The 72,089-nt window shown below is 38.3% G+C and overlaps 1 protein-coding gene across 2 annotated transcripts; it reads left to right on the top strand.

Moving 5' to 3' along the window:
• Positions 1 to 15,148: 15,148 nt before the first annotated feature.
• Positions 15,149 to 69,218, top strand: AGTR1 (angiotensin II receptor type 1). 2 transcript variants are annotated; one of them, XM_005902433.3, is made up of 3 exons: positions 15,149 to 15,449; positions 26,581 to 26,662; positions 66,529 to 69,217. In XM_005902433.3, the coding sequence occupies exon 3, from the start codon at positions 66,575 to 66,577 to the stop codon at positions 67,652 to 67,654; it is 1,080 nt and encodes a 359-aa protein (XP_005902495.1). In that variant the 5' UTR covers positions 15,149 to 15,449; positions 26,581 to 26,662; positions 66,529 to 66,574; the 3' UTR covers positions 67,655 to 69,217. The 2 variants fall into 2 exon arrangements, with proteins under 2 accessions (XP_005902495.1, XP_070230947.1); XM_070374846.1 differs by lacking the exons at positions 15,149 to 15,449; positions 26,581 to 26,662 and adding an exon at positions 40,542 to 40,562 and having other exon boundaries at positions 66,529 to 69,218.
• The last annotated feature ends 2,871 nt before the right edge of the window (positions 69,219 to 72,089 follow it).

Raw genomic sequence — 72,089 nt, 5'->3', positions numbered from 1 at the left:
TGCCTAGCTTAGAGACATAAATACCAACAATGCCTTTCAAATCTTAAGCTAGGATTATGCACTATACTGAGCTCAATAGAACAGAAATTTTGGAATGTTTGTACCTATTTTCTTCTTCCAAGATCATGTGTTAGAAAATAAAGGTATAACCTCTGTGTGCTTAGTTGCTGAGTTGTGTTTGACTCTGCAACCCTTTTGACTATAGCCTACCAGGCTCCTCTGTCCACAGGATTTTTCACACAAGAATATTGGAGTAGTTTGTCATTTCCTTCTTCCGGGAATCTTCCCAGCCCATGTATCAATTTGCATCTCCTGAGTCTCCTGCATTGCAGGTGGATTCTTTACCTACTGTTCCATTAGGAAGCCAGTATAACCTCTAGCCAGTAAAAATGCTGAAATTCCTGATTCTATCAAAGATCCAGCCATTTTACCACACTTAATGAGTATGATGTACTCTCTTCAGAGACGAGAACAAAAGGAGGTCAAATAAAATGAAGAATAGCTTAGCTAATCTAAAAGAAGAGCCTCCTAAACTTAATCTTATAAAAGTGAGGTAAATAAGAAACCCTTGAATATTAGAGATTTAGAAAACCAAGAAAAATTTGATTAGCCATCAACTTACAGAAAAGGCACATATGATCCTGAATTAATTCATATACTGCTTATTTCAATTCAGTTTCAGGTATATCACTTGATACTCAGTTACACTAGTACCTCCTGTATTTGGATTGGGGTTTTCATTTTTAGCAAAAATTTTCTTCTTAAACCTAAAATAAAATGTAATAACTATTTGGAAAATTTGGACGGACATTGTACTTGAAAAACACTTGAAATTTCTACTTCAGTTTAGTTCAGTCACTCAGTCGTATCTGACTGTTTGTGACCCCATGGGCTGCAGCACACCAGGCTTTCCTGTCCACCACCAACTCCCAGAGCTTGCTCAAACTCATGTCCATTTAGTCAGTGATGCCATCTAACCATCTCATCCTCTGTCATCCCCTTCTCCTCCCACCTTCAATCTTTCCCAGCATCTGGGTCTTTTCCAGTGAGTCAGTTCTTCACATCAGGTGGCCAAAATACTGGAGCTTCAGCTTCAGCATCAGTCCTTCCAATGACTATTCAGGACTGATTTCCTTTAGGATTGACTGATTTGATCTCCTTGCAATTCAAGGGACTCTTTCTACTTAACAGAAATTTTAAATCCAAGTATCAGGCAAGGTCCCAGTAAGAAAGAGAATTTACCCCAAGAGGATTAGTAAAGATCTTCAAAAGGTCTACAGAAGGCTAGGTAGGGTTAAGAAAACAAATACAGTACAGTAATGAGCTTAGAGACAAGCAATTGTGAGAAGTCATTAACATCCCTAGGACTAAAGAGACCAGGGAATGAAATGGTGGTCCTGGAACTCAGTGAAAACAGGAGGCCAGAAAAATGAAACTCCCAGAAGGAACTAGACACATGAGGCTCAATGTCAAAGCTGAGAAGAAGCCATGGAAAAATATTCCAACTTTTCACCCCTCAGATCTGCTGCCTATTAGCCAAGGCTAACAAGACACCAGAACCAGAATTCAAATCCAATCTTCTATAGTTCAAAGCCATAGCCAGAAAGAAGATGAAGTAATGCCCTTGGTAGGAGGCATCAATACACTGAGGAATAGATACACTCAGGATAGAGAAGGAGAAAGAATGGGTTTAGATGGTGTGGGGGAACAGATGAAGATTAATCAGCACACCAGAAGAGCCAAGTGCCTTTAGATTTAAGAGCGGTAGTCAGTTAAATAGGATGCTCTTTGGGCTCACCAAGTAATAACAGCAAGAAAAGTACAAAATTAAAAAATTTAAACAAAAACACTTAAATATATTTCCTAAGACAGCGGTTGCTATGACGCTATTACAAGATGGCCAATTAAAGCTTATGATACTACTATGGGGACTTTTTCTCTGCAATAAGGAATGATCCCGTCTTTTGAGGTGAATAACAGAAGAATGAAGCTACACTTCTAAAATAATGTACACTTGAAAATTATTATCTTAACAGACTCTGGTAACCCAGCTATTCTTCTCCAGGGAAATGTGTATATAAGTGGAACCATGGAGAGGGGTGTTCTTTCCAGCAATACCCATGATGGCCAAAAGGTCAACCCAAATGTCTACCCACAATAAAATTCATGTGGTAGGTATATTTATACAATGAAATACTCTATCATAATGAAAATGAACAGACTAGGGCTAAGCATAGCAACACAGAAACTTTTTACCAACATAATGTTGAGCAAAAGTAGCAACACATAGACAAATACATTAACAGTGCGTGCAAGCTAAGTTACTTCAGGCATATCACATTAACAGTAGGGTCCATCTATACGAAGCTTAAAATCTATGTTGTTTATAAATATGGCCATATGTGGAAAAAGTATAAAGAAAAGCAAGGAAACGATTGCCATGAAGGTAAGCATAGTGGTGACCTCTAAAAGGAATGTAACAAAAAAGGGATACATGGGGGCCTCTGACATTCTGGCCCTGTTCTAATTTTTGCTTTGGATAGTGTATTAGTCTGCTAGGGCTGCCATAACTAAATACCACAGCCTCAGTGGCTTAATCAGCATTTATTTTCTCATGTTCTGGAGGCTGGAAGTACAAGATCCAGGTGCCATTATTAACTGAGGCCTTGCACACACACAAAGAGTGAGCCTTTAACTTGCAAAGTGCAGTGTGTGCGCGCTCAGTGGTGTCCAACTGTTTGTGACCCCACAGACTATAGCTCGCCAGGCTCTTCTGTCCATGGGGGTCTCTAGGCAAGCTTTCTTGCCTAGATCCCCCATTTCTACCTTAGGGGATCTTCCCAACCCAGGGATCGAAACTGCATCTCTGGCCTCTCCTGCATTGGCAGGCAGATTCTTTACCACTGAGCCATTTGGGAAGTAATTGAGGCCTTGCCTCCTGGCTTTCAGATGGCTGGCTTCTCAATGCGTCCTCAAATGACCTTTCCTCTGCACACTTGTGGAGTAGGAGAGAGTTCTCTTGTGTCTCTTCCTTTCTCAAAAGGATGTAAGTCCAACAAAGATTAAGGTCCACTCTCATGAACTCTCTTAACCTTTATCACTTCCTTACAGACCCTGTCTCCAAATACAGTTGGGTTTAGACTTTTAACACATGAATTTGGAGAGGATGCAATCCCTTCTATGATAGGTGGTGTTTACATGGATGCTTGCTTTAGAATTATTTACCACAGTGTACATTTATTCTGTGTATTTTTCTATATGTGCATGATATTTCACAATAAAAATGTTTTTAAAATTATTACCTGAGTTTCTTTAACCTGAAAATTTTGAATTTTACAATGAGTAGCTTCTTGGTAATTAAATCGTTCCTTTCCAGGAACTCTAAGCTCTGAAATAATTTTCTTTGGTTCCTAATCTTTAATTATAACACTCACCAAATATAATAAATTAGAAGGAAAAGCCAAAACATTTTGTCTATGAAACCTCTTTGGAAAAGACATCTTAGGTGTTTCTCTATTGATGAAGACAATTTGTCCCAGAACACATGTGCCAAACATTTGCCTTTGGAAGGAAATAGAGCATAGAAAATATAACTGCATTATTTGATCTCAGAAGAAAAGAATTAGGGTTATGGAAACACCATTAAATAATAATTAAAATAATGTTAGTGTGCAAAACTATATATAAAGTTGGATTCTGGGTGACTTTTGGCTCAGGGATTTATCAAGGTAAGGGTCAAGGTTAGTGATGAGAAATTGATATTCTCAGGGATGCAGCCAGAGAAGTGAAAAGAGAGCGAGTCTAGGACAGGAGGGAAAGGGCCTGATGAAAGTAAATGTAACTTAACATAGAATCCTAATTAGAACCAGGAAATAATTTAGTCAAAGGATAATCCAGTCTTGATATAATATATTTGATTTCTACTTCTTGAAATTTAGAAACGTTCTATTATATCTTGGCATTATTTTTCTTTCATATACAAGCATGTCAGAGATGTCACTTATATAAAATATTTAAATAATAACTTAGTAGGTTTGAGTGTTAGCCTTTCCTGCCATTTTTCTTTAACTTTTTTTTTCTATTTTGAAATGAAAATGTGTATTGAAGCTACACAAAGACAGCCTTCTCTGTCAAACTCTTTTTCCCAACATATTCTCCTAATGACCTAAAATGTTTCCAAATGCATGAACTGTTATTATGCTTGTTTATCTTTCCTTTTAAATGACTTTCCCTGGAGCCTTCTTGCTCTTTCTGGTTAGCATACATTAAGGACTGGTAGAACTGAAGTAAGGTTGTCCCATTGGTGAGGAACAGGGGAAGGGACTAGCCAAAGGAAAAACAGTTACTTTCTGTCAGGTGAGACAGCCTAGTCTCTAAACTGCTTTGGACCTATGGAGGCCCTAGCGAAATTGAAACTACAGGTAAAACTTAGTTTTTAAACATCACTGCTTCTTCTCCCTCACTATTTTTAGATAATGTCTCACAACATTATCTCATAATGTCTCAACAACATTCCTCAATTATTTTGAAAGTAAAAAGAAAATTGCACTTTTGATATAGTGAATATTAAAATTATTTCAGGATACATTAAATAAACTCTCTCTGTTATTTTTGAAATGTTTACAAACATCCCTATGTTTTTGGCAAATTTTTTTTAGCACTCAGTAATTATCCATTTGTCTGCTCTCTGTCTCATGGCTAGAAAGAACTGAGGGATGGCTACGCCGAGTCAACTGTACTCTGGATATCAATAGATCAGGCCCCTGTGTATACATATAGGAATTACCTAAACACAGTTATATAGCTCAGAGTTATAACTCACAGTTCCTAAAAGATCTGAACAACTAGAATCCAAAAATTAAACTCTAATTATAAAAGAAATTAATATTTATTTACTTCAGAGTTCCAGAATAGAAAACTACAGGGATATGACTCCATTTTAACATAAGCCCTTAGTCAAAAGATCTCTAAATACCAGTAAATAAATGAATGTTTCATTCAAATCTTACTTAAAATATCACCACTAAACTCTCTTTCATGCATGCTAAGTCACTTCAGTAGTGTCCTACTCTTGGTGACTCCATGGACTGTAGCCCACCAGGCTCCTCTGTCCATGGGATTCTCCAGGCAAGAATACTGGAGTGAGTTGCCATGCTCTCCTCCAGGGGATCTTCTTGATCCAAGGATTAAACCTGCATCTCTTGGTCTCCTGCATTGGCAGGCAGGTTCTTTACCACCAGCACCATTTACCACCAGCACCATCTGGAAAGCCCACTAAACTCTCTTAAGTGTTTCAAATTTATTTAGAAGTAGGAAAGGAAACAGAATACAATGGAAAGAGAACTGGAACAGGAATTAGCCTGACTAGGTTCTAATCTGCCATCTGTTAGCTAGATGTCTCTGGATACGTTTAACTCTTGATCCTTTGGTTCTTCACTTGTAAAATGGGAAGGGTAACACCAGATTTACCTGTCATGGAGGATTATTTTAAGGATCAAATAGAATTTCTCTTAGCCATCATAGAAGCTGTTTTAAAAACACCATTCAGAACAGGGATCACAGAGAAGGGTATGATGGCTTAGTCCAAATCTCAACCAAAGGTAATCTTCCCCCGTGCACAGAACTTTATGTCTTCCTATCTTCCACATGATGTTGTTCTGCCAATAATTTTATCTCTACTAAATCAATAATCTCCTTTTTTTTTAAATCTGGCTCCTTTACACTCAAAAAATGATCAAATTGCCTAAATACTAAAATAAGGAAACAGAACAAAAAACTTCTCTAGGCGTTACCTTTCCCTTAAAGAATCGCCTTAACTCTATCTTTTCTTCCTTGCCAACTTTGTTTATTAAAAGTTCCTATACTTACTCTACTGACCTTCTAATTATTCCCCATCCTATTACAATAGGGTTTTTTCCCCTTCACCCTATTAACACCATCCCTACTGGGTCATTAACTACCTCCTGTTTGCAACACTCAGTGATATTTTTAGGGCTCATATGTCGCATCTGACACTTAACACTCTTTTTTTCTTTAAAACAAGGGATGGAAAACCACAGCCTGCTCTTGTTTTTAATAAGGCCCATGAACTTAGAATTAGTTTTCACATTTTTAAATAGTTTAAAAAGTCAAAGAAGAATATTTTTGACACAGAAAAATTATATGAATATATGGTGGTGTCCATAAAGTTTTATTAGCACAGTCATCTCTATTTGCTTACCTACAGCTACTTTTTTTAATGCAGCCATGAAATTAAAAGATGCTTGCTCCTTGGAAGGAAAGCTAGGACAAACCTAGGCAGCATATTAAAAAGCAGAGACATCACTTTGCCAACAAAGGTACAGACAGTCAAAGCTATAGTTTCTCCAATCGTCACGTATAGCTGTGAGAGCTGGACCATAAAGAAGGCTAAATACTGAAGAATTGATGCTTTCAAATTGTGGTGCTGAAGAAGACTCTTAAGAGTCCCTTGAACAGCAAGGAGATCAAACCAGTCAACCCTAAAGGAAATCAACCTTGAATATTCATCAAAAGGACAGATGCTGAAGCTGAAGCTCCAATATTTTGGCCATCTGATGAGAAGAGCTGAGTCACTGGAAAAAGACTTTGATGCTGGGAAAGACTGAGGGCCTGAGGAGAAGGGGGAAACAGAGGATGAAATGGTTGGATGGCATGACCAACTCCATGGATGTGAATCTGAGCAAATTTCGGGAGATAGGAAGTATGCCAGGGAAGCCTGGCATACTGCATCCATGAAGTCACAAAAGTCAGACACTACTTAGCAAGGGAACAACAGTGGCTTCTTTCAGCCTCATAGGCAGAGTTGGGTAGTTATTGCATAGGCAGTATAGTTCAAAAAGCCTAAAATATTTACCATCTGGCCCTTTAGAGAAAAAGTTTACATATTCCTACTTAAACTCCCTCCAGACAATATGTCAGGATGCCTTTCCTGGTAAAGCTCCTTCTTCAATAAGGGCCCCCCAGAGCTGCTGTGAAGATCACACAAAACATACTCAGTGTACCTAATATAGCATCTGTCCCACAATTTGTGTTTCAATCAATGTGAACACTCTTGTCTGCTAACTCTTCTCCCTCTATCTATCCCTTAGATGTGTGTTCCTCAAGATGTATCCTCATTCTGTGCCTCTTTTCTCTTCACATCCTTTCTCTTAAACTCATTTCCTCCCATGGCCTTGGGCATCTTCTCCATACTCACGACGTCCAAAACTACAAACCTGGGCCAGGTCTTGCTTTACTTGGAAGACCTTCAAGAAAGCAAGCTGAGTACACCCAAAACTGAACTCATCCTTCCTCTGAAAATATGTTTCCTTTTCATATTCCTGATCTCAGTTAATAACACAGCCATCCACTCATTCTCCCAACCCAGAAATCTCATACTTTCCTTTCTACCTCTCTCTCACCCATCATTTTCAACTAGTCAATGAATCCTTTCCACTGCATCTCAGAAGCTTGCCCCACCATCCACAAAGTCATCATGCTAAGTCCTCTTCATTTCTTCTCTGGAATTTCAAAATCAGTGAGCTTGTAGGCTGGCCCCATTTGGATTTATCCTCTACATTTCCACCAGAATCACTTTTCATCTTCTTACACAACTAATGGAATTATAGGGACTGCCTGCTCAATGACCCCTTCAACTCTTACTACCCACAGGATGAATCCAAACACTTGCATCTGGACTTTCACAATCCTCCATTCAACAAATATTTATTGAGCATATACTATGTGCCAAATGTTATGCCAGACTGTTGGCATAGCAGTGAATAAGACCAGGACAGTCTCAGCTTACTGAGGCATTCCAATCCAGCAGAAGAGATCAAGATTAAACTAAGAGCCATTGCATCTCCCCCTACCCATTTTAGAAAAGGCACACTCTCATAGTACCATCTGCACATGTTGTGATCTCTCTTTAGAATACCCTAACTTTCTTGGAATGGCTAAAATACCTCCTCTGGTGTGGAAACTTTTTCCAACTTGTAGATATCACAATTAACGCTGGCCTTCTTTGTATTCTCTGAGCTTATCTCTATCATTAAACACAGTATTATACACCTCTGCTACTCTTACCTCACTGGATTGTGGACATCTTATATTCAGGGGCTGTGTCTTTCTGATGTCCCCATGCCTAATTCAGCAGTCATTATTGGTGCTTTGATTAATTAGTTGTGTCTCTTCTGTGACTAAAAGCTAAAAACTGGTTTAACTGGTTTAACTGGTTTTACAGTTAACTGTAACAAGCAATATCGGAAAAAATTACACAGTAAAATATATTTAGAGACAATATATATTGTTCATGGATAAATAATATGAACAAAATAATGTTATTTGCATATTTAAGTTATAAACTTTTAAAATTTTACTTTTACACTTTGTTCATTCAGGAAAAGCTAAATGACCTGCCAATAAAGACATATTTAGCTGTTAATGCTTATTTTAATCTCTAAATTTTTCCTTATTTTAGTATCTTTAAATCATATTTTAGTGAAATACAAATATCTTTGCTAAGAAATATTTGAGAATATTATTCTTACAATAAGATATTTGCTTTATATGAATAATACATCTATATTCTCTAGACCCTTAAGTCATAAACAATGCAGAAAATAGAGAAGGATGGATGGGCTGCAGAAAGATTCGAGAAAATAATTAAAACTACTCTCATCTTTAAGAAGTGCCAAAGGGGAGATCCAGGAAATTACCAAGCAGTTCACATCAATACGAGGAAAGAAAAGAACAAATAATAATAGAATTGATCAGGAAGTAGTTAGGCAAGAACAATTTAATGAGCAACTACCAGCATGAGTTCGTGCAGAAAGATCGTGAAATACAAAGCAAACAAAAAGTGTTAGTATAAGCAGAGTCAGCCAAAAAAACCCTGAATTTGTCTATATAAAATTATACCAATAGTCAGGTGGAAAAGTTGTTTTCAATTAAAATAAGCCTATAAGGATAACTATAAATTAACATTTGACTGCTATACTAGAAAAGACAGTACTTATTTTAAAACTTGCTATCAGAAGATACCTTAAACCCAACCAAGCCTCCACCACCAAACTCCAAGAATGCATATGAGAGCCAATGGCATTACTTCGATCCATATTCATACTTCATCTCCCAAAAAGCAATTCACTCAAACCCTGTTAATAAGTGGTTTTCAAGTCAGCTAAATATGGACTTCTTTGTGAATGACTCCAGCATGAAAACTAGTGGAGACGGAATCCTGACAAGATGACAGCAGCTAGCAATCCAGGGGTTACAGGTGAGTGTATCAAGTTTTACTTTTTGAACATAATTTGCCTATGTGTTAGGAAATATTCAGACTGCAGGGTCAAGCTGGAAATTCTAAGTGGGCCAGGAAAAGCTTTATTCATTAGGAGGTCTCTCTGATCAATGGAGCTCAGATCAGTTATAAGTATCACCCTCTGTCAAACACAGGCCTTTCACTGATTAGGGAGGAACCTCCTGCTTGGACCAGGAATCATGCAGCTCAACAGCAGGGCAGAAGTGTGCTGTGAGCCAGCAGGCAGTTCTCAAGGTAGCTGTGTGCCAGAGAAGCGTCAGCCACAGTGGACAGTCTGTTATCGTGACCTCTGTAGTGAGTACAGAACTGACAACATGATTGTGTGAACACACTATTTGACAGGAAAGAAGGAGCCACTCAGCAGAATTGAACAAAATAAGAAATATAGTGGAAAATATTTGGATTGTATTCTGAAGACAAGGGGAATTTAAATTAAATTGGGACAGCTTCTCCTCTGTATGTTTCCTCAGAAAGTTAAATTCAAACAGAGTTTTGCAAATGTCATACATTTTTCTAGAATTTTTATATCTGAAAGTCTGTTGAGCTTTTATATGGGTCAATATATTAATATATCCTCTTTGCCATCCTAAATACCGACCTTGCTTTCTCCAGATAATTCATTTCTAAGCATCTCCATTTTTTAGCATTTGCTATATAAAACTTCCTTCTCTTACAGTTAAATTCTAGGAAATCGATTCAACTCTTAGTATGTGAGTCCCTCTATACAAAGTATGATGGATTTATTCAATGTTTATTAACAATGATATTCATATACAAGAAACAGTCATATATTACAATTATCCAGTTGGGAATTATATTTGTGTAGCAAATAAAATGTTTCATTCTTTCCTATTATCTAGCAACACTTCATTGGTGAATATAGCAACCTTGCTTTTTTAGAAATTAATTCTATACAAAATTGATCCATCTTCATTTACTACCTCTGACTTCATTTTTAACATTAAGAATAGCTTTGTGCCTACTACCTTTCTCCTCTTTCCTCATAAGCACTTAAATAATTTTTAAAATTTAACTCATAGTTAGAGCAAAATTAACTTTATTAAACATATTTTATTCCTTTAGAGTCTTCCAAGTCTCTACAAATGCTATCACATTTTCCAGTATCATTGGATAATATTCATTGAATAATATCTTTAAGTTCTGGTGAGTTACAGAACCTTGAAAATATTCATTCTCCATCTTTATAAATGGGGTGGTAAGAAAACAGCCGAAGAACTAATGCTTTTGAACTGTGGTGTTGGAGAAGACTCTTGAGAGTCCCTTGGACTGCAAGGAGATCTAACCAGTCCATTCTAAAGGAGATCAGTCCTGGGTGTTCATTGGAAGGACTGATGCTAAAGCTGAAACTCCAGTACTTTGGCCACCTCATGAGAAGAGTTGACTCATTGGAAAAGACTCTGATGCTGGGAGGGATTGGGGGCAGGAGGAGAAGGGGACGACAGAGGATGAGATGGGTGGATGGCATCACCGACTCGATGGACATGAGTTTGAGTGAACTCCAGAAGTTGGTGATGGACAGGGAGGCCTGGCGTGCTGCGATTCATGGGGTCGCAAAGAGTTGCAGAGAGTCGGACACGACTGAGCGACTGAACTGAACTGAACTGAAGAAAACAGAAAACCTGTCTATGATCTATGGAATCCATAGACATGACCTGTGAAGTTTAGAACTATTTTTTTAAAGTAGTGAGATTTATAAAACTTAGAAAATAAGAGGGGTAAAGCAGTCGTTTATTCACTCTACATATCAGTTTCTTCAGTATACTATATGGACAACTGAAATAAGCCTCCTGAGACACAGACCCTCATTAAAACACACGGTATTGTAAAATTCAGTTATATTTAATGAGCCTATTGACATCCCCCAGTCAAGAATGCTAACAATGTTGTTTGGTTGTCATATTCATCTTTTTATATTCCTGTAAAACTAACGCAGGGCTTTCAACTTTGATAAAGTATATTGGGTAAGATAAATCCCTGTCTTATTAAAAGGATTTCTTAGACTAGTGACTGTATTTGAATATTTGGACAACATACATATGTAGAATTATTAGAGCTAATTTTTTATTAAGTAATATGTATTGAGTACTAACAACAGAGCAGGTACTGTTCTATTTGCTTTACATTACTTTAATCCTCATCTAACTGAATTGGGTGCTATTAATACATTTTGCTGGTAAGTAAGTTAAAAGATAGGAACTTAAATAACTGGCCCAAGTTCACACAGCTAGTAAATAGGATATTGGAAAACCTTTATTTTAGGGAGAGCTGTAGATGTCAACTGGCTTGGCCTAGCTCCACTGATGTCGCTAGAGATAATGGAGAGTGGGCTCCAGGTCTCTGAATTCCAAGTTAACATATCATCCCATAAAGTCATGCTACTTTATATATTCATAAACAGTACAGGTATAGGCATACTCACAGAGTTGAAGCCATGGGGCACTCAAGTTTAGTGTCAGCAAAAACTGTCCCCAAGAGAGGTGCCCCTCAATGTTCCTTGATCTCCAAACTGTCCCTGTGCTGAGTTCCCTGCCTTCTTGTTCATTCTACTAACTTTTTTATGGTAATTTAATTGCAATATAAAATTTGAGCAATACAGACAAACATAAAAAGAAAATACAATTTTACAGCATCCATAATTACTGTATTCTTCATTCAGAATAAACCACTGTACATATTTTAGTGACTATACATTGATTTTTTTCCCATGCACATGCATGTGTATGTATATATGTGTGTATATGTGTGGATGTGTGTTTTACTTAATTTGGATGCATGCAAGCATGCAAAGTCACTTCAATAGTGCCCAACTCTTTGCAAACCCATGGGCTGTAGCCCACCAGACTCCTCTGTCCATGGGATTCTCCAGGCAACAATACTGGAGTGGGTTGCCATTTCCTTCTCCAAAGGTTCTTCCCAACCCAGGAATCAAACCCAGGGATCAAACTCAGGTCTCCTGCATTGCAGGCAGATTCTTTACCATCTGAGCCACTAGGGAAGCCCATGCAACAATCCTACAGTATTGTGTATATATATACACATACACACACACATGTACATATATGTGTAATATACATTATACTTCTAAGAGTACCAACTTACCTACTACCTTGTAAAAATTGAATTCTGGTGTCATCTTTTTTCTTTAGTCTCTGATGCTTTTATAGGTGAAAAACTGCACCGTTTTGCTTTAAATTTCATTTTTATTACTTTGTAAAGTAAACACTTTTTCATGTTTATTGGGCACAGCACTTTTTTCCATGTCCTGTTGCATTTTTCTCCAAAGTGAGAGTTTCTTAAAAGATCTATCATCTGACGTGAGCCCAGCTCTGGCCTCAGCAGCAGTGAGGCTCTGCATTCTGCTTTTGCTCACCTAGCATTTCAACAGCCCACTGCCCTTTCCTTTCGTGTTCCCACTTCCAGCCTCATGCTGATGGTTCACTGATTCTGCCTCACATGGCATGTATAGAGAAGAAAGATAGGGGAAAAAAGCCTACTCCTTCATCCACTGTATGAGAAGATTTTATTTATGCAAAATTTCAAATGTTAAATATCTGAAACAAATTTAATCATCAGAAGGATATCAAGAGGTTTCTTTCTCTTTTTTAGAGCAGCAAAAATACGTCAATAAGACCCTGAGGGGCATGGAAAACAGTGGGTTACTCACTGAAAATGACTGCCAATTTATTAAGCACTTTACTATGTACCAGGCACAGGCTTTTATATATACACATTCTCTTAATCCTAACAAGAGTTTTGAGAACATTATTACTCTATATATTTTAAAAATCCATACCAGAGCATAAATTTGTGTACCAGGCTAAGAAGCAGCAAAGCTGGGTTCAGTTTAAGTGTTGGGTGTTTAAACCATCCTATTTCTCAGCTGATTCAGCACAATAGTAATGATGCCATTAATTTTTTGGAATCTTCTCCTTTTCATCTGCTTGTGTCTGATGATATAACATTCCAGTGAGTCAACCCCACCCTTTTGAGAAGTTTCACCCAAAACAACTGACTGTAACAAACTTCTGAGATCATAGTTCTCAAAACTATGATCATTTCTAAAATCAAGGTGGAATTTAGTACAGGTGGGACAATGGTTAATGATTTCTAGCACTAAATACATTTGAAAAACATGAAGCTCCCCTGATTCTTAAAACAATAATCACAGGAACATTTCCTAATGTCACTCACAGACTCTGGAATTTGTCACCTACTTTTGGTTTTTCTACAGGAAGTCTTAGGATAAATGATTCCAAATGTCTATGATATTATGAGACAAGTTATAGTCCTCCAACTTTGTTCATTCTCAAGATTATTCTGACTATTCTGAGTCCCTTGTGCTTTCCTAAATTTTAGGATCACCCTGTTAATCTCTTCAAAGACAACTTGTTCAGATTTTGATACAGTTTGTGTTTCCTCTGTATATTACTTGGAGATTATTGCTATTTTAACAATATTAAGTCTTCCAACCCATGAACATGGAATGTCATTCCGTTTATTTAGGTCTAATTTAATTTCTTTCAGCAATATTTTCTGTTTTTAGAGTACAATTTTTACATCCTTTTATTAAATTTATTCTTTAAAAGTTTAATATTTTTGATCTTCAGCAGTTTTTTCTTAATTGTATTTTTTGATTGCTCATTGCTGACATACAGAAATACAACTGATTTTGTATACTGCTCTTGTATCATGAAGCCTTTCTGAACTTGTTTATTAGCACTAACAGCTTTTTAATTGATTCCTTAGGATTTTCTAAATACAAGACCATGCTATCTGCACATAAAAATTGTTTCATTTCCTTTCTAATCTAGATGCCTTTCATTTCTTTTTCTTGCCTAATTGCCCTAGCTAGAACATCTAGAACAATGTTTGATAGATATGTGGAAAGCAAAGAACTTTGCCTTTTCCTGATCTTAGATGCAAAAACATTATTTTTCAACATTAAGTATGATGTTAGTGAGTTTTCACAGATAGATTTCATAGTTTGAAGAAATTCCTTTCTATTCTAGTTTGCTGAATGATTTTATCATAAAAAGTGTTAGATTTTGTCAAATGCTTTCTAATTTATTAAGATTATCTTGTGGCTTTTGTCCTTTATTCTGTTGATATGGTATACTATAACAATTGATTTTTGATAAACTAACCTTCCATTCCTGGGATAAATCTCACTTGGACATGGTGTATAATCCTTTTAATATGTTACCAGATCTATTTGCTAATATTTCGCTGAGGATTTTTATCTACATTCATCAGGCACATTTTCTCCTCATGTTTCATCTTGTTTTGGTATAAGGGTGATACTGACCTCATAGCGTGAGTTGCAAAGTGATCATCTTCTTCGGAAGAATCGATAAAGAATTTATATTAATTATTCCTTAAATATTTAGTCATATTTTGGTTTTTAACTTTTTACATTTTTAAAAATGTAACTCCAACAGCATACCCCCATAGAAGGAAATGAATGTCCACCCTTTCACTTTGTAACAACTCTGAGATTATAATCTATGGCAGCGATCTTTGATCAACAATGGTATTATCAAAGTTTGAGCTACATCCAGGGAAGAGAAAGAAGTTCCCAAATGCATCCTTTAAAGTTTCCCAAGTTTAAAATGAAAAAAGTGGAGTAACCCGGATCTTGATGTAAATGACTGGTCCTGCACCCTCGGCTCTCTCCCCTTTCTCCACTCCCTCCCCCGATGCCGGATTCAGTGCCAGGTACTCGCAGATCTATTAAGTGACACCGGGGATGACTGTGGCATCATCCCGCTTCCGTCAGCATCTGGAGAGGAAAGGGGGTTGGGCCGAGAGGGTCTCCCGGGCGGGGCGGAGGAGGAGAGAGTGCAAAACACAGCCTCGCCCCTGGAACCCTCGAAGCAGCAACGCCCCTCGCTATAAATTTGGAGCTGCCTCAGAGAGGACGATTCCAGCGCCAGTCAGCCAAGGGCCTGAGGCGACTGAGCGCCCGGGCAGACGCGCGACTAGCAGCTCTGCCTACCCGAGACGGCGATCCACGAGGAGGAACCCAAGCGGACCCCAGGAGTGAGGGCGCACCCTGAGCCGGCGCCGCCAGCTCGGCCCGACGCCGGCGCAGCGTCCCGAGTGAGAGCGGGTGAGTGGCGCGGACTGCCCTGCCAGCTTGGGGGCTGGGGCGGGGTGTCAGTTTCGTGCCAAGGTGTCAGCTGCGGGCGCAGTGCCGGGAGGCTCTCGGGGACAGTGGCGAGAAAAAGCTAAGGTCCCCCCGGCGCCCACTGGGAGGTGGAGGACCTTCCCCAAATCAGATGTGGGAAGAAGCAATCTGATCTTGTTTGCCGCATGCCCCCGACGTTTCATTCTGATTTGACCAAATTCTGTCGAGCACAAGTGAGGAATCTGCAGAGATGGGATGCAACCAAGGAAACTTTCTTCCCGAGGCTTTTAGCTAACTCATGTCTTTAAACTGTGATCTGAGCATATTACTTCTCGAGGCGGGAGTCCCTTTAAAAGTTGTGCCACTTTAAAGGCGTACTTGATTGTCCCCACACTCTGCTAACCAGGCAGGCCAGGCACCAGCAAGGCTCACCTCCCTACCACCCCTCTTCAAACGATAACGCTGGGTCCTTGGCCCGGGATGCTGAGTCCGCATCGAATTAACTGGGGAGAAGGAAAACGGAGCTTCTCCGCACACGCCAATCCCCACAACCCTGGCCAGAGCACGTTTGTCACTGAGGGGGATTTTAGGAGAAATTCTTCTGCTTCCAAGACCGAGCAGAACCTCTTGCTGACGCCTTCCCTTCATACACCCCTCTACCTAGCACCCCATTCTCCAGTTCTCTTAAATGTCCAGCCCGATCTATCCACAATGCCAGATGCTTTGTCTCCAGAAGAGTCTCCTGCCCTGAGCTATTGAGCACATTGCGGGCCTCTTTACCTGATCTTTCTTTGCTGATGGCTTGATTAAGAATCAAACACCCATGAGTGGCCCTCTGGAGCCCTCTCTTCTTGGTGAAAGTTTGGGTGCTCACTTTCCCTTGGGATCACATTTTCCACCTGGCTGTTTCTAGTGTCATTCCTAGATGAGAGTAACAATGAGGCAAGAAGGAAATCTGGCACCCTGCTGCTCTGTTTTATGACTTTTTTGAACAACCTCTATCTCCTTTTCAAGTTGCTGTCATCCCCAACATGATTCTCTTGGTAGTTATACCACCCTGGGTCTCCAAGGTTTATTCTCCTTAGCATAAGCTGTAACACCTTTATAAGTCTTCTTTAAAGGAAACTGCCTGTTTCCCTTGTTGCCTGCTGGTGTTTCCCCAGCTCTCAAGGCCCCACCACATGGATAATCTCTCTGGAGACTGTGATGGATTCCAACACCCATCTGGAAGACAGTGCAGCGGCAAGGAAGCACAGAGAGCTGGGAATGGAGACTCCCACATAACTGGCCATGTGCTGTTAGAGTTATTTCACAACTCAAACCTCAGGTCTCTCTAGTGATAAAATTCCTTGATTCCTTTTGTTTCCTAGTTATTGCTTTAAAAAATAAAGTCTAAAATAATTACCCTTTTAGCCCATGTTTGTGCTCCTCAAAAGTGTCTAAATAGCTCTCCTGGTAAATTGCTCTGAAAAATCATTAGGTCCAAGTGTCCATCCCCTAGATTACAGTTGGCAGTTTCTACAACCTGGCTTAATTAAGGCTCAGGGAGTGGCCCCAGGTTGCTGGATCTCAACACTTTGCTAAAGTTCTCATGATTAGTAGTATCTAGTCCATTATCTCGGAGAAGGCAATGGCACCCCACTCCAATACTTTTGCCTAGAAAATCCCATGGACGGAGGAGCCTGGTAGGCTGCAGTCCATGGGGTCGCTAGAGTCGGACACGACTGAGCAACTTCACTTTCACTTTTCACTTTCATGCGTTGGAGAAGGAAATGGCAACCCACTCCAGTGTTCTTGCCTGGAGAATCCCAGGGACGGGAAGCCTGGTGGGCTGCCGTCTATGGGGTCGCACAGAGTTGGACACGACTGAAGCCACTTAGCAGCAGCAGTCCATTATCTACTCTATTGCAGCCCCCTTTTTTTCTTTCTAATTTCCTTGTTTTTTGTGTCCGTCATGAGGCCTCGATTTCTAGCTCGATTCTTCTTTGATCTTAAACTGAATCGACTGTCCCATTATCCAACCCAAAAGAAAGCTGGTTTTCTTCCACTGAAGCCAAAGGGAGACAAGTTTTATAAAGTGTCTCCCAGTCACTCTTGCTTTGGCAATGCTCTGCATCCCAAGAGCTCTGAGATCAAATCTCTGCTATCTCCCTCTTACCCTGCTTTAGTGCTCAAACTGTGACTTTGTTCAGGTTTCTTCTTTGTTTTTTCTTTTCCTACTTTTAGTAAGAGTTGTGTGTGTGTGCTGGTATATAATTTGGGGTTATTTTGCTGCTGCTGCTTATTACTGTTGTTGCTGTTGTTACTATGACTAATTCTTATCCTGTGCTAGATGAAAAATAATGAAAGAAAATGTGCTGCTTACCCAAAGCCCAGGTAAAATACTTGAGAGCTTCTCAGATAGCTCAACTAGTAAAGAATCTGCCTGCTATGCAGGGGACCTAGGTTCGATCCCTGGGTCGGGAAGATCCCCTGGAGAAGGGCATGGCAACCAACTTCAGTATCCTTGCATAGAGAATTCCATGGGCAGAGGAGCCTGGCAGGCTACATACAGTCCATGGGGTCTCAAAGAGTTGGACACGACTGAGTTACACATTCACACATTTGAAAAGGAGTTTGAAACTCACTGTTAAAATGCATGATTCACGTCTCCTATAGTTTTATCTGTGCTTTCACGGTGTCCTTTTTATGCAGCTGACAGTTGCTGTGTTTTGCTTTCAAATTTGATGCAGGGACCAAGATCCAGACCCATCACGCTTAGATGTTTTGGCTGCCTGATGCAGGCTCCCGGCCTTTTGCCCCAAGCTCACTAGTTAGCCCTTTTCCTGCTCAGTCATGACTGAGCAATGCCAGAGTCTCTCAGAGCAGTCTGAAAAATCACAAATTTTATTTAGAAGTTTGAAGTACATCCAAGTGTTATAAAAATTTAAAAGCTGTTTTGAAGATAGACTGTGGCAATAAACAAATACAGAGCCAGAGCAACAAAATGTCCAAGTATAAAAAAAGGAACCAAACACTTTTCACCCGTGTTATCTAGCAAATTGGAAAAATCAGCTTCTTAACCCATCACTACTGGAAAGTACTATTATTTTCTACAAAATCACTATAAATTTTCTCTTTCAAAATTGTCTGAAGTCATTGGATAACACGGTTTGCTTCTTTTCTCATTAGTGTCTATTAAAACAGTACACTAAAGCTTCCACAGCAAAAGTAAATTTTGTTCCATTTCCCGCCTAAATTTAGCTATCACTTTACATTTTTTATTTTTAATCACAATATGAATTTCAGCTATGAAAAATCAGCTTTTCAATGGCTTAATATACAAAGCCATCTTAAATCTAGAAGTATCTGTACAGATTTAAGGTAATAGGCAAATAATTTGGCAAATTACTACTATTATCCTATTAAAGCTCTAAAATACATATAAAATACATCACAGCAAAAAAAAAAAAAAAAGAAAATCTAAAGAGTTATAAATTTGCCAGATGCTTTTCTTGGTGGTTATTTTAATGACAAACTTGACAATTAGAAAACAAAATATATGTTTAGAACAATCATAACATGACAAGTGAATCTTAGCTGTGGTTGTATTAATGTTAAAAGTTTTCTATCTGATTTTGATCCTTTCTCTTCGTAGCAGATGATCACTGTGGGAAAAAGTTCCTTGACTATGAAAACCAAAATTTCTTTCAAAATATTTTACTAAAAAAGAATATATGTATATATATACATATACTAGAAGTAGGTGTCTAGAATCTTCCAGTTATCATTTGATTTTCCTTCCTATAGTCAAGAATATTTTAAATTGTGTTGCCCATTTACTTTTCTAACACAAATTGGAAAAATGGGTAAGAAATAGGTATGCTTTATTTTTCATAGTCTAAGTCCCAATTCTACATGCCCTTAATATTTAAAATCATAGCATTAATAACCATTCAGTTTGGGTCAAGTTTTATGGGATTTCTTATTCTCTTCATATAATCAAAGTTTCCTTGTTCTTCATCAGATGATGTTAAAATCTCATTTAGATCAATGAATTAAAGTACTTTGGCTACATAGTTAACTTCAGAGTAAGAATACTGAAGAATACACATTTGATTCTGTACTTTTTTTAACAGAATAACTGTAACAATATACTGTAATAAAAGTTATATGGATATAATTCTGTACTTTTAAAGAGAGTTAATGACTGCTAATTTCCTCTATAAGTTTTCTTTAGTTATTTCTTATTTTAATCAAAGCTCCTCTTATCTGCCTTGGAAAAGGAAGAATTATATGTATGAAATATATCAACAATAGTAGAAGATACTTACTGAGGGAATGCAATGGATCTGAGAGATCTTAGGTCCTGAGGACACACCAAAGTATAAAAAATGGTCTTTGTCCTAGAGAGATGTTGGTCAAGCTAAGTACATATTTAGATATAGGTTTCGCCAGTCATCTCAATGCCTCCGGGGTAGGAAGCCATTTAAAAAAACCCTCTTCCTTCTACCTTTCAGACAGGGTAGAATATCTAATGTGGTTACATGTTTCATTCTGGCCCCTTCCATAATAACCACCACAACTTTCCTTTCCCCATGGGGTTTTAACTCCTTTGATAGTATGCACCACACCCAACTGCCTTGTGTTCTGTTATTAAAGTCACTTTCTTGCCTGTTTGTCTGTTTTTGGCTTAATTTGTGGAAAACATTAAATACATTTTCAGATCCTTATATTGTAGAAATGTTAGAAACCTTTCCTATTACAATAAAGTGACTTAAAAGTGTTGCTTTAGTCTTACTAATGGAATAGCTAAGCATTAACACAATTGCTTTAAATCTAAAGCTATAAAAGTCTAAGGCAAGGAAGCTCCAATTAAAATAAATACATTTAAAAAAAAATAAGGCAAGGGAAAGGTAAAGAATAAGAAAAAGAGCTATGAAAAGAATAAAAGGTTGAAATATCAAAGCAGTGGTTCTTCAGGCATCAAAGAGCAGGTAAGGCAAGCATATGAAAATCACCTGGGAAGTGTTTTAAATCTGTACATATTGTCTGCACTTCCCCTGTTTCTCCTTTCCCCATTTCTTCCCTATTGAGAACCGCCACATTACCTCAGGTATCAAGGTCCCCCAACTAGCATCATGAGTATCACTTGGGAGCTTATTAGAAATTCAGACTCTCAGACCCCACCTGGACCCACTGAATCAGAACCTGCATTTTAGCAAGATCTTCACATGATTCAAAAGGACTTTAAAGCTAGAAAAGCACAAGTGACAGAAGCTCTGGCTTGCTCAAATGATTACCTAGAGGCTATTTTCTTGGCTTTTTAATAAAATAACATTTTTAACAAAACTAACATGTATTGAGCATATATAATGTGCCAAACAACGTTCAGCCTTTCAATACTGTGTTTTATTTAATCCTCACAACATCCCTATATAATAGTCACTGCCTCATCCCCATTTTATAGATTGGGATATCAAATAATAATGTGATAAGTAGCTTACCCAGTTTTGGTAACTGTTAGAGTCAAGATTTGAACACAATTTTGATTCTGTGCTCTTTGTTGCCACCCACACTGTCTGCTCTACATTAGGCTGCCTGCTTTTTAAGACCAATTAATTATTGGATAATTATTAGAAAGTTATAATTGGAAATCAAGTTCTGTTTTCCTCATAGAAAAAAGCAAGATCTATAACATTTTCCTGTCATCTTACCTTTAACTTCAATAATGAGGAATTCTAGGAATTCCTTCTTTAGTTGGGAAACAAGTAAGAAAACTATGATAGTTCATAATTTAAAATTTAAGACTTGATATCTCTGTTTTCCCAAAACTTACCTGAAATTTATCTTTTTTTTTTAACCTTTGTGTTCTGATGAACTTTTTAAAAAAGTTCTTGAGTTGAATAACCCATATCCTACATATATAAACATATATAAACTTTCCAACTCAAATTATGTATCATTCTTTCAGCTTTTAATATAAACACATTTATCTATAAGCATAGTTTTAATATAAACACATTTATCTGTAAGCATAGTTTCTAAAACTTTAGTTGAATATAATACTAATCAGTCAGTCTGCAAACAAGGGTACCTGATTTTTTTTTTAAGGGTACCTGATTTTAAGCCAGTGACTCCTCAAATGATGAGTCTCTGAGACATTTTTCCCAGTGCATATAGACTCTCTGAGAGCTGTCAGTTGGATTGGGTCAAATGTCTGTTGTTTTGACAGAGGCTCATTGATGTGGGTCAGAAGACCGAGGTGAGTCTGGGCTCCCTGTGATCATGTTTGAGAGAGAGGCATGTCAACAGAACTAAGCAGCCACGATTTTCTCCATGATAAAGGGACATCCTTGAGAGACAGAATGTCACCAGCTGCTTAGATCTAGAACTTTTGGCAGCACTAATAGTACAGTGTCTAACTTGTAAGTTATAGATGAAGGCAAAAATCAACCCAGGGATGCCATAAAGCCACGTAGTGAGGGCTCAAAAGGGAACTTGTGCCCAGGAGACATCCTGCATACTAGCAGGCAGAGTTTCTTAGTGCTGATCAATGATAAAGTACCAGTGATTCTCTTGTGACTCTTTACAGTGCTGCTCATCTCACTAACCCCAAATAGTTGTGAGTGTGGCTGAATTTAATCAACACTAGGTTTTTTTTTTTCTAAATAAACTGAAAAAAAAAGGAAAAACCTCACAGCACTTCTTCTAAACTTCATCCATTTACAATTTCATCATCATACATGCTTTTCTTCACTCTTGGACCCAAACTCTTCTTGTTATGCAATTCAAATGCATCTTACATACTTGTAAATTACGTGGTATGCTGCTAGAACAAGAACGTTCCATTAACCCAGCTTTAATCATCTAATTCTCCTTCCATTCAAATGTCATGTCACATAAAATACATTGTACCATGATGTCTTCCAGCACTTAACCTTCACACAGTTAACTGCTGCCACTTTATCAGGAATGGAAAATAATCTGATGTGATTCCTATGTAATAATTTCCTGTGTTCTAGCGTTTGACATACTGGGTTAACAGAGTGGATTTTTGCGAGAAATACAAATCTGTTCTTTTAAATTCCCATTACATTAAGCCACATGATGGAATATTATACAGTCATTGTGTATTTTATATGTATATATTTTAAAATATCTAGTGACAAGGAAAGGTAATCACAAGTGAATACAGCAGTGTATAAAATAAAAATCCAATGAGAGAGAGAGAGTGTGTGTGTGTGTGTGTGTCTTTGATAGATTCTTGTCAAGGTGCCATTAATGTCTTATTTGGGTCATTGGTGTTCTAATGAAAACAGTTCAGTTATACTAGCACTGATTTGAGAGCAAAATCACTTAGAGATTTTTTTAAATGTCTGCATATTTGCACGAACAGATAAGAAATACTAGGCAAAATATATAACAAATCTTTAAAGCTTTTGAGGATTATTAAGATCAAGGCTAAGATCAAACGTGACTTTTCTTTCCCCTTTTTTGGCATGCGCTTTCAGACTTTCCTATCATGAGCCTCCGTTCATACTTTTTATCTTGGAATTTCTTTTCCTTTCCTTCTAACTCACTCTAGATTTCAGTTTATAGACACCCACCATTAACCCTCTGGAGAATGATCCTGGCAAGTCAACCCTGTCTCTATTTTTTTCCCTAAGGTACACTAGAGCCCTATAAGAGTTCACAGATTTTACACCAGAGTGGCATTTTATAGGAAAAAATATCTCATAGGAAAATTTTTGCTATGACAAAAAAAAAAACACCAAAAAATAAGTTAAAAATATATTCTTCTAATGCCAAAATCCTCCTGTACCACAAGGTGATAGTAAAACTCGAAAACTCATATACATTGTTGTTAGGAAAAAAAAAAAAAAACTATACACAATCTTCTTGAGTAATTCATTCAGTTCAGTTCAGTCGCTCAGTTGTGTCTGACTCTTTGCGACCCCATGAATCGCAGCACGCCAGGCCTCCCTGTCCATCACCAACTCCCGGAGTTCACTCAGACTCACATCCATCCAGTCAGTGATGCCATCCAGCCATCTCATCCTCTGTCGTCCCCTTCTCCTCCTGCCCCCAATCCCTCCCAACATCAGTCTTTTCCAATGAGTCAACTCTTCGCATGAGGTGGCCAAAGTACTGGAGTTTCAGCTTTAGCATCATTCCTTCCAAAGAAATCCCAGGGCTGATTCATTAACTTTAAACAATTTCTTACTTTAAAAAATCCCCAAACCATAATGAAAAATATTGATGAATTTGGCTACATAAAAAAATTTAAATGGTTGTGTAGTAAAAAGCACCAGAAACAAACACAAAAGATAAACAGGAACTTAGGAAAGCTATTTGCCACACATTACATGTAAAATGCCAATTTTTGACATGAGCTTTTTAAAACGAGAAACAATGAACCCAATGGAAAAATGAGTGAAGGCCATAACTAGGCAACCTAGTAGAAAAATAATTGCAAAAATAAGAAAACAAAAAGAAGCTCAACCTCATTCCTAACCAAAAAAAAAGGTAAACCAAAACAAATATATATTTTTCACTTATCAGACTGAGAAAAAAATGCAAAATTTTATACAAGTCAGATTTTTGGTATCTTAAATTCATATAGCCATTGTAGAGGACATTTTGTAAGTATCTTCCAAAAATCTAGAGTGTATAAACAATCTGTATTGACAATTATGTTTGGAATTCATTCTACCAGTATAATCATATAAGTACAAAAATGCATATATATAAATATGATCATTGAGGCTTTTTTACATTCAAAAAAGGGAAATAGAAGGCAAAAAAAAAAAAAAACCCTTAAGGCCCATGATGTGTGCTGAGTCACTCAGTCTGACTCTGTAACCCCATGGGCTATAGCCCACTAGGCTCCTCTGTCCGTGAGATTTCCCAGGCAAGAATATTGGAATGGGTTGCCATTTCCTCTTCCAGGTGACTTTCTCCACCCAGAGATTGAACCTGCATCTCCTGAGTCTTCTGCATTGACAGGCAAATTCTTTACCTCTGAGCCACCTGGAAAGCCCCCAAGGCCCACTAGGGGCTGATTATATCAATTATCATGTTTCAGTGCAATGATTAGAATCCTATGAGTAAGATAGATTTGTGTAAATGATGTGAGATAGATTTGTGTAAATGATGTAGAAAGTTCTACGAGACATATTACTTTTGTTTTTTTAAAGGAAAGCAAAGTACAGAACATATAATGCATAAAATGAGAAGCAATGGATATACACACTTATATACATGGGTGCACTTTTTTTTAAGTTCTAAAGGACACATAAAAAAAACTATTGGTAGTATATATCTCTGGGAAGTAGACCTGGAGCAACAATTAGAGAATTAAGAGATGTGTACTTTTACTTTATATATTTCCATAACTAGGCACTTGTACCACATACATATATTACTTCTATGGAAAATTAAAACAGAAAAAAACTTTTAAGGAGATTTTGTTCAAAATTATGGCACAATAACACTTGTAGAGTACAGCATGAGAAACGCTGGGCTGGAGGAAGCACAAGCTGGAGTCAAGATTGCCTAGAGAAATATCAATATCCTCAGATATATAGATTACACCACCCTTATGGTAGAAAGCAAAGAACTAAAGAGCCTCTTGATGAAAGTGAAAGAGGAGACTGAAAAAGTTGGCTTAAAAGCTCAATATTCAGAAAACTAAGGTCATGGCATCTGGTCCATCACTCCATGGCAAATAGATGGGGAAACAGTGGAAACAGTGGCTGACTTTATTTTTGGGGGGCTCCAAAATCACTGCAGATGGTGATTGCAGCTATGAAATTAAAAGATGCTTACTCCTTGGGAGGAAAGTTATGACCAACTAGACAGCATATTAAAAAGCAGAGACATCACTTTGCCAACAAAGGTCTGTCTAATCAAGGCTATGGTTTTTCCAGTGGTCATGTATGGATGTGAGAGTTGGACTATAAAGAAAGCTGAGTGCCAAAGAATTGATGCTTTTGAACTGTGGTGTTAGAGAAGACTCTTGAGAGTCCCTTGGACTGCAAGGAGATCCAATCAGTCCTTCCTAAAGGAGATTAGTCCTGGGTGTTCATTGGAAGGACTGATGCTGAATCTGAAACTCCAATACTCTGGCCACCTGATGTGAAGAACTGACTCATTTGAAAAGACCTTGATGCTGGGAAAGATTGAGGGCAGGAAGAGAAGGGGATGACAGAGGATGACATGGTCGGAAGGCATCACCAACTCGATGGACATGGGTTTGGTTAGATTCTCAGGAGTTGGTGATGGACAGGGCAACCTGGTGTGCTGTGGTTCATGGGGTCGCAAAGAGTTGGACACGACTGAGCGACTGAACTGAACTGAACTGAAGCTTTATATGAAAAGAATTGTATATCACACTACCTACCATGTATAAAACAGAATCATACTACCATGCTATAAAGCACAGGGAGCTCAGCTCATTGCTCTGTGGTGACCTGGATGGGTTGGATGGAGGCAGGGGTGGTGAGCAGGAGGTCCAAGAATGAGGGGGATATATGTATACATATAAATTAGTCACTCCATTGTACAGCAGAAATTAACACGACGTTGTATAGAAATTATACTCTAATAATCATATATCAAAGTTTGTTAATTCACAAGTAAAAATCTAATCTATAAGGATGTTTCTTATTTTTAGTAGTTATAGCTACAGAAATGCCTTGCTGCTGCTGCTAAGTCGCTCCAGTCGTGTCCGACTCTGTGAGACCCCATGAACTGCAGCCTACCAGGCTCCTCCGCCCATGGGATTTTCCAGACAAGAGTACTGGAGTGGAGTGCCATTGCCTTCTCCCAGAAATGCCTTAGAAATTGCATTATTGTTGACCCAAAAACTCTTTTTCACCTTCTCTAGCATTCATCTACAAGGAGGGAAGATGTTGACTATAATCAGGAAGAGGACAAGGTCCCTTGACAGATGGTCACCCAGTAGAGCCTAAGTCTGTATAAGGAAAAATATGTTCTCGATGTTGACAGATGGCTTCATTCCATTCAAAAACATTCTTAAGATGTAGTGTTAATGCTTATTTTATAAATTAGAAAATAAAAATCTGACCTTTTTCAGTGAATCACTTAATGTTTTTTTTTTTCTTTACAGACTGATGTATGACAAGCTGATCTAAAATGACAGGTTTTATCTGACTAAGTCATTGAAGCCATTCCAGAAGGTCTGCATCCAGGTAAATGGCTTACACCTATAACATTGTATCTGTCAGTAATTTTCTCTAATGTGTCAACCATGAAGGTAGCACAAAAAGCCACACACACTATTGTCAGGTGACAGAAACAGAAGCTGTAGAAAAGAATGGCATTCTGAGCCCATTCCTTCCAATATATAAAGAACATACATATTATTAATAATATGAATTTTTTTAAGATTTTTTTGATGTGGACCATTTTTAAAGTCTTTATTGAATTCATTACAAGATTGCTTCCGTTTCATGGTTTGGCTTTTTGGCCCCAAGGCACGTGGGATCTCCGCAGGGATTGAGCCTATATCCTCTGCAGTTCAGTTCAGTTCAGTTCAGTCGCTCAGTCGTGTCCGACTCTTTGCGACTCTTTGTAACCCCATGAATTGCAGCACGCCAGGCCTCCCTGTCCATCGCCAACTCCCGGAGTTCACTCAAACTTATGTCCATCAAGTCGGTGATGCCATCCAGCCATCTCATCTTCTGTCGTCCCCTTGTCCTTCTGCCCCCAATCCCTCCCAGCATCAGAGTCTTTTCCAATGAGTCAACTCTTCGCATGAGGTGGCCAAAGTACTGGAGTTTCAGCTTTAGCATCATGCCTTCCAAAGAAATCCCAGGGCTGATCTCCTTCAGAATGGACTGGTTGGATCTCCTTGCAGTCCAAGGGACTCTCAAGAGTCTTCTCTAACACCACAGTTCAAAAGCATCAATTCTTTGGCGCTCAGCCTTCTTCACAGTCCAACTCTCACATCCATACATGACCACAGGAAAAACCATATACAGAGGTACCCATTAATTCCAAAGCAGTTTAACCCCTGGTAGACATAAGCCCCATGGAGTCACACAGTGGGGCATTCCACTCAGAACCTCACAGAGCAGCTAGGGGGGTGCTCTGTCAGTTCAACTCTTATCACACAGACTGTATGATATTTTTCATAAAAAGACTCCTTGATTTACCCAGCTAGCAGGATTTTTTTCTCCTGACATAAACTCAGCTCAAAGAACAAACCCTCCGCTTCCCAAATTAACAGGGGAGACATTCCCTAGTTCCTCCAAGGAAAATGAAAAGAGTAGCTTGTCCCTTTCTGAATGTGTCATGGCTGGATTTTATCAAAGTAGGAGGTAGATAAGATAGGTGATGGGTGGGCAGACCTATGTTAGAGGTAACTAGTCTTTTTGATTGACAAGTAGGAAACACTTGCTGGAAGGCAGTCCACAGTGGTGTTAGAAAACTATTTAGGACTACTCTAATCTTGGAAGACAAAAATAGTAACGTTCTGCAGAGTTCTGTCACTGGAAATCTTTAGGGGTTTTTTTGTGAGGTGTAGTTGAAATTTTGGAAGCTGGGCTATGCACATTTTCAGCAAAAATCCAGCTCTGGGAAAATATATTAAAATATATGTCCCAGTTAGGAAGATACCAAAACTAGCAGCTTTTTTTTATATCCTAAGAGTACTGAACAGAAGGAGCTCTTTACATATTCACCTCCTCAGCCTTAAAGCAGAAGAATCAGGATAATAATACAGGGGCGTTCCTCCTGGAAATGGTCCTTAGATCAGCCTCTCCTCCTGTATTTTGGAAGCCCCTAAGTTTCTGATTAACATTCACACATTTGTAGTAAAACTTTCCAAATAACTACAACATTTTGCTTACAAATAAGAAAACACTGGAAAAAAACATCCTGTACAATGTTAAACTTTTTCAGACCTTTAAGTTTCAGATAAATGAGCAAAAACATACTTAATTCTAATAAGTTATTTTCCACTGAAGAACTAACATCATACAGTTCTTCCACTAACTAGCAACTTTGCCTTTGGAAGAATCTCCAAGCCCCGTCCCAACCCATGTCATTATATTGAAATACAAAAAGTGTTTTCCAAGGGCCTTCTGAACTTTGTATTGTCACTTTAAAACTTTCATCAACTTAAAACTACAGAACTTTGATCTTTTATTGATTTAAACCAGTAATGTGTAAACAGTATTTCAGAGCTTGTTTCATACTGTAGAAACAAAAATACTTAGGCTGAAACCTACTTATGATAAATGGGAAAACATGGTTAATACATATAAAAGAATAAAAATATTCAGGGGCTTAAAATCTATGGTAATCATCTGCTCCATGTAGCTGTTTACATTAATTATAAATGCAGTTAAAAACTGAGTTCCTGCATGATACTAGCCACATTTCAAGTTCTCAATAGACACATGTAGGTAGTGGCTACTGTACTGAATAGCACAGATATAGAACATTTCTATCATTATGGAAAGTTCTACTAGACAGTGCTATTATAAAGGAATTATTAATAATGCAGTAGGCTTCCATTGCTACTTGGTAAGAAAGTTTTGGGCTCTTTTATATGTCTTTTGAAATTTAAAAATATTTTTTAAATGCTAATTTTCATAACTGTAGGTTATCTGGTGTATGGCTCTCACAAGCCCCTTTCCTCTTTCCTATTTATTTGCATATTAAGATATGTGGAATTAACTGTTTTACTTAAATATTTATTTAAATACTTTATGTATTCTTATAAAATTAGAGGTTTTTGTTTCCTTAAAAATTGTGAAAAATTGTACATATAGTTATGTTGACCTAATATATGGCTGTTGGCTTTTTTACTGAATCACTGACGTCTTCAAGTAAGCAAAACTAGAAAAGATGTAGGATCATTTTTAAAGGCCAGTATTTTTTCTTTGTTCTTTATATTCTGTAAGATTTTATTTTTCCTACAATGATAGATGGGTCTCAATCACACCAACTTTACTAAAGCTTTATTTTTTTAAGCAACCGAAGAACCAAACAAAATAACTATTAGATCATTTATTTCTGTATCATTTATGGAAATGTGTATTATATTAATGGTCTCTGGATTTCCAACTTATTGTATAACAAAGAATAATAGCTTGTTTATAATTTTAATTAATATAATCACCCCCTTTTACACTATATACTTAAATTTCTTATTCACCATTGATCCTCTACTGTGATCCATTCATTTAATATCAGTTTCAATTATTTTCCAGTCACTTATATCTAGTAGTTCAATTAAATTTGATTCCTGGACTAATGGTTATATGTTACACAAGGCAAGAAATTAAAAGCAAATTTATCTTTGAGTCATTGAAGCATCAAAGATTTGAAATAACTATATAACTAGCTATGAAAAAGACATAACTACCCAGCCAGTATTCCTTTACACATTTAACAGTATCATTTTTCAGTGAAAGCATAAATAATAAAGGTGCAAACCCAGTTTTGAATTGTTAAATATGAATCCAAATCTTACCAATGAAAAAAAGGCAGAGTAAATGTTAGCTGTCTGTGGAGTTTTGTTTTTCTTTAATAAACCAAAAAATAGCTTTTTTTATAAAATAATAGGTTTACTGTAAATAACCTATTATCCATATAGTTTATTCACAGTAATATTCATCCTGCTGCTGCTGCTGCTAAATCACTTCAGTTGTATCCGACTCTGTGCAACCCCATAGACGGCAGCCCATCAGGCTCCCCCATCCCTGGGATTCTCCAGACAAGAACACTGGAGTGGGTTGCCATTTCCTTCTCCAATGCATGAAAGTGAAAAGTGAAAATGAAGTCACTCAGTCATGTCCAACTGTAGCAACCCCATGGACTGCAGCCCACCAGTCTCCTCTGTCCATGGGATTTTCCAGGCAAAAGTACTGGAGTGGGGTGCCATTGCCTTCTCCGAATAGTCATCCTAGGTTTAAACAATATAGCTAGATATGCACAGCATACAACTATATAGGAGATTCTAATTTAAACTGGGTTACTGTTAATATTTTTAATCATTAAAAGAGCTCAGAGAATTCACCTCTTAATTTCACAGTTTGGTTTTGCTGGCAGGAAGCACTTTTCACCAGTTCTAGAAGTGCTGTCATCTTCTCCCTTCAACTAGCTAGTCATTCCTTTTAAGACTCTTAAAACGACTTAGATATATGAGTCATTTTTTTTTTTTTTAATTCAGGGAATATCTAAAATATCTCAGAAATGTAATAGTACAGTACAAACTTGGCAGATGATAACCAGTTATTTAGAATTAGGTTTTTGGCACCTTTCCAGATTTGAAAAAAAATACTGGACTCTCCCAGGGCGTCCCTGGGACAAGAGGTATAATGTCACATCGCAAGTCCAAAGTCCCATCGGAAGCAGCCTTCCTTCTCCTTTTACCCAAGCAAAGCCAAAGTACTGCACACAGCACTGGCCACCATAAAAAGCAAACAAAGCCATTGTAGATAAAACCAGGCAGTGGATAAAGGCTATCATTTGACCTAGTGTCTGAACCTTGACTCAGTGATGCTTCAGGCCAAGGGGGAAGAACAGTATGGGCATTTTGCTGCCTCATGGTCTGTCCAGTGCAGTCAGTATACAGAGCAAGAGGATAAAACAACTCAGTGTCTTACTTAATGCAAAGAAGGAAATTCTTTGGCACCTGCTTTGGCAGTGTAAAAGCAATGTAAATTCAAGTAATTCACAAGAACAGCTTCTTATGTGATACAGAAGGTTATTCTGTAACAGTAACGGCCCAGCCATGGTTTATTCAACTCTAAACCATTAATGCAGAGAAGGCAATGGCACCCCACTCCAGTACTTTTGCCTGGAAAATACCATGGACGGAGGAGCCAGGTAGGCTGCAGTCTGTGGGGTTGCTAAGAGTCAGACACAACTGAGTGACTTCACTTTCATTTTTCACTTTCATGCATTGGAGAAGGAAATGGCAACCCACTCCAATGTTCTTGTCTGGAGAATCTCAGGGACAGCGGAGCCTGGTGGGCTATCATCTATGGGGTCGCACACAGTCGGACACGACTGAAGTGACTTAGCAGCAAACCATTAATGAACTCTCATCTTCATTTTATGTAGAATATATTTATCTACATATAACTGAACAAATAGGGAATGTTGAAAATGACCCTGTGAAAAGTACTGACCCACAATGCATCTGCTTGGTTTGGGGCAATTGAAATAGTTAGTATAGGCTCCCTCTGGATTTATGCTAGAATTTTGATTTAATTAGATTGGTGAATTAGACACATGGCATCTGAATTAAGAGTGAGAAATACAATATGAACCAGTTCAGTGAAAAGAAATTTATGCTATGAATAAAATAATACATGTCAAACAATTTAAAAATTGATTTTAGCTTCCTTTGTATGGTAAATGTAACAGATCGTAATTTGACATCTTAAAATGATTAGAGATCTATGCACAACCTATTTTGTGATTTTTATCTTCTGAGGAGGATGTTTTGTTATTTCTAACCTTCATTTTTAACCATTTTCTTCTTTTTTTCAGTTACTATAGTATAAACATCCATCAATCCATATTTATATTATATGTACATATATATGTATTATATATATATATATATAAAGATCTCAAGAGAAAATAATGTTTCAATCCTCCTCAACAATTCATTCTAACAATTAAGAACCCTTAAGCTAAATAGAATAATTCATTTCACAGGAAACTTCTTTTCAATATGTATAATTAGTTTTAGTTAACTTTATTAATGAAATGTCGCAAATCAATTAGGTTTGCAATAATCAGACGCTGAGGACCCAAGAGGGGCCATTTCCGTCGCAAGAGGGGAAGGTGACATGCAATTTAGTTGGGAAGCAAATGTAATTAGATTTTATCAGCTGAGTATTCCTGTCCTGAAGTGGAATCAAGCACATACCCAAGCCTGAGTGAATAGTTGCAAAGAGATAGAAAAAACAGTATGACTTAGAAATGTCTTCATGGTCCTATTGACCTTTAAAACCACAGGTAGACGGATCTCTTCTGACAGGGCTATGCTTAATTTTTTTTTTTTCCAAATCTGAATGCCTTTAGGGAGAATAGTACATGAACTCAACTATTTGTCAAAGCCCCCATCACTCCTCAATGATGCTTCACACCTAAATTTAACTGTCTAAATCCTGATGGCATTTCAGTTTGCAACTATTGTGACCCAGAAGTTTATTACTGAGCAGATGTGGGGTAACCCTAAAGTTTGTTTCTTCTGACTCCAAAAATACAAAAATCAAAGAAATGTCGTGAGAGTAAAGTCTTCTGAATGAAAATTATATTAAACACAAGTTATTCCTATTTAGGGCTGCAATTTACAACAGATTCTGCTGTTATTTACTCAATAAGTATTTTCTTTGGACACCTACATGCCAATTACTATTCCCAACATGAAGGACAAAGTGTGAGCAAAGCAGACAAAAATCCTGACCCTCATAGAACATTCCAGTGCATTTGGACAGGAAAAAAAGTTAAAGTATAGAATATGTTGGATGACATGAAGAATGGAAATAGAGTGTAGAAGCAGTGAGGAAGAAGGGTGCAATTCTAAAAGGAGTTTAGGGAAAGCCTCCTTACTAAGAACAAAGGAACTGTGTGGAGGAAGATGGATCAATGGAGAGAGCAGAGCAAGTGCAAAGGCCCTGAGGCAGCAATGCATCGGCATATTTAAGACACAGCAAACAGACCAGTATCTGTAAAGCAAAAATTGAAGGGTATCAACTGACAGATGGACTAGAGACATAATTTAGAATGGATGCTAGAAGAGGGGAACAAATGAAATTTTTAAACTGAAATGGTTTCATGATTGAAGCTGCTTTGAAATGTAGTGAGATATTTTCACAGGAGAGATTTTTGAAGAGAAGTCAGGTACATGATTCAATCCCCAGTGACTGGTTCAGTAGCCATCATCATCAGTGACTACTACTAGAACGCTAATCACTAAAACCCTGCAGTTGATGTCAGTTCCTCCTGGACCACCGACTGATATGTTTGGGGCCTTTGGTATACCTCAAGAATACTTTGCCTATCACTGACCTGTAATCCCATGTCTGTGGGCCTGAAAATAAACCACCCCCCATAACAGAGATTTAGTGGTGCATGGCATCACCATTAGATTATTATAGTGAAGGTTTTGCCTTCTGAAATTAATATACCAGTGAACTTAACAATTCCTGGGGCTACCACTGAATGCAAAATGATTTCATACACTGGGTATTCTATTTAAATTATTTTCTCTTCAAGTCCAGGAAAAAGAAAATTCTGAATAAAATGATATGTTTGGGATTGTATACATGGCATCCATCCACATATAACTGAAATAAAATAATTTAATGAAAAACTTCAAATTCTACCACCTCTAAACACGTAAGACAGTCTGAATGAGAAGGAACGATTCTGACTTTGTATTATTTTTTAGTGGTGGTGTTTTCTCATAACCCCCATGCCTTTTTTCCTGTCCTGCTATTCTTCAAGATTTCCTAATGAGGATTAGAGAACAGGCATATTTAACAATCTGTATTTGCAGGCTGGAAACAAGAAAATGAAGACGAATAGTTTCTCTCCTGCTAATTTGATTTTCTGCAGCTCCTCTCTTACCAGCTTAGACAAAGGACTTAGTTACTATTTCCAGCCGATAGGGCCAAGGACCGAATCATCTGTGATGTCATGCTTCCCCCAAATAGGCCTGTGCCTTACACGCCTCCTTTAGAGACTTCCCCCAAGTGAGAAATGAGAAGTGATTGTGGACAGAATGAGGGGGAAAAATGTGATTTCCTTTATTCTAGAAAAACAATACCCAATTGCTATAGTTCACAATGCCATAGTAAAATATTTTTGTACATTTCTCCTGTGCATGAGGAGTTATAGGCCATGCAGTTTGAAGTGGAAATGCAGATTTGATTTCCAAAGTGGTGGTGATAGAAGGAGGCTTCTGGAAACAAGGTTGTGCTGAGTTGACAAAAGATAAGAGACTCAGTCCTTAAGTGTGACTGGCTCTCTAAACCGAAATATAACCCCAGAAGAACGTCTGATATAATTCCAGGTCCCAGGGCTGCTGATGGTATAAACAATTATTTACAATGATATAGGAATTTATTTCCCAGGACCCCTCATATCATTGACATCTCATAAAATCAGCCCTTGCAAAAGAACTAGAACATTCTGGGAACATACAACATGCCACTTTAAATGAGGAGCTTTCCTTTTCTCACAGAAAAACATGAAAGTTGGTTTGAATTGACACTGACTTGTCCAGGCGAGGGCCTGTGGTTTCAGGAAGCACATATCTCTTTTGAAACTCAAGTGTGTCCTTGGAAATTACTGGATAAAGGCCAAAGTGCCAAAGTCTAGTCCTGCTCCTCTGAGTAAAACCTTTTAGTTCTATGTCAGTAGTTGGTCTTTGCTCTCGCCAATGGTTGTTGCAAAATACCTCAGTGTTCACACTAAACCCAAATAGTATTGGGAAGACAAGTTGAGTTAAAAATAATGCCTGAAATTTAATCAGCATTCTGTCCCTAATAAAAAGCTAGTTGGTCACAGCTTCCTTCAAATTCCTCTCCCACAGATTTTTCTCCTGAAAGGAGACACTATAAAGTATTTTAGGCAAAACAAACTTATCTCAATCATGTGGGGTAAGGTAATATAAGGGTTGAAAATAGTATTTTAAGCATCACATTTTTTTTCTTTCAATTCCCTGAGGTAGAACCTATCCTTAACTTCATCTTTTTAACTGCCCTGCAAATAGTTTATCTGTAGTTAACTCTTATTTCAGGGTAACATTATATCTTCTTAGTCTAGTAGAGTTGCAAACTTAAGTCATCATCCTGAGCAGAAAAAAAATAAGTGAGATTTATAAAGTTATCAAAATGGTACAATATTCTCACTCAAAAAAAATTAAAAATTCAAGAATGAATCATCTTTAAAACTCTCCCAACCTACAGTCTTGTTTCATGGGTGAAACCTTTTGGGAGATCACTTTGGGAAGAGCTTGATACTGTTTCATATACTGGGCCTTATTGCCTTCTCACAACACTTAAACATAACTAGGATTATTGCTATTGTATTATATTGCTGGGTTTTTTAATGCAGACACAAAAAGAATGCATTAGTTAACATCTTTTAAATTGGATGCTTACTTGGTCAGATACTGGGTCAGTCACTTCATCTCCATTTTCTTACTTATTTCACAAAAACAAAGCTACAAGTTAGGTTTTCTCATTGGGTTCAATTTTTCACAGTGAGTCTAAGGGGTCCATCATATCGCTAACCAATACCAAGACAAGAACTGGAATCTGGGACTAACTCCAACATTCTAGTTTTCATTTCTCCCCGAGATATAACTCATCAAATTCTCCAAAGCCTGAGATCTTCCTTTCTCTGTTTTTAATTAACTGCTACACTATCAGCACTTATATATATGTGTGTGTGTGTGTGTGTGTGTACAAGTGAGGGCTTCCCAGGTGGCTTAGTGGTTAAAAAAAAAAAAAAAACCCGCCTGCCAATGCAGAAGACACAGGAGATGCAGGTTGGATCCCTGGGTGGGGAAGATCCCCTGGAAGAGGGCACCTCCACCCACTCCAGTATTCTTGCCTGGAGAATCCCATGGACAGAGGAACCTGATGGGTGATAGTCCATAGGGTCACAAAGAGTCAGGCATGATTGAAGCAAATTAGCATTAGCACAAGTAAACACTGTGCTAATATTTAATTAATATGTTTATACATTATTAGATGCAAGCATAAGCTAGCATAATTTTGAATAATAATAGAAGAGTCAGGAGGTCTGAAAGTAATGTTCAGGATTGGGTAAAGCAGATATTTTTCTGTCACATTTCAGTGAGAAAATTGTTAATTCATATGCCACCAGCCATACACAGAAATGCAACAGGAAATGAAAAACTTAACCACTTTAAATAATGTGGTCTGTAGTATAACTTATTGCACTGTGAATTAGTTTCCTTCTGCTGTAGAACTGATCGTTTGGATTACATAGATACGCAGTGTAAAACATTACAAAACTGTCCTTGAATCCTAGCTTTGAGATCTATAGAAAACACTAGGCAAATTGCCTAAGAATACATAGAAAACACTTTTTAAAAGGATTAGAATAAGTTATTTTCCCCTTTGTTAAATATTAGCCTTTGAAATGAACCCAGCTGATCTGCTAAATAACACTTGCAAATTGTTGTGTTTTAATAAAGTGACAGACTGAGAGAGAAGCCACAAAAGACCTGCTTATGCTTCTGGAGGCTTTCCAGGCCAGGAACATTATGCAATAATGCCTTTTAAGAAGGCAAGGCTTATAGCATTACACCTTGCCTGGCAACAAATGTACCCACTTACTCCAAATGCAGGAGTAATTAGAATCTATGAAAATCCAGCCTCTAAATCCCAAACCCTTGGTTTTACATACTCAGTAAATTATAGCTCCTTACCTCCATTCCATATAAGTGTGTGAGTATATGAGTGTGTAGTGTTTTAGGAGGCCCACTCTATAACGCTATGGAAAGCTTTCATCACTATTAATCAGGTGTCCTGTAAACAGGACACCTCATTTCTGATTTATGGAAGGCTCAGAGTCAGTGCTGCTGCTGGCAGAAGGCAGGCCCAAAATGGGCTATGCTAGTGAAAAATCCCTGGCAAACGTGGAACCCGGTGAAAACTTGGGAGACTCAACTTGCAGTCAAAACAACTAGCTATACCATTAATATAGCTCCACCCAGGCTAGCCCAAGACTCATGCATTTGCTTATAAAATTGCAGCAAAGTCTTATAAATTAAGCATGAAAGAGCATTAATTTTAGTCTAACATTGGGTCACCAAGAAAAGAAATTCTTATTTAAAAACCCTCATAAAGGTAGTAAAATTGGAGTTCTAAGAACTATTGGGGGGTGGGGCACAGCTTGAACTACACTGAGAACTGAATTGCTTTGGATAAGAAAACAAATGCTTTATATTTAAAATGAAGACAGAGATCTTAAAATATATTGGGGAAAAAACTGTTTTCCAGAAAATAAATTTGCTCCCCAGATTTGTGACTGGCTGTGGGTTCTGTATTTCTGAGTATGAAGGTGTACTCAATTGTCTCCTAGTCAGAGGGGGAAAGACCTGGCACCCTTCTGAATGGAAGGGTTCCTACTAGCTTTTCTCCTTCATTTCCTAAAGTGTTGTGATTTTTATTCCCTGGTGTTGTGTTTTTAGAAGATTTTAAATCTTAAAACACAGAAATAGGTGTTGAAATTGAGAACTGAAGGACAATCAGTTGAGTATGATTTTTTTTAAATAGGTAATACAGACCTCTAGTGGTTGAACAGCTTGAAAACCTCTGCCAGGAAAGGAAATGGTACATTTTAAAGAGGAAGGACAGTTGCTAGTTAAAACTACTCATGTTGCAAAATTCACATATTTCATACGTGTTGAAAAAAAGGTAATAATGTGTAGCAAGGAAAGATGGAGCACTTCCCATCCTTTTAGATGCTCTTAGTTCTCCCCAAACAAGCAAGGACCCTCCCATCAAAGTCCCAGCAAGAAGTCTGAATCTATATTGTTTTTCTTCTGAAAGGTTAATATCCAATTCACTTGCTATAGGTATGGAGCTAGCAGATAGTAGCTTTATGTAAAATAGATTTTATTTACCTTGGCACACAGTTTTACCTCCGTGAGACTCTTCTTCCTCTAAACTCCAAGGGCTCCCTCTGAAAATGCAAGAGACTCACTCAGCCACTGCTGGTCTGTGCTTGCCCTGGTTTTCTCCACTGGGCTGGGGCTCAGTGATTGGGGTGGTTTTGTCTATATGAGGGGCTAACTACTGAATCTCTGCACACACTCTGGTGATTACTAAATGTCTCTCTAGACCAGTCCATCTCGAACATGAATGAGTACACAAATCACCTGGAAAATCTTGCAAAATTCAGGTTCTGACTCAGAGACTGCTCTGCTAGAAGGCTCCCAGGTGATGCTAACGCGGCATTGCAGGACCACATGGGGAGCAGCAAGCATACTCTATAACATCTCTTTTTTATTTTTAATTAAACGTTGTGTTTTACTGATTTTTTTAATCTTTTCTTCTTTTTACTTTATTGGCATCTCAAAATTTAATTTTTTACTTTATAAGACTTTTAAAGTTCTCTTTCATTCGACTATGTACAAATATTACGTGTTACTCAAATAATGTAAAGTTGATCTTACATTTTAAGAATGGATTCAGTGTCATCTGTTTAGTTTGGTGAGTTCATGGTGGTTGTGAGCCCCTTGCTAGCACTTAAAGTCATTGGGCATTTGTAACTACGATTAAAAATCTGACTAGCCACACTTGGAGGGTGTGTGAGATCAAGTTTTGTGCATGCCAAAAAACTACCAAGCATCCAAAGCAACGTCCACATCATAAAATCAGGCAGAATAAAAAGCACAAGCTGAAACCGTAAGAGTCAACGGATCAGAGTAAAATGTGGGAAAAATATTTTTCAGATAAAATCCGTCGTCTGAATAAGTTCCTATCATACCATGTTGTCAACCTTAATTTTGAAATCCATAATTTTAGAACTTATGTCATGGAGTAGTCTTGAAAGCCCTCTTGCAAACTTTTAACATTTAATTTCAAATCAAAAATAATATATTAACAGGCTGTAGTACGGAGGGAGTACATAAATTATCATTGCCCTGCATGAACAGTAATTTACAGGTTTGGCTCAGACATGGCTTAGATTAAATAATTAACTATGTACAGTACTTAACAGTATAAAAGTAATTAATCTAGCTGCTTCATACTGGTTTGGCCTAAATAAACATGCAGTAAAAAAGCCATATGATTTTACTGTATTTTCACTCACGTTCAGTTCAGTTCAGTTGCTCAGTCGCGTCCGACTCTGCAACCCCATGGACTGCAGCATGCCAGACTTCCCTGTCCATCACCAACTCCCAGAGCTTGCTCAAACTCATGTCCATTGAGTCAGTGATGCCATCCAACCATCTCATGCTCTGTCAACCCCTTTTCCTCCTGCCTTCAATCTTTCCCAGCATCAGGGTCTTTTCCAATGAGTCAGTTCTTCGCATCAGGTGGCCAAAGTATTGCAGTTTCAGCTTCAGCATCAGTCCTTCCAATGAATATCCTAAAGGACTGATTTCCTTTAGGGCTGACTTGTTTGATCTCCTTGCAGTCCAAGAGACTCTCAAGAGCCTTCTCCAACACCACAGTTCAAAAGAATCAATTCTGTGCTCAGCTTTCTTTATAGTCCAACTCTCACATCCATACATGACTACTGGAAAAATCATAGCTTTGACTAGATGGGCCTTTGTTGGCAAAGCAATATCTCTGCTTTTTAATACGCTGTCTAGGTTGGCCATAGCTTTTCCTCCAAGAAGCAAGCATCTTTTAATTTCATAGCTTCAGTCACCATCTGCAGTGATTTTGGAGCCCAAAAAATAAAGTCTGTCACTGTTTCTATTGTTTCCCCATCTATTTGCCATAGAGTGATGGTACTGGATGCCATGATCATAGTTTTCTGAATGTTGAGTTTTAAGCCAACTTTTTCAGTCTCCTCTTTCACTTTCATCAAGAGGCTCTTTAGTTCTTCACTTTCTGCCATAAGGGTGGTGTCATCTGCATGTGTGGGTTTATTGATATTTCTCCCAACAGTCTTGATTACAGCTTGTGCTTCATCCAGCCTGGCATTTCGCATGATGTACACTGAATATAAGTTACATAAGCTGGGTGACAATGTATAGCCTTGACATACTCCTTTCCTGATTTGTAACCAGTCTACTGTTCCATGTCTGGTTCTAACTGATGCTTCTTGACCTGCATACAGATTCTCAGGAGGCAGGTAAGGTGGTTTGGTATTCCCATCTTGAAGAATTTTCCAGTTTGTTGTGATTCACAGAGTCGAAGGCTTTGATGTAGTCAATAAAGGAGAAGTAGATGTTTTTCTGGAACTCTCTTGCTTTTTCAGTGACCCAAAAGATGTTGGCAATTTGATCTCTGGTTCCTCTGCCTTTTCTAAATCCAGCTTGAACATCCGGAAGTTTACAGTTCATGTACTGTTGAAGCCTGGCTTGGAGAATTTTGAGAAGTCACTCATGTTACTACTTTAGTAAGTTGGAATTGTAATATTTCAGAAGAAAGACACCTTTCCTTTAAAAAAATGTTTCTTTTCTAATGCTGATCCATTAACTATAAGCTGAATGAATTCTATGTGCTTATAATTTGGGGCAGATATTTTCAACTAATAGTATTATGCATTCTGCTTCACAGGAGTTTGGTGAATATGGTTATCTATTTCAAATGAAGGTGTAAATAAGAAAACTACTTTTTAAATCTACTTTTTTAAACTATAAATCACATATACTCTATTGAGGTACTACAGTGGTGTGGCAGTATATCTTTAGCAAAGTGTTTCAGATAAATTTGCTTTTGCCCCATTGGTTCTGAGAGGAGTCAAGTTGCCTTTGGCCTAGAAACCCTTCATCAGCAGGTCCACAAGTTTAAGGATGGGGTTATTAGTTGATATGTGGGCAACAAAAAAGGCACATATCCCTGTTCTGGCAAGAGAGGAGAGCTCAGGAGATCCTGTGAGGGTCACCCCACAAGCGTCCTTTTTTAGAGTCCACCCTCAATGTATGGCTGCCCCTTTGCTTAATCTTATAGACTATATAACATGTTCTACCCTATATGTTCTACTATATGATTAGTCATTATATTATTACCCTTATTTCACAAATAGACAAAGAAGTGGAGGCTACATAGTTCTTCCAAAATAAAACACACAAAAAGTAGGTCAAACTCAAGCCAAGATGGAGTGAGAGGGGTTTACTTTATCACCTGAAACAGCTACTGAAATATTATATAGTCATTTAGATATATACTTTATATATATATATATATATATATATATATATATAAAACAATGATTTTCAAGACAGTGGACATCAGCCATCAAAGGGCAGTATTCTCTGGGTGAGGAGACAAATGGAGTAAGCCCCAGATTACTGCCTGGCGAAAGTGCCAGGCCATAACTCAGGAAAGGATAGTCCAGAAGGAGCTCCCAAGTCCCCCTGAGTTGAGGGGATGGAGCTGGTGTCCAGAGGGGCAAGGAGCTAGAGCTCCCAGAGCAGAGTACCAGACACTGGAGAGCCTTACAAAGAAAGAGCACGGAGATCTGAAAGTCCCCCCTGTGTTGCAGTGCATGTGAATGAGTAATCTCCCAAAAGGATTAGAGGCAACAACCCTAGAGATGATCCAGAACCAAATATTCCCACTAGCCAGAGGGGCAGAGCTCAAAACTCATAGGGCATCAGGTGGCATACTCAGAAGGGTTTTGCTTCAGGAATAGGAAAAAATTAGACTAAATGCTGCTCTAGGCTTCCCTTGTGGACTGCAACGCAGGACACTCTCGTTCAATTCCTGGATTGGGAAGATCCCCTGGAGGAGGGCATGGCATTCCGCTCCAGTATTCTTGCCTGGAGAATCCCATGTACTGAGGAGCCTGGCGGACTACAGTCCATGGGATGGCAAAGAGTCGGACATGACTGAAAAGCAACTAACATACACAAATGTTGCTCTGGTCCCGTCTAACAAACAAGCTTAAAAGCCAGATCTGAAGGAATCAAACTACAATTTCATTGCTTCCCAGAACATAGTTGGAGAATTTATGTAGGAATACAAGAACATCTAATATCCAACAAAGTAAAAACAATGTTCACAGTGTTTAGTATCCATTCAAAAGTTACCAGGCATGCAAAGAAGCATGAAAACAAAAATCCATAAAAAGAAAAAAAAAGCCAATTAATAGAAACAGACCTAGTAATGACACAGATGATAAAATTCATTTACAAGGACATTGGATGACTATATAACTACATTCCATATGTTCAAGCCAGAGGAATGTTTGAACATATTGAAGCAACATAGACAATATTAAAAGGTCTGAAATAGAATTTCTGGAGCTAGCTGAAAACTCAAACTTGGTTTGACCATGTTCCTTCCTCTGCCTGCACCATATTCTTCCCTGTATCATGAATTTGATCTGAGCAGCCTAATACTTCATACTTGCTTAATACTGAAATTCCCAGGTGAATACTCCCTTTAAGAGGGGTTTACCGTCTGAAGACAACAGACTTCCTGAAGCGCTCCACACTGGCTCTTTCCCATCTCACTTTGATTCCCTACAGCCTGTCTCTGGCTCCTGAAGCAAATGGCACCATTGTCAGATGGACTGATACTCCACTGTAGCACATATTCCTCAATAAAGTAGCAGCTAGCAGTCCTCAACATGGCATTTTCTGAATTATAAGAGTTTACATTATTGGTCCACTATTTTCTATCTTGATTTTCTGTCTCACTAGAAAACTCTACAGCTTGAAAAAGCATGAAATTTGTTCTCTTCACCCAAAATGAAATTAAAATGGAAGTTAGTACTTTTGTAGCTCTTCACTCTTCCCATCCAAGCACTATGTATAAAATCATGAATTGTGTTCTTCCAGATCATGAAACAGTTAACCAAAGTGTACATGTTGCCTTTTTACAGAATTCAGAATATGCTCATGAGAATTCAACTATTTTTCCAACCACGCTAAAAAATAAATTTACCTGTCTAAAAAGTTTTATTAGGGCTAAGACTTCCCTGGTGGCTCAGAATCTGCCTGTGATGCAGGAGACCTGGGTTCAATCCCTGGATTGGGAAGATGTCCTGGAGAAGGGAATGGCAACCCATTCCAGTATTCTTGCCTGGAGAATCCCATGGACAGAGGAGCCTGGCGGGCTACAGTCCATGGTGCTGCAAAGACAGTCCATGGTGCTGCAAAGAGTTGAAGATGACTGAGTGACTAACATTTTTACTTTCATGATCCCAAGAAATGTATATGCTAGCCAAATGTTACTATTCATCAGAAATACTCCATATTCTTCCAGTATTAATCATGTGTAACTCCCTCAATGTACTCACCTAATCAATAGCACATATAGTCTCTCTAGGTACTTTTGTGTGTGTGTTCCTAAACCACAGTGAATGAATTTAGAAAATAGTATCAGAAACACAAATGCAGCCTTGAAACACAAATGTGTAGATAATTTCATGCTTGGAATATCACATTTCACTTTAAAAACATTTGACAAGGAAGTTTTCAAAAATAAATATCTTTCAGTACTAAATACTAAAAATATTTTAAAATTTAACTTCATCACCAGTTATATAATCAGGACCATTTGGTCCTTATGGCTCTATGAAATGGCATCGGGCGCTTTCACTACTGACCACCTTCTGAGCAGTAGATGATATTTTTGAATAAAAGTTAAAATAACATGCGGTCACCAAATTTCACAGACTGTGTGCTGTATTCACCTACATGGAGACATCACTTTAGTGAAATGCAACACAGCTCTAGAAAACATAACAGTATAGTCTCCAAAATATAAAAAGGAAAAAGGAAAGATAAATTGCTATCAAGATCAAAGAATCAGGGAGATGCAGTCCTGGCTGCCATTCTGCACTAGTTCTCAGACTCTGCACCAGACCAGTCTCATGAGATTTGTTGCTGTTTAGTGCTTCTTTGTCCATAGCATTCTCCAGGCAAGAAATCTGGAGTGGGGTGCCATTCCCTTCTCTAGGGGATCTTCCCGACCCAGGGATCAAAACTGAGTCTTCTGCATTGGCAGGCAGATTCTTTACCATTGAGCCACCAGGGCAGCCCTCTCATAAAAGCAAGGGTGGGTAATAACCTCATCCCATCATATCTCTGAGGGGTAGCAGGTGTCTTCCTGCTACCTGCAAATCCTGTCATGGGTTGTTGTTGCATGTGGGAATGGAATTTGGGGAGGGAGTTGTCTAATGCGGTATACTTGAAGTATTTAGTTTATTATAAAAACACTGGAATGGGGGTCTGCAGCATGTTGCTGGGGCTTGAAATCTGTTTTCTTGTTTGTAAATGTGGATCCTAAGTTGTAAACTGGCACTCCTAGAACTAAATTTGATCTGCTAAACAGTTCTGTTTAGTTCCACACAGTGTTGCTTTTTTTTCCATTTACTTTTGTTGAAAACATTTCAAAATAGGATATTCCATTTAAAGTTTGAAATTTCCAGCTTGCCTTAAAAAAAACTCAGCCTGTATCTCCCCCAATCACAACGGACACAATCCGGATTCCCCATCCCCACATCCTCTGAGAAAGGGGAAATGTCCACCACCATGCCTGCTTCACCCATCTCTGTTACTCCCAGTGCCTGTAAGTGTTTAAACATGTGAACGCCGGAGCATGTAATTTCCAGGGCCCATTCCAGAAATAAAATGTTATAAATCTCTAATTCAAGTTGTTTCAATAAAAGCACAAGATGGTAAAGCATTATAGATTATAGGTTCAACTACATTGTAGGTTAAAATAGACTTTCTTGGGAAGTGTGACAATGAAGACCCCATTTAGAATATAGTAATTGTGTATGTTTACAGGGATAGAGGGCAAACATATAGTTTATGGGTGGCCCACCTGACAGGTATGGGATTTGATTGTATCACGAATGCTCCCCTCCTACTCTTTCACTGTGGCTTCTTCTTTGTCTTTAGATGTAGAATATCTTTTTTGGTATTATTTTTATTGATAGTTCTTTAGCAGTTCGTTGTGATTTTGATGTTTTCATAAGAGGAGATAAGTGCAAGTCCTTCTGCTCCACCACTGTGTCTCTGCTTTCCCTGGTGATATATATTCCATATTTTTCTCAAGAAAAAAAGCAATAAATTTGACCCCTAAATTTACTCCTATAGCACAAATTTCTGTGACTTCCTGATCCACACTAAGATAAAGCTACACTCCAAACCTAAATCAAAAGTCCATAGTTACAGAATGACTTTTTATGCAGAGAACATCTTAATTTGCTGGTATAACATGAACCATGTAATTTATCTAGAAAATGGCTTTAAGCTGATGGTTGGCATGCATATTACAATGCCTACTGAAATAGATTGATTTCTAAACATATTTTCTCTGGATTAGAACCTCCTCATATCCAAAATTATTATCATATTATGTTATGCTCACAAAGTTCTAATGAACTTCACAAATCTGCCTGCTCTATTCTGAGTACAAAAATATTTAGCCTAATTTGTTTTTCCATTATTTTATACAGTAATAAAGTAATATCAGAAATGTTATTACCAGAAACAATATAATGTTTTATAATTATTAGACAGTGAATCTTGTGAAGTCATATTAAAAAAAAACAATTACCACATGTTAAATCAGATAATTCAAGGAAGAGGCTTATATGAATACTAGGGGAGCTATTGGCAAAGAAAGTTTTTTCTCTGAATCCTGCACTTTGAAGGAAATTTTTGCCATTTAATTAGGTATGATTCACCAACCAAAGGTCTATAGTGTGATATTTTCCCCCTCCCAGCTTAAAGTAAACTTAAAATTGTCTGAACTTTGGATGTTTATTCTTTCACTTGTTTTAGAAATGGATCCTTCCTGGATCTTTTCCATCGCTTTACTGATGAATAACAAGTTGTATCACCATACTGTACTGTACTGACAGAACTCTAACATTATTCCAATCTGTTTCTTGGCCATGTGTAATAATGTGACAAATTATATACATATGTATAATTATATGTATATAAAGTATAATTTTATGGGGTAATTCACCTAGTATTTGATTGGGACATATGAATATATATTGAAAACATATAAAATGACAGTAATAATAGATAACATTTACTGAATGTTTAGTATATACCAATCTCCCCCCTCCAAGTTTCATTTAATCTTCATGTTAACAGCAAATTTTTATCCTGTTTTAAAAGATAAGGAGACTAAGGCTCAAAGAGAATGAGTAAATTAACCAGTTACAAGATTAGTCAGAGGCTGAGCCAGGATCTTAACTGACCTTTGTGACTGCAAAGCCTATGGTTTGTTTCGCATGATGCCTGACAGCCAGCAGGCACTGCTAACATTAATGTTCCCTTTTAAGAGTCTCAGTGCTGAATATATACTTCTTGACATAAGATTAGCTTTCAACTTCAGGCATATATTAAACTTGTTTTTATGTTATATAGTCTATTCATGTGAATGGGTTGTAACAGACTATCTTTTGAGGAAACTATTTTAAATATAGAATCTCACAACGTTCTTACAAGGGAAGGTAGGATTTTTATCGTCTCATTCCCATTTATCAGAGCAAAGTCCGGTGACGGTTTAATGATTTGCCTAAGGTCTCAATTTCTAGAACAGCAAAGAAAAAACCAGGAAGTCCTCCATCTCTAAGTTCCAGACTAGTGTTAGTTCTCAGTCCTTTTTTTCCCTCTGCTAAACCCTGCAATCAGCTGATTTCTGCTCTTCAGCTTCTTGAATTATGTCACTTTTTACTCAATGCTATTGGTTTCATATATTTCTAAGATTCAGCATCAGCATTTTCTGTATCTTTTACCTCCTAATTCTGAGTGTTTCCATCTGATCGCCTATTTTTGTTCTTTATGAGGTTTTGCTTTATTTCAGTTTTACCCCAATTATCCAGGAAAAGCTGCCTGCGTCTTTTGAAAGCTCTGATGTTCTCAATGAAAAGACCTTCTGAATGACCTTGCTTGTCTCCCATGGAGTTGCGTATCACAACTTCAAATACCCTACTAAAATGTTACCCATTTGGCATCAGTATACAGAAAAGGCTGCATTCTGTGATAAGAAGTACAGTGGTGTTTTCCTAGTGAGAGAACAGACTTCTTAATGGGGAAAAGGAGAAGTATAATTTCCTCAGATTTAGCTAGTATTTCAAACACAATGGTGCTTTTCTTGCAGGACTAGTCTATAAGAAATGTGTAGGGAAAGTCCACAGGAACCAATGCAACAATTAAAATTTTGGTCATAGAATTCTATTAATATTGTTAATAGAGTTTCCTTTAGAAACTCTTTTTTCCAGAAATGTTCTTCAGCTACAAAAACAACTACTCATTGCCCTTATGGATCATAAAAAGCAGTTGGGCAGAGGAGACACATAACAGAGACTCAAACTAAGTAATTGAAACTCTGGTTCACAGACTTCTAGAGAGGTATGTTTATCCTCTCTTACTTTACTTGATTTAATTCTGAGAGCCTTAATGACAGGCTACATTCAGTGTGTTGATCCACAGAGAAATAAAAAAGCCTAAAGATAACATTACATTCAAATATTCTAAAATCAGTTGGGACACTAATGATTCAGATTGACACAGCAGTTGCCTATGGCAGTGATGCCACCAGAGGGCAGGGTTTGACTTCCGGAATTGCTTCCCTCCAGAGGCTATGGTTTTTCCAGTGGTCATGTATGGATGTGAGAGTTGGACTGTGAAGAAAGCTGAGCGCCAAAGAATTGATGCTTTTAAACTGTGGTGTTGAAGAAGACTCTTGAGAGTCCCTTGGACCGCAAGGAGATCCAACCAGTCCATCCTGAAGGAGATCAGCCCTGGGATTTCTTTGGAAGGACTGATGCTAAAGCTAAAACTCCAGTACTTTGGCCACCTCATGCGAAGAGTTGACTCATTGGAAAAGACTCTGATGCTGGGAGGGATTGGGGGCAGGAGGAGAAGGGGACGACAGAGGATGAGATGGCTGGATGGCATCACTGACTCGATGGACATGAGTCTGAGTGAACTCAGGTAGTTGGTGATGGACAGGGAGGCCTGGCGTGCTGCGATTCATGGGGTCTCAAAGAGTCAGACACGACTGAGTGACTGAACTGACATGACCACAGGAAAAACCATAGCCTTGACTATACGGACCTTTGTTGGCAAAGTAATGTCTCTGCTTTTCAATATGCTATCTAGGTTGGTCATAACTTTCCTTCCAAGGAGTAAGCATCTTTTAATTTCATGGCTGCAGTCATCATCTGTAGTGATTTTGGAGCCCAGAAAAATAAAGTCTGACACTGTTTCCACTGTTTCCCCATCTATTTCCCATGAAGTGATGGGACCGGATGCCATGATCTTTGTTTTCTGAATGTTGAGCTTTAAGCCAACTTTTCACTCTCCACTTTCACTTTCATATAAGGGTGGTGTCATCTGCATATCTGAGGTTATTGATATTTCTCCTGGCAATCTTGATTCCAGCTTGTGTTTCTTCCAGTCCAGCGTTTCTCATGATGTACTCTGCATAGAAGTTAAATAAACAGGGTGACAATATACAGCCTTGACGAACTCCTTTTCCTATTTGGAACCAGTCTGTTGTTCCATATCTGGTTCTAACTGTTGCTTCCTGACCTGCATACAAATTTCTCAAGAGGCAGATCAGGTGGTCTGGTATTCCCATCTCTTTCAGAATTTTCCACAGTTTATTGTGATCCACACAGTCAAAGGCTTTGGCATAGTCAATAAAGCAGAAATAGATGCTTTTCTGGAACTCTTGCTTTTTCCATGATCCAGCGGATGTTGGCAATTTGATCTCTGGTTCCTCTGCCTTTTCTAAAACCAGCTTGAACATCAGGAAGTTCACAGTTCACATATTGCTGAAGCCTGGCTTGGAGAATTTTGAGCATTACTTTACTAGCGTGTGAGATGAGTGCAATTGTGCGGTAGTTTGAGCATTCTTTGGCATTGCCTTTCTTTGGGATTGGAATGAAAACTGACCTTAGGAACCATCAAATCCCTTGAAGACCTTATGATGAATCTAAGTTCAAATTCTCCCTTCCATTGTTCATGTACAGAGTCCTAGAATTCTGGAAAATGTTCAAAGAGGATAATTTCTAGAAAGATCTGACATAACAGATAATTTAGTCAGCTCACAATTTTGGACCCTCTAATAAGTATTCAACATGACCTTGAACATTTGAAGGCCACCTGACAAAATTTTATCTTTTGAGGAATCTATAGTTTCCCTGGGAAGATATGAATACATGAAACAAAACCACCAATAAAATGTACTGAATAATTAACTCATCCCATGAAAGATGTGAACTACAGGTTATCAAGAATTTAAAAGGGGAAAAAAAAAAATCCAAATTAGAAAAGCTTCTCAACAACAGCAGTGTTGACATCTTAGACCAGACTGTGGGGGTCTGTCCTGTGCCTTGTAAGATCCTTAGCAATATCTTTGGTCTCTACTCTCAAGGTGCTAGTAACACCCCCCTTCTCTTGCTCACCCTGTTATGGAAACCAAAAATGTCTCCAGACATTGAGAAATGTCTCTGGAGGGCAAAATTACCCCTGATTAAGAAGCGCCAAACCAGAGTATGAAGAGATGACTTTACCAAAACAAAAAGAACTGAGCCTTGAAACTTTAAACTGTCAAAAATATAAGGATCTTCTCTCTAAGCCTCAGTTTCTTCATCTGAAAAGGGGGAATAATGGTGCCTTCCTTCATAGGTCTTGTATTAGTTTGCCAGTTCTGCACAACAAAATGACAACAGAAATTTATTTTCTCAGTTTTGGAAGGTCAAGGTCAGAGTGCCAGCAGAGCTGGTTTCTGGTGACACCTCTCTTCGTACTTGAAGATAGTCATCTTCTCATTGTGTTCACATGGCTTCTCTGTGCAAGCACATTCCTGTCTGGTGTGTCTCCCCCTTACACCAGTCATACTGGATTAGGGCTCCAACCTCATGACCTCATTTAACCTTAATTACCTCTTCAAATGCCCTGTCTCAAAACACAGTCACATTGGAGATTCAGACTTCAACCTATGAACTTGGTGTGAGCATGTGCTCAGTTGCTCCTTTGTTTCTGACTCTTGCAACCCCATGTACTGTAGCCCACCAGGCTCCTCCATCCACGGGATTCTCCAGACAAGAATACTAGAGTGGGTTGCCATTTCCTCCTCCAGGAGATCTTCCCAACCCAGGGACTAAACCCTGCGTCTCTTGTGTCTCCTGCAGTGGCAGGCAGATTCTTTAGCACCGAGCCACCTGGGAAGTCCCATGAATTTGTTGTGGGGTGAGGAGAGACACAATTTCATTCATAAGAGGACTCTTACAGAGATGAAAGCAAGTAGCACAATACTTGGAATACAGTAAGCATTCAATATCATAAACATTACTATTGTTAATGTTAAGCCACCATTATTATAAGTCCTCTATGTGAATCAGATACCAGCGGAAACAGAGAAGAGTATAAAATGGTTATACATTGAATAAATTTATCTGAACACTTGTGTGTCACTTTGTGCTGAAGTTACACAGTTGAAAGGTTTAAACAGATATTTTCCCCACTGACATAAATAAGTATCTCAAAGATGTGCTGGCTTCCTTTATGCAAAGGTCAAAGGGCAGTGGACAGTATCTCTAGCATCTGATGAGTAGTAAATGATCCAGAAATAAACGTTCAAGTGCTTTGGGAAATCTCTATGTATAAAGAAATTCTATGTAAATATTTCTCCAAGAGGAGGCTTGAGAGTGATAATTCACATTCACCCTCTTAATTTGATTTATAGGCTTCACCAGTCTTACAAGAGATATGAACAAAAATAAATTAGGAAAGAAAGGAAATAAACAGTTTCGGTCTTCAGTTGGAACCAAATAACTGGAGATTTTGAAACTGCGAAGGAACATGGGCCTTCTTCTGCCAAAAATATTTATTTATAAAAACTAGAGGGGGTTAGATATTTCTACCACACTTGCTTATCATATGAAATTTCTGCTGGCTCAAGTGAAACCATGCTGCCCCATTTCCTACTGTGGGGGTTTCCTCCTTAACCGCAAGTGCTTTCCAATTGGAGGCTTGTAGCTTCGAGAAACAGAACAGAGTCAGCTTAGCTAGCTAGAAGAACAAGAGGAGAGTTTTATATCTTATGAAAAAAGGGAAGCACTAACAGGGTTGTTGTTACAGCAAGTTCAGGAAGAATGGAGTTGATGTTGACAGTTGCTGAGCTGAACAGTTTTATTGTTGGTAATAAAAGCAGAAATTGGTTGCTGAAGGTGAAGGCAAGAAAAGATAGGAATTGCTATGGCAAAGTTAAAAGCAAGATGGTGGTCTTGGTGTGCCATAGAATGTTTGAGAACATTTCACCTTATCCTTAAAGAGTTGCTGCTGGATGAGTTATGTGCAACCTCACTGCATAGCTTTTGTGTGCAAAAATGCTATTATTCCCCTTTACAAACCAAGGGATGCATTTATTCTATGTTTATAGAAGAAACAAACAATCCAAGGCAAAGAAGTACATTATCTTATCCAACTCTTGGAAAGAGTTCATTTTTTCCTCCTGCTCAGACTGCACACAAATACTGGGAATACATTTTAATTTCAAATCTGATGTGTGACATCTGGTAACTCATTTATTGCTAATGAAGTTTTCACAGGAAGCAGCAGTCACCGGTATCTCATTGTATTTTTCAGTTGGCAAAGTGTTGCTTACCTTTCATTGGCCCAGCTTCGATGCCTCTTATCACAGGCTGATTAATGAGAAAACACAAGTAGCCCCACATAGAAATGAATGGAGAGGTAAATAATGGGAGATGGAATGGTCTAAACTTTTCTATTAAAATCAGTGCTGTAGTATCATTGTAATTTATATTTTAAAATTATATAGGTATTCACCTATGGCTGATTCATGTTGATGTTTGGCAGAAACCAACACAATACTGTAAAGTAATTATCCTTCAATAAAAAATAAATAAATTTAATTAAAATTAAAATAATTATATAGGTATTCAAGAGAATGGTGAGAGCTGGAACAACTGTTCAAGAAGCTTATCAGCAGTGCCTTTTTAGACTCCCTCTCTGAGTCTTTCCACCTCTTTCTGGTCCTTTATCTTCTTCTATTTTCAGAATCACATGTAGTTTTCTAATCCTTCTTACTATATTTGCTTGCAGGGGAAAAATTAGTCATTTACACCACAGTATGATTTTAATAAAGCTAATGAAAGTCTTAAAGCTACAGGATCTCATAGCAACTCCACATACATGACCTCATTTGTTTCTCACAACGGTATGGTGAACCAGAATGGACAGGTATTTTTTGCTTCATTATCATTATTGTTATTTATCATTTATTATAATATTGTCATTTATTATTATCATTATCATCATGAACTTCATTATCGTCATTTTCCAGATGAATAAGATGAGTCACAGGTTAAGTGCAAAACTAAAAGCTCCATAGCTCATGAGAGGGAAATCGTGTACTTGATTCTGACTTTTGACTTCCAGCCCCACGATCCTCTACTACCTTAACTCTGACTCTCACCTGAGTCAGTGCGTCTCCTCCCCCACGTAGATCTTGGTTCTAATGAGAGTACAGAAATGGGTATCACCCAATCCAGTTAAAGAAATTCCTAAGAGTAGGTACAAGAGTTATTTGACTAGATGACCTCCCATTAGGCTGCACTTAAGCTATGCTAGTCCTAAGTGTTTAAAATAAATACACAGCTTAATGAGTAATTCTCAAGCTGCATTTAGGAAGTTGTTCTATTTCTTCAGGTTTTAACACCTTCAAAGGGTCAAACAAAAATATTTTAGCTGATGGTACTTTCATTGTGTGTTGGATTTGATTTTGCCTGTGAATCACAAAGGGCTTCCCAGGTGGTTCAGTGGTAAAGAATCCACCTGCCGATGCAGGAGATGCAGGAGACACGGGTTCAGTCCCTAGGTCAGGAAGATCCCCTGGAGAAGGAAATGGAAACCCAATCCGGTATTCTTGCCTGGAAAATTCCATGGACAAAGGAGCCTGGAGTGCTACAGATTAGACTCATAGAGTTGCAAAGAGTCAGGCACAACTTAGTAAGACCAGACAACAGCAGTGAGTCATGAAAGGCACAGAGCCTGTCAGCAAAGGCTGCAAATGAAGATGCCAATACAGCAGTGTTTTGCTTTGTGTGTGTGTGTGGCGGGGTGTAAATTTTATTTATTTTAATTGCAGGCTAATTACTTTACAATATTGTAGTGGTTTTTGCCATACATTCACATGAATCAGCCATGGGTGTACATCCTGAACCCCCACCTCCCTCCCCGTCCCATCCTTCAGGATTGTCCCAGTGTACCAGCCCTGAGCACCCTGTCTCATGCATTGAACCTGGACTGGCGATCTATTTCACATATGGTAATATACATGTTTCAGTGCTGTTCTCTCAAATCATCCCACCCTTGCCTTCTCCCATAGAGTCCTTTTTTGCTGTCTTTTTTGCTGTCTCGCATATAGGGTCATCATTACAATCTTTCTAAATTCCATATATATGTGTTATTATACTGTATTGGTGTTTTTCTCCACCTCATTAGAAGTGATTCAAATGCATTCTTTTTAGTAGCTGAGTCATACTCCATTGTGTATATGTACCACAGCTTTCTTATCCATTCATCTGCCAATGGACATCTAGGTTGCTTCCATGCCCTAGCTATTGTAAACAGTGCTGCGATGAACATTGGGGTACACATGTGTCTCTTTCAATTCTGGATTGCTCGGTGTGTATGCCCAGCAGTGGGATTGTTGGGTCATATGGCAGTTCTATTTCCAGTTTTCTAAGGGTTTTTAAAAGTGTATGCCAGAATTGCCTAGAGGGCTCGTTAAAATAGCTTATTGGACACCACCCACAGAGTTTCTGATTCAGTAGATCTGCGATGGGGCCTAAGATTTGCATTCCAAAGAAATTCCCAGGTGATGGTGCTGCTGCTGTTCCAGGGACCACATTTTCAGAACCATTGCTAGAAGGGTTAGGTAAGTAACTTATGTGAGAGAAGCACCTGTGCTGTGCTGCCCAGTTCGGTGGCCAGGCCCAAGTGGTCACTGAGACTTGAAGTGTGGGCTAGCCACATTTGACCTAGAATATGCTGGGGGTGCGGGGGGGAGCTATACTGGATTTTGAAAACTTGGTGAAAAATAAAGTAAAATATCTCAATAATTTTTAGGTTGATTACATGTTGAAATGACAATATTTTGGATATATTGGGTTAAATATCATTATTTTTAATGTGGCTACTAGAAAAGTTTTAATTGCATATGTAGCTAACCTTTTTCTTTTGTACAGCACTGGCAGAAAGAATCAGAAACTAGAGAATGATGGGGATTAGTGAACCATAGAACATTCAAATCCCAAAAGTTATAAACCCTTTGGGGGGAGCCAAAGAAAATACATCTGTTGGTCAGACTGAGCCTGAGGGCCTCACTCTTTACCCAGACATTTGCTGCTACAACATAAACACAGATGCTATGCAATGTCATATTACCTTTCTTTCAGCATTAATCAAGCACCATGTTATAATCACTGAAGCAAAAGCATTAGATTATAATAATGGAAAATATTTCTGTTGAACTTCTGAATGAAAAAAAATCCATTGATCTCTTGAAGTTCTCAGTTTTCTTTCATTAAATTCATTTCACTTATCCTTGCATTATAGAAAGGTTATGTTTTCAAAATACCTTCATATCTTCCAAAGACCTAACTTTTTAACTTTAACAACCTATGAAACAGAAGTGAGAACTGGTGCTGGTATTCTTACACAAAATATTTTGTAATATTTAAGAGACAATAAAGTAAGAAACTAAATGACTTATGTAGTGGTTCACACAGTAAAGAATCTGCCTGCAGTGCAAGAGCCAAGGGTTCAATGCCTAGGTCAAGGAAATCCGCTAGAGAAGGGAATGGCTACATACTCCAGTATTCTTGCCTAAAAAAATCCCATGGACAGTGGATCCTGGTGGGCTACAGTCAATGGAATTGCAGAGTCAGACACAACTGAGTGACTCATGCTTAGTTCACTGATTTTAGAGGCAAAACAAGCCCTTGAACTATATCCTAGTCCAGTCCTTTCTCTGCCAAACCACTCTGCTATCTTTCCATCTCTATGACGTTTTATGTAAAAAAGTAAATTAAAAGTAGCAAACTAAACTGTATTTGAAAAAAAAAACCTGTGATAAAATAAAAATCTAATGAACATTACCCTTTGTTCTTGTTCAGTCACTCAGTCATGTCTAACTCTTTGCGACCCAATGGATTGCAGCATGTCAGGCTTCCCTGTCCTTCACCATCTCCCAGAGTTTGCTCAAACCTATGTCCATTGAGTTGGTGATGCCATCCAACCATCTCACTTTCTGTCATCCCTTTCTCTTCCTCCCTTCAATCTCTCCTAGGATCAGGGTCTTTTCTAATGAGTCAGCTCTTCGCATCAGGTGGCCAAAGTATTGGAGCTTCAGCTCAGCATCAGTCCTTCCAATGAATACTCAGGACTGATTTCCTTTAGGATTGACTGGTTTGATCTCCTTGCAGTCCAAGGGACTCTCAAAACTCTTCTCCAACACCACAGTTCAAAAGCATCAATTCTTCAGCTCATTTTCTTAGCACAAAAGTCCATTTAACTCTTGAAAGCATTAACTAATATAATACTTTGAAGTATTATACTACATACTATATTACTGTGAGGTTCCTTAAAAATACTCTGACCTCACCTCTATGTGTTACCTAGGCAACTGAACCACTGTAAGAAAGAGAAAGTGTTAGTCCGTTAGTCATGTCCGACTCTTTGCAGCCCCATGGATGGTAGCCTGCCAGAGTCCTCTGTCCATGGAATTCTCCAGGCAAGAATATTGGAGTGGGCTACCATTCTCTTCTCTAGGGGATCCTACCAACCCAAGGATCAAACTCAGGTCTCCTGCACTGCAGACATATTCTTTACTGTCCGAGCCACCAGGGAAGGCCCGAACTACTGTAAGCATTTGCTAAACTTTAAAAAGTTGTATTTTTCTCACAAAGAATTTGAGAGTAGGTTCGTTTCAAATAACTTATTTTAATAATAACACATGGTGCCACTTTTTTCATATTGATGTTATCTTGACTCCCTAACAGCAAAGTATGCTTTTAATTTTGTCTTGCAACCACGAACCCATCTGTCTTTCCCCTGGCAACTGGAACTGCCAGTGAATAACACAGGGGTGCATGAGAGGTTCACAGTCTTTGATCATAAATGGAGTAAAAATAGCTAGTCAAGATCATGTTGTTGTTGTTCAGTCACTAAGTCGTGTCTGACTCTTTGAGACCCCATGGACTGGAGTATGCCAGGCCTTCCTGTCCCTCACCATCTCCAGTGTTTGCCCAAGTTTATGTCCATTGAATCAGTGATGCTTTCCAACCATCTCATCCTCTGTCTAGATCATGTCCAAACCTATAATCTTGACTTCATCAACCTAGAGTCACAACCAGATATCCAAATGCTCTGCTGAGGAAACATTTCTTTGGATAGATAATTAATCTAAAAAAAAAAAAAAAAAATCAGAAGAAAAACCTACTATCACTATAACATAATGAACTTATGTTATTTAGTCACTCTGCCATGTCCAGCTGTTTGCAAATTCAAGACTGAAATACGCCAGGCTTCCTTGTCCTTCACTATCTCCTGGAGTTTGCTCAAACTGATGTCCATTGAGTCAGTGATGCCATCCAACCATCTCATCCTCTGTCACCCCCTTCTCCTCCTGTCCTCAATCTTTCCCAACATCAGGGTCTTTTCCAGTGAGTCAGCTTAACTCTACTTAGTGATCTTAAGTACAGCTTATTTATCTTCAATAAAAGGCAAAATTCTTTTCATTTCATTTTTAATAAAAAAAAGAGTTCTTAGATTTAGTTATACACTGTTATTAAACCATTATGACACTAATAATACCTATATCAACAGATAAATAGTTGGCTAATTTTATGATTTATCAGGTAATTTCTACTTGTCAAGCCATTATTGCCTTTGTCTTCAAAAGATGCATACCTATCAGAAGAAAGATTATGAAATTTCAGTGTTTCAAAAGGTTTTTTGAAGCATGACAATAGGGAGGTCTGGAGAAGCTAAGTGACTCATTCAGGGTCACCTAGCCAATGATCTGAAAAGCCAAACTTAGAACCCAGGCCTCCTTACACATTGTGCAGGACCGAATTGTAGACTGTCATTCAAAGAATATTCCTGCTGCAATCAGGAAATTGGGCACTTTGGGGGAACATGTACAATATACTGAATATTTAATCCTCCTAGCTTCATTAAAATTTATGGCTATGTGATTTATATAACATTAAAAACTTTAATCTGCAATGAATTGTCATGTGGCCAATAATCTCTGGCATAAAACTCATAATACATGGAAATTCTATAATATTATCATCATTTCTTAGGGGTATAAATTAATTAGTGCATCCTTTCCTTCCCAATAACTTTCCTCATACCCCTTAAAGTGGAATTTGAAATGAAGTAAACAGTTTCTGCTCCTGATTTAAAGTCTCAAAGATGCAAATGTGGAGTGGCTTCCCATATGAAATCTGGGGTTTTGTTCACAAAGTTGGATAAAGCAGCTGTTGCTGACTGAGATGCCCACCTAGGAACTGCCTCTTTCATCTGTTGAAAAAGAGGCCTGTAAACAGTCTCCAAAACCCATAGCATTAAAATGATGTTGCCTCCTGAGATACTGATCTTCTGAAATGTGATTATGATTATGTGATTATGATTCCCTGGGTGAAATTCTGTGAGTCCACAAGTGTGAGGAATTTGGGAGTATTAAAGGACAGGGGTTCATTTATGTACAAGATTTTTTCCAAATTAGATGTCATTTTCCTTTTCTTCTAGTTTCTGGAGTCTCTTTCTATATTCACTAGAAAATCTTCCATGACCTTCTATATTTAATATAAGAAGAATATTTTTCATTAACACCAACATGTTAAAGGAAGATTTTTAAGCACCTGATTAGACTTAATCACATATCTTTCATCCTTATATTTTCTTTTTGAAATTAAAGAACAACAACAACAACAACAACTCATACAACAGAAATACCCAAGAGTTTAGGACAGACAAGAGTGGGAGGAAATACCATAGGAATGAAGAGAGTTGTTTGGGGAATTGGGGTATTCATCACAACCAACTTATTTAAGCTCCTGATAAACAGGAGCTTCTCAATTGGAGGGAAATTTAATTGTAGATTCAGTTCAGTTCAGTTCAGTCGCTCAGTCATGTCCGACTCTTTACGACCCCATGAATCACAGCACGCCAGGCCTCCCTGTCCATCACCAACTCCCGGAGTTCACCCAGACTCACGTCCATCGAGTCAGTGATGCCATCCAGCCATCTCATCCTCTGTTGTCCCCTTCTCCTCCTGCCCTCAATCCCTCCCAGCATCAGAGTCTTTTCCAATGAGTCAACTCTTCGCATCAGGTGGCCAAAGTACTGGAGTTTCAGCTTTAGCATCAGTCCTTCCAAAGAAATCCCAGGGCTGATCTCCTTCAGAATGGACTGGTTGGATGTCTTTGCAGTCCAAGGGACTCTCAAGAGTCTTCTCCAACACCACACTTCAAAAGCATCAATTCTTCCTTGCTCAGCCTTCTTCACAGTGCATCTCTCACATCCATACATGACCACTGGAAAAACCACAGCCTTGACTAGATGGACCTTTGTTGGCAAAATAATGTCTCTGCTTTTCAATATGCTATCTAGGTTGGTCATAACTTTCCTTCCAAGAAGTAAGTGTCTTTTAATTTCATGGCTGCAGTCACCATCTGCAGTGATTTTGGAGCCCCAGAAAATAAAGTCTGACACTGTTTCCACTGTTTCTCCATCTATTTCCCATGAAGTGATGGGACTGGATTCCATGATCTTCGTTTTCTGAATGCTGAGCTTTAAGCCAACTTTTTCACTCTCTTCTTTCACTTTCATCAAAAGGCTTTTTAGTTCCTCTTCACTTTCTGCCATAAGGGTGGTGTCATCTGCATATCTGAGGTTATTGATATTTCTCCTGGCAATCTTGATTCCAGCTTGTGCTTCTTCCAGCCCAGTGTTTCTCATGATGTATTCTGCATATAAGTTAAATAAGCAGGGTGACAATATACAGCCTTGACGTACTCCTTATCCTATTTGGAAGCAGTCTGTTGTTCCATATCCAGTTCTTGTATGCATTAAGTTTCAGAAGATTGAATCTTAAGTATTTAATTAATATGGCATTAATACTTTTACTACGTATTTTTGTATTAAGAGAAAGATTCATCTGGGAATTGCAGAGGCAAATGAAATCATCTCCAGGGAAAGTAACAGAGAAGGAGTCAGGCTGGGATTATCAAACAAAAGCATGGCATTCTCCTGTGTATCTGACTTGAGAGTAGGTCACGTGCCTTATAATATAGACTTTCTGCCATGCTTTCTTCTACATGGCTTCAAGGATTCCCAGCATAAATGAGAGTGTCATCCAGAAAGACTTGGATGCTTCATCAAAGGGCACAATGGAGAGGGTGGAGCAAGAAGAAGGACAAGACTATAGTCTAAAGCTTATTGGATCCAAGCAACTTAACTATTATCACCAAATAATGTGTAGAGCAACTTCCAGTCAAGATGAGGACAATGGATTAAGCAATCATGGATATTAACCTTTTTTCTCTACATTAAGTATCACGTTAGAGCACCGAAGAAGAATTAAGACCACATGGGCCAGGGACAAACCAACACCAGATACACAGTTGAGATAAAGTTCTAATGACTTTACCAGAATGGAAGTAAAGACCATTAGACTCATGTACTGAAGGCAACTGAAACTGGATTTCCTGGTTAAAGCCAGGAACTGGAAAACTACTGCCCATTATGATCTAAGACTAAAATAACTTCTGTAGACCAGTAAAAATTTGAGAATGGGTAGAGGGCCTAATGGCTTCCCTGGTAGCTGAGTTGGTAAAGAACCTGTGTGCAGTGCAGGAAACCCCAGGTTCCTGGGTCAGAAAGATTCCCTGGAGAAGGGATAGGCTACCCACTCCAGTACTTTGGGGTGACTCAGATGGTAAAGAAGAGACCTGGATTCGATCCCTGGGTTGGGGAGATCCCCTGGAGGAAGGAATGGCAGCCCACTCCAGTATTCTTGCCTGGAGAATCCCCACGGACAGAGGATCCTGATGGGCTGCAGACTGTGATGTTGCAGAGTCAGACACGACATGACTGAGTGACTAAACACAGCACAGAGGGCCTATTATGCAATAACTGCAAAGTAAGGGGTAGAAAACCAGGCTGAGAACCAGCTCTAAGAACTTTTCCAGATCAACTGAGAGTTGTATGTCCAAGCAGAAATTTCACCCACCACCACCATCCAGACTTCCTACAGACCACTTCCTTCCAGACCACTCAGACTTCCTACAGAAGCTAATTTTCACTAGAGATGGACTCACAGTCAAAGACTACAAAACCTAAAATGAAGGCAAATGCCTTCATGTCTGCAGATGAAACAAATAGAATTTACATCTGAAGAACTACAAACAGTAAAACAATTGAATAGGGGCTCTTAACATACAGATGTTCAAAATGTTTAAGGAGGTAAGGATAGAAATAGACCCCATAAAATAAGAACAGAAGGTTAAGATATAAGAACAAGTGGATTTGAAAAAGGAACAAGTAGAAACTCTAAAAAGTTTAGTGCCAGCTTCTATGATTCAATTAATTCACAAACAGATACTGACTTAAGAGTTGTCCCCTGTAGAATGCCTCTCTCATTACTGGGGGGAAAACACACAGGAGCAAAATAAGTTGCTTTCTAATGTCTGAATTATAAGATAGGATCAATAAAGAGAATGCCTTTTGAACAGGATGGTTTATTGAGCTCTCCATCATGACAAGAAACTTACAGACACTGACCTACTCTTTCTGGTATTTAAGAAAGATACTTTGATAGATTATCCCAAAATATAATTACTTGGTCTTTTAGTTCTGTCTTTATTATCATAGGAAACTTCAGAGTATTTTTTTTTCTTCAGATTGCAAACTCATTTATAAAGGAGCTTCTAATGGACAAATTAATTAGATTGGTTTGGGCTTGAATAAAAGCTTAAGGAGGTATTAATATTCTAATCAATTTTTAGAAATGTGGTGGACCAGTGTTCTTGCCTAGAGAATCCCAGGGACAGAGCAGCCTGGTGGGCTGCAGTCTATGGGGTTGCACAGAGTCAGACACGACTGACATGACTTAGCAGCAGCAGCAGCAGAGACTGTCATACAGAGTGAAGTAAGTCAGAAAGAGAAAAGTGAATACCATATATTAAGTCATGTATGTGGAATCTAGAAAAATGGTATGATGGCCTTATTTGCAAAGCAGAAGTAGAGACACAGACATAAAGAACAGATGTATGGATACCAAGGGGAAGGGTGAGGTGGGAAGAATTGGGAGACTGGCATTGACATATATACATTATTGATACTATGTAGAAAATAGATAACTAATGAGAACCTACCATATAGGGAACTCAGTGCTCTGTGGTGACCTAAATGGGAAGAAAATCCATAAAAGAGAGGATACATGTATATGTAAAGCTGATTCACTTTGCTTTACAGTAGAAACTAACAAAATATTGTGAAGGAACTATATTCCAATAAAAATTAAGAAAAAAATACAAAACTGTTCTTGAAAAGTCAAAAAATATTCTAAACGAAAGTCTTGGGGAAATATTCTTAGAATTTAAAAAAAAGATAAAAAGAAAATCTTTCTTAGGTTTGTTTTTAAGAACCAGGGAAGCTGTCAAAGACTGCAAGGTAATTCCTACTAAACAACCAGTAGATAAATGTGGTGTGGCCACCATGAGCCAACCTTGTGTTTGCAGCAGACTGAGAGTTCCCACCTGACTCATGGAAAATGTATTCAGCTGCTTAAGATTATTTTTTACTCATACTTTGAAAGAACAACAGCTTGGTGTTTTAACCTTTTAATGGCAGGAGAAAGAGCTTACCAGTGATAAACTTTTTTTTTTTTAATTTCTCATGCTTTTTTGTCTCATGGCTGAACCAGCCCTTTCTTTGCATTCAAAATAATAATAGTAAGATCCACATAAAACACACTTATTAAATACTTACTGCTTGAGAGTAAGACTCAGAGATAGACTCAGTACTTTTAAGTTATCTCATTTAATTACAACAACAATTTAGTGCAATAAGAGGCATTGCTCCCATTTCTTATAGATGAGGAAACTGAGACTTACATTCAGAGAAATGCGATGACTTATTCAGAGCTACACTTATCTATAAGTGGTAAAGGAAGATTCATTTATAAGCATTTTGACTCTGAATTCCGTCTTCTTTCCCCCAAGAGGAAATGAAGTTGTGGAGTTCATGTAAACCACAGAGCCTGAGTAAAAGCTACAGCAAGACCCAGAAATAGAGAGAGGTGGCCCCAATATCACTCTGTCACAATAGAGCAATATTGTTTTCACTCAATATCCTGTAACCCTACTGGGAGAAGCAGCAGAACAAAACAAACAAACAAAAAAAAAAGCTGCTTTCTGGGACTCAAAAGTTTGGAGATCACATCTTTTCCTCCTTCAGCTGCTCACCAAAATAGCATCCTTTCAAGCTTCAAAGAGAAGCAGCCTAGTCTTTTCCATTTATTCATTATCAATCGAAGGCGACTCCAATCATAGGAGTTCCATTTTTCTCTCTTTCTCAGGAGCAGCTTTCTCTGGGGAAGCCTACGAGTGACGATAGTGCAGACTAAGAGAACAATATTCTTTGCACACCCGTATGGCCTGTGTCACCCTTCCATCCAGTACACATTCGTACACCATCCATACCCAGAAGGTCTTGCAGTATCTATAAATTTACAGGAGCAGTTTCCCATAGACGCAGCTGCAGGCGTTCATAAAGAAGGAGAAGTTCAAGCGATGACAAAATCTCTAGTCTACCTTAGCTGGCCAGATGCTTGCCTCTAAGTGCTAACCACTCTGATTTCCATACATCCTCCAAAGCCTACGTACCATCTCTAGGACGCGTCCCTGATCATTCTCGGAAATCCTCACCACTAGGCAGGGTCAGTAATAAATACAGAATATTTCACGTGCCTATGGAATGGTATAAGGATTCAACACATTAGAGACAATTCTGGCTTTAAGACTCCTAATCCCCCAGCTAGACTCAAATGATCAGGAGGAGCAGAAGGACTGTAATTTTATTCACTTTGCATTCCTTACCCCAACACATAATAGGTGTTGAGTGAATATGGGATGAATGGATAACTGCCTGATGAATGCACTCTTTGCATTTCTGCTTCCTCGTGCTTGTTCCTGATGTTTTCATCACTGAAGTTCCTCTCCTTCTCTCCTTACTAGGTAGGAAGTCTTGGTCATTACTTACATAAACATTTATATAAAATGTTCTTCCAATTAGTATATTCAGGGCTATGCTCAGAGTTTCTCAAGTAATATACTCATTAAAACAATAGATACCTCACTCAAATTTCCAGGGATGTTGCTCTAGTTGTTCAGAGCAACCTTTTATATTAGTCAATATGGATCGATGGAAACTTATGAAAAGGCTGACCTCACAATGTGAAAGAATTGGACTACAAATCCGTGTTTATAAATTGGTCCTTTCAAATACAAAATTTTCCACAGGAATTCTTTTATAAATGATGGTTACAGTTCAGGCCTACTCAATAAAATTCTACCCCATCTAGACAAAAATTAATGGAACCAACCAGAGTTGTGTGCCCTCAAAGTAAGATGAAGAGAAGAAAGAGAATTTCCTCCCTGCTCTTGGGCACCCAACTCAGGGCACCCAAATTTATTCCTTCCTTTTAGTGCCCTTATGCTCAGATTGAAACAAATCTTTAACTCTCCCTATTTTCAGTTACAGAGTTATGGAGTTCAACCCAGGACACTTTTAATCTTTGAGATTCTAAAACCTTGACATTTTCAATTTTTCCTAGGCAAAATCCAACTTATCTCAACTAGATATTAGAAGAAGAACAAATAATTAATCCACATTAAGGTGTAAATGACTGCTAGCCATTTATAAAGCATTTACTTTTTAATAGAGAATACTTGTTTACCTAAATGAATATATACTTCTAAATTGGCATATTTTTAGTAACTATGACTTTTTTAAAAACTGAAAAATCAGGAAAGTATAGAGAAATCCTTCTGGGTGAAAAAGAAATACATCAAACCTCCCTCATAACCTAGCCCTAGTTTCTGTTAAATTATTCCTTATTTTCATCTTCTTTTGTTTTGTAAACTACAGATTTCTAAAAGTGCCAAGGGTTTATTTTGTCAATTTAAATTGTGTTGGGTTTAGGTTTTAGCTTATTATCAAAGGTGAGGCTCAGGTTGACACTGAGCATTTTCTATCAGATTCTTTGGGAGCAGAATGTAAATTAATTTCATTAGCCCCCTAGAAATTAGTCTCAATACTCTCCACTTACAATTTTAAGTTATATAATATTCACCCATTCATGTGTCCACTTGTTTTCTTATTCATCAGACATTTATCATCTGCCTTCTGGAAGGTATGAGGGTTTACACTAGTGAAAAAGATGATTCCAAACAGGCCTTATCCTCAAATCACTGACAAACTAGTGGAGGAGACAGATAAGTCAACATGCCATTACAATATATAGGTCAAAACCTACATCCAAAGTGCCAAAAGAGCACAAGAAAATGAAACAGCCAATTGCTCAGGCAAGTTAGGAAGGCCCCACAGAGCATGTGACATTTGCTTGTTGGTGGATGCTGAGACCCCTGTGAATGAAAAGGTAAGAAAGGGATTTAGTTCATACAGCTCTGACTACAAAAGGAGAAGATAAAGACGGTGTAGAGCCAAAAACCTCAGGTAGGAAGAATAACTGCCCCCCCTTGGGGGAGGCAAAGAGGCCACTTAAGAACCTCTTTTTGCCAGTGTTATATTTTATAATCTGGCTAACTGAGACTCATCCTCTCACAGCACCACCTCACTACTACCTTAGGTGCATGTGTTCAGCCAGCTCTCCCAGACACTACGTGCAGCTCTCCTGGGCAGACTAGAAGTGTCCTATTCCTGTTCCTCTTCTTACCCCGGCCACTTTGCTACAAGAGGAAGCAAATCTAGGGACCCATGCTCATCTAGGGACCCACTCCTGGTGGAGCAATGGGGTCCTTCCCAACATCCCTCCCCTGCCTGGCCAGCCTAGCCGATGCCTAGGGCTGCCTTTCACCTCAGAGCATGCCTGTGCCCCATCCTGCCATGTGACCATCACAGCACCTTCAGCTTCCCTCCAAGGGTTTTTAGATAGACTCTTGTCTAGGGCAGACTATGATGCTTCTCTAAATCACATCAATGAAAAGCTTGATTGTTGATTACATAAAATATTGGAGCAAATATTTGCAGAGGTCTTTATGGAGCTCATTTCAGAGCATCTGATTCTTCCTAAAATCCTAAAGAACTGCTGCTGCTGCCTTGAACCCCAACAAAACACATTTTATTGGTAATCCTGACCTAATCCATTCATTTTACATCCTTTATTAAGCAAATGGTTAATTGAGATTAAACTCCAGAAATGGCTTGTGGGCACAAAAGTTAGGAGATTCAGGCCTTTTTGCTACACAGAGTTGGAAGTTAAAGAATGATACAGGATGCTCGGGGCTGGTGCACTGGGATGACCCAGAGGGATGATATGGGGAGGGAGGTGGAAGGGGGAGTTCAGGATGGGGAACACATGTACACCCATGGTGGATTCATGTTGATGTATAGCAAAACCAATACAATATTGTAAAGTAATTAGCCTCCAATTAAAATGAATAAATTTATATTAAAAAAAAAAAGAATAAGTGGTGACTGCATGTAATGACCTGGAAAACCATACAAAGAATGCTGTTCCCCAAAGCCTTCAGCCTTCCCTTTTATCCCCTCCTAAATCAATTCCTCAGTAACCTAGAGGCAGCAATTCCAACCACTTAAGAGAGGATGCTAATAATTTTTATACCTAAGATTGTGAGATGAAAGAAATGGTTCAAAGAATAAGGTACAGCTATGTCACATTTCTGAGGTTTAAGACAATTAGTCTTGCTTACCTAAGGAAAAGCTCAAGTCGTTCTGAATAACTAATTTAATTCACTAGTATTTTCTGAGATTTACATTATGTTTTTTAATCTAGGATTTACTCTTAGAAAAAAAGGCAAAGGACCTATGTAAATATTCACCTAGGAACCCACTTCCACTGATCTGGGGGATATTTATCATTCCATAGAAAAGCAATGTGTTCTGAAACTTAATTTAAATGTGCAATCTTAGATTTTTCTCTGCTTACAGCTTTTCTCCAGAAAATATGATCTGATTTTTTTTTCCTAAAACTAAAGTTGAGGTACTGTATTTATGAATAAGAAATAAAACTATTTGTTTACAACTAGAAATTTCTTTTTTTTCCATCTTTTTCATTTTTATTTTTTCTAGGTGCATTTGGCATAGTGTCTGAGACTGACTAACCCAAGAGATCAAAATGATCCTCAACTCTTCCGCCGAAGATGGTATTAAAAGAATCCAAGATGATTGTCCCAAAGCTGGAAGGCACAATTACATATTTATCATGATCCCTACTTTATACAGTATTATCTTTGTGGTGGGGATATTTGGAAACAGCTTGGTGGTGATTGTCATTTACTTTTACATGAAACTGAAGACTGTGGCCAGTGTTTTTCTTTTGAATTTAGCTCTGGCTGACTTATGCTTTTTACTGACTTTGCCACTGTGGGCTGTCTACACTGCTATGGAATACCGCTGGCCCTTCGGCAATTACCTATGTAAGATCGCTTCAGCCAGTGTCAGTTTCAACCTCTATGCCAGCGTGTTTCTACTCACATGTCTAAGCATTGACCGCTACCTGGCTATTGTTCACCCAATGAAGTCCCGCCTCCGGCGCACAATGCTTGTGGCCAAAGTCACCTGCATCATTATTTGGCTGCTGGCAGGTTTGGCCAGTTTGCCAACTATAATCCACCGCAATGTATTTTTCATCGAGAATACCAATATCACCGTTTGCGCTTTCCATTACGAATCCCAAAATTCTACCCTCCCGGTAGGGCTGGGCCTCACCAAGAATATACTGGGATTCTTGTTTCCTTTTCTGATCATTCTTACAAGCTACACTCTTATTTGGAAGACCCTCAAGAAGGCTTATGAAATTCAGAAGAACAAACCAAGAAAAGATGATATTTTCAAGATAATTTTGGCAATCGTGCTTTTCTTTTTCTTTTCCTGGGTTCCCCACCAGATATTCACTTTTATGGATGTGTTAATTCAGTTGGGCCTCATCCGTGACTGTAAAATTGAAGATATTGTTGACACTGCCATGCCCATCACTATTTGCTTGGCTTATTTTAACAATTGCCTGAATCCTCTCTTTTATGGCTTTCTAGGAAAAAAATTTAAAAAATATTTTCTACAGCTTCTGAAATACATTCCCCCAAAGGCCAAATCCCACTCAAACCTGTCGACAAAAATGAGCACACTCTCCTACCGCCCCTCAGAAAATGGAAACTCCTCTACCAAGAAGCCTGCCCCATGCATTGAGGTTGAGTAACACACTTGAAACCTGTCTGTGAAGTCACCTTAAAGAAGGAGAAGAAAAACATTCTTGTACAACACCTCACTACCAAATGAGCATGGACTGCATTTCAGAATTAAAGGAGAAAATAGATTATGTGGACTGAACTGACTTGTCTACAGCTCTGAACAAAAGTTCTTTCCCTTTGCAACTCAACAAAGCAAAGCCACATTCTCCATGTTTTGCATTAGGTAGATGATGCCCACTCAAAGAACTGATGTCAGAAACTGGATGAAAGTGTTGATTTGGAAAATTTTACTGGGAGAAATGTCCTCTCCCTAGTCTGCTCTTGTTCTGTTATTTTTGATTTCCACATGAAAGTACTTCAGTTCAGTTCAGTCACTCAGTCGTGTCCAACTCTTTGCGACCCCATGAATCGCAGCATGCCAGGCTCCCTGTCCATCACCAACTCCCGGAGTTTACCCAAACTCGTGTGCTTTGAGTCGGTGATGCCATCCAGCCATCTCATCCTCTGTCGTCCCCTTCTCCTCCTGCCCCCAATCCCTCTCAGCATCAGGGTCTTTTCCAATGAGTCAACTCTTCGCATGAGGTGGCCAAAGTATTGGAGTTTCAGCTTCAGCATCAGTCCTTCCAATGAACACCCAGGACTGATCTCCTTTAGGATGGACTGGTTGGATCTCCTTGCAGTCCAAGGGACTCTCAAGAGTCTTCTCCAACACCACAGTTCAAAAGCATCAATTCTTCGGCACTCAGCTTTCTTCACAGTCCAACTCTCACATCCATACATGACCACAGGAAAAACCATAGCCTTGACTAGATGGACCTTTGTTGGCAAAGTAATGTCTTTGCTTTTGAATATTCTATCTAGGCTGGTTATAACTTTCCTTCCAAGGAGTAAGCATCTTTTAATTTCATGGTTGCAGTCACCATCTGCAGTGATTTTGGAGCCCAAAAAAATAAAGTCTGACACTGTTTCCATGTTTCCCCATCTATTTCCCATGAGGTACTTAGAATATATTAAACCTCAAGAGGAGCAACAGGAGAGAAGAGCTTAAGACTGCCATGCCCAATTTCCAAAGGGCAGCAAAGCTTTCGTGCCTATTTAGCTATTAGCAACTGAGGCCCACTTGTACCTGCTACTGCGCATTTCATACAAAGACTCGCTAAGCAGTAGTTGTCAGGTTCCAGAAGCTGTTGTGAAACCCAACCCGTGTCTTATAGATTCACACTGCCGAAATATGCCAGCTGAGTGGCCTATTTGTATAATGATGTTTCTGTAGTCATGTATAAAAATTATATTACTTGTAAAGGTGTTATTCCAGTCCCAGGTAGTCATGTTACTTTTATTTCAGATCTGAGAAGTATATATATTTTGTGGTGAAAGATTATATATCATAAAATATTCCTTACTGTTTTAAAAAGTATATATTCAACCTGTGCATGTATCTCTCTAAACTGCTATCTTATTAAAATTTGGCAAAGTTATATTCACATTAAATAATGTTATTGCAATGTATTTAATCTTCATTACTTAAAATAAATGTTGGTTTATTTTTAAAACAGGACAACTGTGAATAAGTTCAAATGTATTTCCATTTAAATCTTGATACAGCTGATAGTTTAATACTGTTGGTTTTAGATTTAATATGCTGCTATTGAAAATACAAAGAACACACTTTCTTCTACTGCACAACATGGAATAAATATACCATTTTGAGTTTTCCAAAGTTTGTCATGCAACAAAAAAAAAAACTCGTTCCTTGTAACACTAAAATAAGACATTATTTTACACAAAATTTTAGTAGGGTTTTTCTATTCACATACATGATAATTGTAAGAAACATAGACTATGTAAGAAAGCAGTAAAAAAAAAAAAAGCCATATTTAGTTCTCCAGCTCAAAAATTACCATTTGAACATTCGGGTACCTTGTTATGTTTTCTTGTATTCATTATATACACATACATATTTAAATCACGATACTGAAATCATAATGTATTTTGTATGCAAATTTTCCATTTAATGACGTAGCATAGTAGTTTGCTACACCATTAAATTTTTTTTCTAAAACAATTTAACACTTGTTTTAGAAAAACAGCTATTGAGTCTTTATTGTAGGGGACTTCCCTGGTGGTCCAGTGGCTAAGACTCCATGCTCCCAGTATAGGGGACCCAGGTGTGACCCTTGGTCAGGGAACTAGATCCCACAAGCCGTAACTAAAGATCCTCCGTGCCACTACTAAGACTGGGTACTGCCAAACAAACGTAAGAATAAATAAGTAACTGTATATCATTACAAAATACAGACACATCAGTTTGCTAGCATTCAAAATTTTTTTTTTTTTAGTATTCAAATTTTTGAGCATTTAATTTTTCTGATTTTTCAGTATCATAAACTATACTGTACATAAACATTCAAGTATATGAATCTGATAAATCCTTTCTGATACACTCCTAGAAGTGTGATAAATGATTATACAGATATGAACATTTTTAATATTCTTAACATACCTTTTGCCAAATATTTTCCAGAAAACGTAACTGTTTTCAGTGCTACCATATTTCACCATAGCCTCAGCAGCAAGGAATGTTTAATAGATTTCAGCAGAAAAGGAAATTTTACTGGAAAGATTCAAGTGCCATGTGCAAAAGCAGGGATGCAGCTGCATTGAAGAAAGTGCTGTAATATTTCTTCTGCCCTTGGCAGCTGCCTCATCCTAGAGGTCATTGTCATTCTGGAGAATCCGCACAGAGCAGGTACTCATCTGACTCCATCAACAGTGGCCAAAGACTAGTGTGATAAATAAAGGAGCTGATGGGAGGTGTGGTGGGGGGAGCATTTAGACAGAGGCCTTGGGTGTTGGGCAGGATTCATGAAGCATCATATTATGTTCACATTCCCAAGGATACAGTTATTTAGTGAATAACTGTGGTTACATGTGCCTCGTTTTCCTTTTATATGATTTTTTAAATTTCACAGGTATATAATACCAGCCACTACCTCCAAACATCCTTTACTATTTTCACAAAGAATCACTTCTAAAAAATAAATTCTAGCTGGTCTCAAATTATAGCATGCTGCTGCTGCGTAGTCGCTTCAGTCGTGTCCTACTCTGTGCGACCCCATAGACAGCAGCCCACCAGGCTCCGCCGTCCCTGGGATTTTCCAGGCAAAAACACGGGAGTGGGTTGCCATTTCCTTCTCCAATGCATGAAAGTGAAAAGTGAAAGTGAAGTCGCTCAGTTGTATCTGACTCTTCACGACCCCGTGGACTGCAGCCTACCAGGCTCCTCCATCTGTGGGATTTTCCAGGCAAGAGTACTGGAGTGGGTTGCCATTGCCTTCTCCAAATTATAGCATAAACTTACCCTATTTGAGCTCCCTCCATGTCCACTGTGTAACAGCTCATTTTTTATTCAATAGTCATTTAAGCCAAATGATTACCAGTACTTCAAACTTGCTAGAGCATTTTATAAATCATAGGTGATAAGATTTCTGGTACATATTAATAATTGTAATCAGATACCCTCTATCTCATGTATTGATTAACTGGTATAAGTAAGTTTCAGGCCTTGTTTTCACTTTTATTTCATCAAATTATACAGTGATTTTCCCCACCCCATTTTGTGAAATAGATATTGATAACTTCATGATTAATCTTGCTTTTTCAGTGAGACCAATTTAATATTGAAGTTGAAACGGCTTACCTAAATCTTAAGATGGTATGCCATGGTTTATTATTTATTAACATATTTAGAGGTTAGGTGGATTCATTATTTCTGGGATATTTTGTAAATTAATAAGAAAGGAATATTCACTATGAGGATCTAGGTGCTCAATGAAACACCTAGCTCTCATTATTATTATTATTGAGCACTAATATAGTGCTCAAGTGCAATATATGTATTTGTATATTTCTATTTACATTTCAATCCTAGTTTCCCCCATGATAAATTCATTTTTTCAGCCAATAATTGATTAATTCATGGATTCAATAAATGTTGTATGGTTACCTATTCTATGCTAGGGGACTAGAATTATGTAACATACAGCTTAAAATGCACAGTAAACATTTCAACCAGCTGTTACAGGGAGTATGAAAGGAAGCCAAGTGAGAAGTAGCTTGCTGCCAATCCACGGAAAGGCTCCAAAGAAGAGAAAATAGATCCAGACAGGTCACAAAAGTGAAGTGAAATGAGTGAAGAAATGGAGTCCCAGGGGATTTTGAACACTGGCGTAGAGGATGATTTCCCTGAGAGCAGTGAAGAAAATAAATCAAGAGCAGATGAGATATGAAAAAATTGAGAAGCGGCGGAGGCCTGGATGCTGCCACAAACTGCCTCAAAAGTCAGGGTGCACACCTCCAGGAGAGCTGCATACAGATGCTTAAGTCGCTAGAACCACAGTGGATCCACTAGATCCAGACCAAGCAGAGGAAGAAAGAATCTAA

The sequence above is a fragment of the Bos mutus genome, chromosome 1, assembly GCF_027580195.1.
Source record: "Bos mutus isolate GX-2022 chromosome 1, NWIPB_WYAK_1.1, whole genome shotgun sequence".
NCBI lineage: Eukaryota > Metazoa > Chordata > Mammalia > Artiodactyla > Bovidae > Bos > Bos mutus.
Note: the sequence above shows the minus strand (reverse complement) of the source record. Positions and strands in the feature narration are given on the sequence as shown.

Excerpts from the sequence above, each read along its gene's own strand:
- AGTR1 (XM_070374846.1), top strand. The coding sequence starts at position 66,575 with ATGATCCTCAACTCTTCCGCCGAAGATGGTATTAAAAGAATCCAAGAT.